The following is a 72,089-nucleotide window of genomic DNA, read 5'->3' on the forward strand; positions in this document are numbered from 1 at the left end:
GCCTTTAGTGTTCCAAAAGTTATACAACTAAGTATGAAACTAAGTGTGCTACGGCCACGGGCCTTATTTTAGGTCCATGAATTGCGACATGCATGTAGCCCATTGAGATTAAAAATCACAACACCGGGCTACACTTTTTGTCCTGGAACCATAGCTTGTCGTCGTATAGCCGTAGGCCTATACATCAGATACCCAAAAAATAGGAAATGGTGAACCAAAATGTGTTTTTTTTACTGCAATGTGAGGTTAGAATTTGAGCTATATTGTTGTTGAAAGTAGACTTTTAAACTGTGCCATTGGATATTATATACCATTTGGCTTAAATTTGAACGGTAACTAAAACAACGGTGAGTCCTGTATACTAAAGTGAGTCCTAGTCCAAATTCAGGTGAACTTAATTTTTCCCCAAACTGTCTTGAGAAAAGCTCTAATTTTCACCCTTGCAAGCTAGATGTTTATTTTGATGGCTCCTAAATCGCTGTTCAGTCGTTTGTAAACTTGTAAAACCCTATGAGAACTACCTGCCGATTGGCCAAAATGAATATTGTTTCCAATTTTGAACCAATCAAGGAGAGTACCCGGTACTTAGTATTTATAAGATCATCTGCAAATGCAAGTTTGACCATAAATAGATAGCCTAGTCATATTGGCCATTGAAATGAGTATTTCAAGTCATTAACCAATCAGGAATGCTGTTAGATGACTAGTGTTCAGGGGATTAAACGAGTTATACAATGAGAAAAATGAACAAAAGGACAGGCTGTTAATTATAAATAAATTGGGGAAAATGTTATTTTTCAGTACCTAATCAAGTTACTTTTATGGCACGTAGATATCATTTCACCTTCTAAGTTCTATCAATATCAAACCATAACGATATGCCTATGGATAGTGATAGCTTTTGACGGTCTCATAGTACCGTTTTGCCACCAGGATGGCTGTGCTGGATACAAATTTAGAACAATTTCTCAAAATCGGAGCTCAGTGTCCGTAATTATTTTGTTTTCATGATTTTACTATATATATAATATCATATAGCTAAGGCACGAATGGAAATAATAATAAGAAGAAAGAACGAGAGGAGGAGGAGAAGAAGAAGAAGAAGACGAAGAAGAAGAAGAGGAAGAAGAAGAAGAAGAAGGGGGAGGATCAAGTGGTAGGTGGAGGAGGAAAAGAAAACAAAAGAAAATTGGTGTCATGATGATGATGAAGAAGGAGGAGGATCAAGTGGAAGGTGGAGGAGGAAGAGAAAACAAAAGAAAATTGGTGTCATGATGATGAAGCAGAAGAAGAAGGAGCAAGTGGAAGGTGGAGGAGGAAGAGAAAACAAAAGAAAATTGGTGTCATGATGATGAAGCAGAAGACGTCGGAAGAAGATGATAACCTGAATGATGAAGAAGTACACGGAGAAAAAAGAATAAGAAGTGTGACCTCAAAGTTAATGGTGAGTGTGAAGAAGAAGAAAATAGGGAGGAGAGAAAAATGAATATAAGAAAGGGAAAAGAAGGCAGTGTTGAAGAACATGCCGACAAAGCAATACTTCTAGCAGGTGCAAGCAAAGGTGATACGGAAGACCTGTGAAGAAAGCTTCGAAGAATGGAATGAGACGATGACGATGCATGAAGGAAGGATGAAGAAGACAAAAAAGGACGGAGGAGGAAGAAGCAGGGCTGGTAATAACTTAAATAAGAAGTCCATGGATTGGTTAATTTTTTTTTAAATTACTCAAATTGAGATACCAAAAAGTTTTAAATCATGGCCAAAAGTTAGTTCCAGGCAACTGAATACTTGAGTGGTTCCCCAGTAGACAGGTATAGACACATGACGTCAGCTATATCTGTGTCAATAAATTACCAAGGACCGACCTGAGACATGACTAATGCGACGTGGCCGACTACAATAGACTCGATACAGGTCAGTGCGTACAAGGCAAAACAAGGGCAATCACACTTCCTTTTATGGCAATTTAAAGAAAACTTTTGTTATTTTGTACATATCCCAGGGTTTACCAAAGACGTAATGACTAATGATGCACAACTGCGTAGTGTAAGCCGGACTGTAAGTATTATTTTATTATTATTTGGAAGTTTGGAGTACTTAGTTATCTCTTTCCGGGTTTAAGATGATACCAGGTTATCTTGACTTTATCAACATGACCAAGCGGTATCTTTATTATGGTAAATAAAGAACTAAAATTCTTCTGACTACTGTATAGGTTCAATGACGTATCCTGACAATAAAAATGAAAATCTGTGGTATCATTCAAATACCTTAGCTCAGATCAAGTCCGTGATTCGTGCCTCATAACACGTCATCAGGATTCAAAAATTGAACGAGTCCGTATACGTTTGTAACGTGATGAAACATCACAAATAAGGTGATAAATATGATAAGGGATATTTTGACCATGCAGGTATGTAAAGGTATACAAGCTGTATCAAAATGATTGGTACGCAGTGACGGTTTATAAAAATTATATTGAAAAGCCTGCTTCCAAATGCAAACATTGGATCCTCTCTAGAAATGGCCATCAATTTCTCATTTATGCAGATCATAATTTTGATGTGGCAGTAATGCATGGGTACCAATCATTTTGATACAGCCTGTATATGCAATGTTTTCAAAAATAAGGAATTAAAAAATTATTATATTAAATTCTAGTGATGGGAAAGGTGCAGTATTATTAAATATGAGCCTGCTCCTGGTGTTGTAAAACTTTCAGGTCAAATTTTGAGTGGGGGTATTAATTTTTACGAATATCATGCATCAATAAGTATGCTGCGCTATAGCCGAAAATAAAACAAAATGGGGTCGCTAAACAGAAATTTCATGGATGACCTGGCCCCTTATCATTGCTTAGGCCCTTCACAATTGATTCAGTCTTAGTTCCCTGTTTCATGCGGTTTGAAAACAAGGGATGAGGTGACTTTAATTATTAATTATTAACTATCTATTATTTTCTTTATTTTAAAACAAGTGGTCGCAACCTACATCAACCCGTTTTGACTAGGAACAGGGATTTAATTATTTTACAACTATGTTTGATTTTATATATACAGCCTGTCTCAAAAAAGTTGTGCAAGTGAAAAGCGCCCTCTTTGGCCATTAGAAAATACCGTTGTGACATAATGCTTACATCAACGTCACGGGCTCTTGTTAAATGCCGTTTGTTCTATTTGCTTGTTCCAATTTCGAGATATGCTTATTTAACAACAAAAGGGTAAAATCACAATTGTGTCACTTTTACTAGGGAAGAGAGCTGTACATGTAAATCAATGATATCTGATGTTGATGCGTCTAATGCACTCCCCTTTCGGGGCGCATGCATTATACGCATCAACATCAGCATGCGTGCATTATTTTGTCTAATATCTCTCCCAACAAGTAATTGCGAAATATTTGTTTGTCTTTTATCATGACTAAGAGAACAGTATTTACCATGATAAAATCATTGACATGCACATGTATTTAACTTTTACATGAAATATTTATTTATCTTTTAATCTCTTTTAAGTGAAAAAGAGAATCATCATTCCTGCATCATGATAAAACAGTAAAAACAGTCAAAACATTTTGTATTATGTAATTGATGCATGTTTGATTTCACGAAGGAACTCTTAATAAACTTGATGCTATCACTGTTACATGTAAAGCCCTCTAGTAAAAGTGGCACAATTGTGATTTTACCCTTTCGTCTTTAACTAAACATATCGCGAGATTAAAACAAGCAAATTGAACAGATCATTTGAGAGCTAAGACTACGCCCTTGACGTTGATGTAAGCATTATGTCATAACGGTATTTTCTAATTGCCAGAGAGGGCGCTTTTACTTGCACAATTTTTGAGACATGCTGTACATAAGTAATGATACAGATATTTTCTTTGTTTATTAATCATTATTAGTTGACATGAGCAAAGTCAGAAAGTAGCAAATGGAAGTCATTAAAAGTTATTTTAAAAATCCAAAATAAAAATAAAATATTTTGCAATACTCTACTTTGGACGCGGGCGGGAAACAGGAAACTAAGAATTAATTGTAAAAGGCCTTATTTTATGAATCCTAGCACATTCTTTTTATGACAATTTTCAGTAGATAACCAATAAAAAAGCTTATTCCCAAACTGTTCAGTTGATTCCGATTTTAGCGAGTTGCTTTATCATGTTTATATCACTGCTCCATTGGCCACTGTGTTGAATTATTTGACGATATCTTTGCTATCTGCAAGAATATTTTTACATAAACATTTAGCCAGACTGAGAGGTTTCCAGTGGTAGGCCTATAGGCCTAAATACCTCATCTTGTTTTGAGAAAAGTGGCGGAAAAGGCTGTTGCATGATTACGAAATGCCCCTTTAAGCAATCGAAAATCAAAAACTTGGGGGTCAAAATTTTAAAATATGTCCCTATGACCCCATGACCTAACGCGATCCTGCATGGTGTATGGTAGACCTAGAAGATGAGACACTACAACTTGTTGACCTGAATCAGTGACCTGTCACTGACAAGCTTCCACCATGGACCTCATAAGAATCAAGATTGCATGCATATTTGACGTAAATGCAATTCAGGATGTGGTAAATACTTGAACATGATGGACGAAATCCCCCCACCCCCCCCCCCACCCCCAAAAAAGGATAAAGGATTCGATAAAAATAGATAAAGATGGACAATGACTCAGCAAATGGTAAATTGTTCATGCCTTTTATGGCAAAAATTAAAGAACGATTTAACTTTATGCACTGTTGCATGTATATACAAAAGCTCACAGAAGGCCTAAATTTAATACTAAAGTTCATAAATAGGCTTTAGTACATTTACAACTTAAATGCAAGTCATCATAAACTTAATTAAAGATGGGGTCTGGTGGACCATGTCTGTATGTTCTTTTTTCCCTTCCACCAGGCCCAAATACAGCAGAGGTGAATAAAAATGGAAAAACAAAAAGAAAGTATGAAAGGGGGAAAAACTTAATTAAAGACACACTTGAATCCAAGAGATGCGACAAATGCACTTTTTCTGCTTTTTTTGGAAAGACAATCCGATATTTTAACAGTGATCCGAGTGTCCAGAATACGTGGGAATATATTTTGAAAGGATAGAAAAATACGGCCTAAAAGGGGGTCCTGCATTGATGTGGTAATAAACATAAAGGGTACATTTTGATGACATGTCGTGAGAAAAAGACATCTCTGTCAGACAAAAATGAGGTCTTAAATTATATTTTTTTAAAAAATATGACGTTCAGTGAAAAAGTAGGCTACAAACAAGATGTTTTAGAAGTTTTTTAAAAACACCAGGGATACTTTCTTCTATACTCATCGTCCCCAAACCAAAGCATGTAAAATATATAATTTGTGTCAAATATTTATCAATGGTAAGCTTAAATCTTAAGTAAGCTTACCATTGACAAATATTTGACACAAATTTTAAAACTTAAAAGTACTTGCATGTTTAAACTTCATATACCTGTGAAACTTGAGACCCCCGCGTTATCATCATTTTCGTCTCATATGTTACAGACTAAACATTTTACCCTGAATTGGTCAGTGTTTACTAGAGCGGTTATTAATTGCACTGCAAACCTGGAAATTAATGCTACCAGGCCCGTACGCAGGATTTTTATTTGGGGGGCTGCTGATTTTGAAAAAGTGGACTTTTTTTTCAAGAGGGCGATTTTGTGAAAAGTGGACTTTCTTCCCAAAATTTGGACCTTTTTGGACCAAAAAAGCGTAAAAAACCTGATTATTGTGACGCACCCCGCACCCCCGCACCCCCTGCGTATATGGAATGAGCGTTTCGACAGTATTTTTTGTGGGACATATGAGAGCACATCAGACATATCGAATTGCATTCTGAATACGAGGAATGTCTTTCTGATATTAAATAAATTTCATTTTTGAAATTCACGATATAATACAAATTTTATGACAAATTATTAAAATACTATATTTCAGTATACTTCGAGTATACTGTTAAATATCAAAATATCAATTTTTAATCATTTGCCACAAAATGTGTATTACAAAAATCAAAATTATTTGATATCAGAAGGACATTCTTCGTATTCAGAATGCAATTCGATATGTCTGGTGTGCTCTAATGTCCCACAATAAATACTGTCCAAACGTTCATACCCCAGCCCTGAAGAGTAGAACCCCCGATTTTCTTTTGATTTATATTTTTTACCTTTTTCTGTTTCATACCACGGCCACCGCCGGGGGATCACACATTTTTAGTTAACAACTATTACTATTAGGAGTAACATTCCGGTGTTAATTAATTCTTTATATTTTTTCTTTCTTCAAGGTTGACACCACCCAGGGGACACATTTTTTTCTTTTTTCCAATTAGGCCTAAATGTAAAAATACCCAAAATATTAATATTATTGTAGGGGGCACAATTTGGCAAAAACTGTCCAAAGCTCGCAAAAATTTTGGTGGGTATGTTCCCGGAATTTTGAGGTGGGTCCGAGCTGACGGCGTACCGGTAAAAGGGTGTCTAGTTTTAGAGCTGCGAGCCGGGCTGCGAACAAGTAAATGTTCTGCGAACAGTCAAAATCAAGGGTCTTTCTTGGCTTTTTTAGTTGAAAATCGCCTGAAAAAAACCAGAAATATGAGGAATAAGCAATTTTTGGGTCTTTTAGAGCTGAAATAATCAAATTCAAGGGTCTTTCGGAGCTCTATTTTGGTCAAATATAATATGGGGTCTTTCGGAGCTGCGAAATCCAGAAATCCAAAAAGGGGGGTATTTCCAGGGAACATACCCGTATGGTCATTTGTGTTGACAACCCCCCCACCCCCACCCCCGGGCTTGCCCTCCTCTTGCAGCTTCTTGCTACGACTCAAACTCAAGATACTGAGTGAGTGAGCCACTGTTATTTTTCAGTGTAGTTGGGCATTGAGAGAGAGAGAGGGCGTTTAAAGGACGTTTTACCTTGGCCAGGGAGAAGGACAGCTTGTGTTCGATACTAGATTTAGGATGTTAAAGAGCTTTAAAGTGTATTCACTCTCGCGTATTTCCGCCGGGGGCACTTAACACAAATGACCATACGGGTACACTCACAGAAAAAAATACATAAATTATGTAAAATTTTACACAACTTCGATGTACGTAGGATAGAACTCCAAAACAAATAGGTTTATGTAAAAATTTTTACATAACCATGAATTATGTAAAAAAACATAGCAGGTAAGTAAAAAAAATACATATTATGTAAAATATTTACATAAATGTTATGTAGATTTTTTTCTTTAGCTATTAGGTATTTTACTGCATAATTGTTATGTAATATTTTACACAAATTATGTAAAAAATACATAACATTTATGCATATGAACCCTATAACAAATAGGCATTTTTCACACAACCTTGAATTATGTAAAAAAATACATACCAGTTAAGCAAAGACAGGTCAATAGGATTGGGGCTTTCTTTCTTTCTTTGTTTTATTTTATGCTGAAACATAATTCATGATAGGTTTTGAAGTCATCAAAGTTTGGTCAACTGTCAGATTCATTCAACAATACAATTTCAAGCATGAAGTATTTTATTTTGTTTTTCTTTTCTTTTCTATCAGTTCACCCGCTATAGTTAATGTTCAATGTAGCATTTCTCTCTCACATGTGCATGTACGATACAATGCTATATAGTAGGCCTACACTAATGCATTGTTACTTCAAGCCTAATTCGACTCCCACACTTGGTACACTAGGCTACATTATCGAAGTCATTTCAATGCATATCACGGCTACACTGTCCGTATTTACCAGAGAAGATCTCCTGTGGTATTTGTAATCTACACACATTGCTAGATACACGCACCCCCAGGCGCAGTGTATACAGTACAGTATTGTACTGTAATGATTGTCCTACTCGGGCTCGTAACACATGATCGCTGCAATGTCCCGGTGCTGTGCATGTCAATTCTAATGTTGATCAATCTAGCAAAATGAACCCATAAATAGCCATTTTTAAAGTCTCAAAGAAATCCATGCATAACTTATCGAACGAATCTGCAGTTTGGTTCAAGCTTAATGACTCCGAAACCTACCTATTTGAATGAAGTTTCAGCAGGTATGCGCTACACCATCACACACACGTCGTGTCCGCCATTGCTTTCTTACATGTATGAAATAGGTAAAAACTACATGCGTGTCGATTTACATAACACGTTAGGTAGATTTTTTCCAATCAGCGAAATATTTTGGGCTGACATTTTACTTCGCTTCATGTAATGATTACACAAACTAGGTAAACTAGCTTCGTTACAGTTCAAATATGTACTTGAAGCATTTACAAACTGGCATGGTAAAAGTTTTGACAAACTTTTACAGTATTGTGTATAATTTAATTTACATCGTGTTTTTTTTTACATAATGTGTGAATATTTCTCTGAGTGTATGTTCCCCCGGAAAGATCCCCCTTTTTGGATTTCGCAGCTCCGAAAGACCCTATATTTGAACAAAATAGAGCTCCGAAACACCTTGATTTTGATATTTCAGCTCTAAACACAAGACTCAAAAATTGCTCATTTCTCATATTTCTGGGGGTTTTTTTTCAGGCAATTTTCAACCAGAAAGCCAAGAAAGACCCTTGATTTTGACTGTTCGCAGGTCCGAAAGTCGGCATTTTCAAGTTGTTCACAGCTCCAAAAGACCCCTAATACGCCGTCAGCTCCCATAGACCCACCTCAAAATTCCGGGGGAATATAGTCAACATACCACCAAAATTTCTTGATGTGCCCCCCCCCCCCGCCCGGGTTTCCCACGATGTGATGTTCATTGACATCTTGCACGATAGTGCAACGTGACCAATGCACCGAGAGACGGTCCCAAATGACCGTTTGATTCACGCCAATTAGGCCCATAGCCTTAATAGTAAAGGCCCCGGAGTGGGGATATCTTTGTGGCTTTTTGAGACACATACCCACGTGCGTTTGGCCTAATTTGTCACCTAATAATACCCCACCCCACAAGCCAAATGTGGAGTCGGAGCGGAGTGGCCTAGGCCTACTCTATAATACTAATAATATCATGATAAAGAATTTCGTTTGGGTCATAAATGTTCTTTCCATGGTCTCTCTTCATCTTCTGCAGCAGAATAAACATAATTGGCTATAAACGCCGTGTAGAATTTGCATGCATTTACGCTACGTTATCATGGTTATAGGGGTATACAAATTTGATTTTTGTGCGGCATTTAGGGTGTACGTCAGAGGTTGTCTGAGATGACGCGGCCGCGGGTGAGTAGCATTTGTGTGCGAGAGGATGAAATCAGTGGCGTTTTGTAAATTCCTAAACGCCGCGCCCAGTGCAGGGCCTTGTTGCTAAAAAACCTGTTCAGTGGACTATTGTTACAGATAGACTTCACGGAATGAATGAACAACACCTTAGTTTTTCAAGACAAATTTAATTATTATCAACAGTATACAAAACAACGTGTTTTATGGCAATCTATTGAATCGTATACATTTTGTTACATTGAGTCCAAGAACATAGTTATTAACAATGTTGCAACTTGCAACCACTGTTATTTTCTGATCCTTGAAGCATAAATGCTTGAAATGAGCTATACGCATAGGGACCGCTCAATATTTACGCCAGAGGGGAGTGAGAGTTTCAAGGTGGGAAACCCGATTTTTTTGGGAGTCTTGAGGGGCAATCTGATTTTTTACTGGAACCATGAGGGGGATTTTAATTAAGTTTGAAATGGAGAAAAAAGGGGAAAACAAGGGGAATCCGAATATGAGCGGACGAGAGGGGTGAAGGTGAAATGTTGTCGATTTTGATGTTAACACTACCACCCCACGTAAATATCGAACGGTCCCTTGGATTTTTTTCACTTATGGTTATCCTTCACAGTGCAATACCGTAAAACCTCGTCTACAAGCATAATAGGGTGCTTTTGATGAAAGCTAAATTAATCCGGGCGCCATACATCGACAAAATTATAACATTTTGGAGTTTCAACAAATGATACAAACATATACAAACAAGTACTATTGTAAGAACAATCTATTGTATTGGTATATTTACGGCTGTTTCGTATTTAGCTCTCATCGAAAACACTCGTTATGCTTTAATATCGACGAGGTTTTACGGTATTCTGTTTGTGTGTTTGAGTTGACAATCTAAAATGTTTTTCTTAAAACTATGTGATTTAAGTACAGAATAGGACATTTTCCGAGGAATTTAAAATCGTAATTGAATTTCAGAAGTCTTTGAAGATCCACGGAAGTACAAATGTAATTTCTGAGTTTATCGGAAAACGCCAAAAAAATTGCACCACAGTCGTCGACAGAGCAAGATAACATGTATGTGGACCAATACTTGTTATACTTGAGGAAAACACCTTGTTTTTGCACGCAAAAATTTCATTGGTTTACGCTATGCACGTAATATAAACCTCTGCCTATAGGAAAAAAACTGTAAATAAAAATAGTCCTTTCATTAAAAGGCCCTATTTCACATTTTCATAAAATGTTTTGTCATTTCATTTGTATATAGAAAAAGTGTTGGTAAAATCATCATCGAAGCTGCCAATATAAAATAATATCTTACACTATACAAATATATGTCAAATTTTATAAAATACTATATACACCTTTCAAATTCAATGCAAGAAATAAACACCTAAAAAAACTTACTAACCCCCTTAAATAATGGTCATTATTCAAAAGGGGGCTATTGTATTACAAATCTGTCAAATGCGTTGGAATCAGAATGTGTTTCTGCGCATTTTGACACCTCATAAGATTCGACAGACCAGAAAACAATAAAACACCGGTCAATTTAATGTAATGAGGTCCGGATTTGAAAGTTGCACTTACATACAAGACAAAAACACTCAGATAACATTACACAGATTTGTATCCATTATACTGAATACAAAATCAATACAGTTTACTGCAACTTTCAAATCCTGGGTTAGTCAATTTAGTCAATTGCTGCAAATGACGTGTCAAAATGTGCAGAAATAAAATCTGCTTCCAACGCATTTTACAGATTTGTAATACAATCGCCCGTTGTTGAATAATGGTCATTATTTAAGGGGGGTTAGTTACCTTTTTTTGATATGTTTATTTTACCATATCTGTGACGATTCCACAGACCATCGAAACATGTTCCAATGGTTTCTGTTTTTATATGGCGACATATTAAAAAGGAATTTCGTGATCCATATCCTCACCCCCCCTCACCCCCACACACACACACTTTTCTATTAAAAAAGTTGAGATTTTTATACCACTGGAAACCTCTGGCTACATAATGTTTATGTACCAAAAATTTCTTGCAGATTAATTCGTTTAGCAAAAATATCGTCAAATTTGAATTTCGTTCTGGTATACACATGGTATACTAGAACAAAATTACAACAGTGGCCTGTGGAGCAGTGTAATACACACAATCATGCATAACTCGCAAACGCAAAATCGAAATCAACTGAAATTTTGGAAGTAAGCTTTTTCGTTGATATCTATTGAAAAATGCCATAAAAAGAGGATGCTATGATCACGAAATCCTCCTTTAAACAATATAAAACACTGTTTAGGTGACGAAAAAAACTCGGTTTTATACAGCCGGGATTTTTTTTTGAGGAAGTAAAATGACCCTAAAAATATCACCAAGACTGTGAGCTTGACAAGCTGAAACAATTTGAACATTTTTGGCAAACATATTTTGAAAATTTTCCGATTTGCTTTCAAAAAATTTCTGTCAAAATCATCCAATTATGATATAAAATTGGATCGATTGAGCCCATATTTATTGCTCGAGCTATGAGTTTTAAAATATTGGACGAGACGTAGTCGAGTCCAATATTTTACAACTCATAGCGAGACCAATAAATATTGGGCGTAAAGCATCCCAACTCGGTCGTAGATCGGTTGAGCGTCCAATATTATCACAACTTGGATCCATCATAATAATGTTTAAAACCTTCTGTTTTACTTATGTCAAAAAAATCTCCAAAATTCCAAAATCTTGATTCGCCCGTACGTCCGTAGAAATCGGGGTTTTTTTCGTCGCCTTATGCCATTTTAACACTTCACGTTTTTGTATTTTACAGCAATATATAAATCTCTGGAGTCCTAACAAATACTCATGGAGTAACGTAAGTAGGTATATGAAATATCTCCATTTTGTTTTTAAAAAAGATCCACCAAAAATAGGTTTGTCTCATGAACTCCGTGCGCATTGGATTTCCGATGGTGAAAACGCTTTTTCATATCAATCATGTAAAACACGTTTTCATATATAACCCGACATTTATAAAGTTAAAAAACGTTTTGAATAAACCCAAACACATTTTTATAACACGTTATTATAACGTTTTAAGAACATTTTTGTGTTTGCCGGGTACACGTGTGGTACGCCTTCAAGTAGACCTACTAAAAAGAAACTTTTGATAATAATATTTTTTAGCGCTGGACAAATTGTTGTCGTGTGTCTTCAATATTCTCAGTTTACGCCCCTGAAAATCATTATTCACCTCCTTTGCATGTAGTGGTGCATCCTTCATATAATAATCTACGGTCAAGACCTCATGGATTAGATAGCTTTATTCCATAAGCTGTATAATCCCTGTCTAATAGACTAATTTTATTGGGCAATATCAAACACCCTACAGTTTGATCAGCTCATAATCGGCGGGCCTTATAACATCGCGGATTAATATCATCAATATAATTGGAGAATAGTCTTGTGACATCTCGCTAGAAGTTTTATAAATTATTAATTGAAGTCATGTGCTTTGTCTACTTCCTTTCACACGCACACAGCACTCTTAACGTGGGTCTACTTTTCGGCGTAGTGATAAAAGCCTAATAATGCCCGCTGATTACGAGCTGATCAAAGTATAGATACAACATTTACCATTGTGCACCATTAATAATGATTGTGTGTACTACATCGCACAATAGTACTAGTTTGTATCGAGAGTTTTTGATATTACCTAATAAAATTCAACGAGTATATGGGCCGTGTGACTCTTGAGTATTCTTACATGAAGGTAATAATACCCATCCTTTTTCAAAATGTGTAATAATCAATCAGATTTGCCTTATCCATAGCGAGGCAGATGAATCCTACGATGGTCCCTCCTGCGAACATAGCTGCAGCAGCAAGCATTGATAGCATCATTAAAAGTCCCACGCCAGATAGTCCATGACCACTGTAAAAAGAGAGAGAAAAACACAGATATTGACAAAGTGACTATGTCAAACTCGCATCTATTAAATGATCTATACGCGTAACTTTATCACGAATATTCAGTAATTTATCGTTAGATACTGTCAATATCAAACCAATCCATACCAAACTATTCCAAACCATTCAATTGACACCAAGCATGCGTCTTTGCGAGCAAGATCTACGCCAAGGCCAAACTCAACCTTCAGGCCAGTGACTACAAAGCCGCGGCTAAAATACCAATGATTACGGTACATATAATTGAACACTGTCCACGCGGGAGTCGACTGCAGTTCCAAAATCCAAAATTTTTCTTTAATAATTCAAAAAGTTTCAAAATTGTACATTTAATTGACCATACATGGCTTTATTTTTCTCAATTATTTGAGCACATACACTACAAGCTCAGGCACCACCCCGACTCGCTTTAAACCTTGATATGGTTGCCAAACGTTTGGGGCAATTTTTTCGATTTTTCAGTTGACCCGCGATTCGGGCTGATATTGTTTGGTAACCCTGCCGCGGATAAAGTACATACCTTAAATAATTTTTATTTATTGCTGTTTGTTTTTTCTATCGAATGACTGAACTTGATTTTCACGATGAACACATATAAGATTGTCGCTGGCGGCACGTTTTCCAAACATCACTTGTTTTGAATATTGACTGTCAAATCCCGTAAAAAAACAATATAATCGGTAAAATAACATGCACCGGTTTCAGTTAGTCGTTCATACTACGCCGCAATTGATTTGCGGCGCGGTGCGTTGCAACTTGTCGCATTTCCAAGTTAAAATATATTGAACTTTATTGCGATACCGCAATGTAGTATTTTGAGGTACGATGCAGTGCGGCAACGCACCGCGTCATATTAACTACTGTACAGGGATCCTTGTATTCAAAATTCTCAATTTTCCCGTGAAAGTTTTAAAGTTAGACCTACTCCCTAAAATTGAAATAATTATAAAGACAAATATTTTGGCTAGTCTTGTTACCTTGTACATCCACCGGCTATCCTGGCACCAAAGACCATAAGAAAACCACCGATAAATGATGATTGGAGACTCACACCAGGAACTGAGCCCAGAGAATGAGAGGCAAGCGCTGACATACACCCACCAAATACAGCACCGCAAACGTAGAAGACCTTAAAAATATATGTATACATGCATCATTATTAATATTTGTGCAGTGAATATCAATTGTTAGGATTTATTGGGGTATATTTAGAAAAAGTGGACTTCCCCCCCCCCCCCAAAAGTGGACCTTTTTCAAAATGTTGAACGTTTTGACCAAGAAAGCATAAAAAATCAATTTTTTTTCGATCGCTACGCTCGCAAATGGCAAATGTGGATATTTTTTGACTGAAAAAGCATTTATAAAAAAACATCGGGTTTTTCACACACAACGCTGACAATGGCCTTTGGCGATTTGGGCGTCCCCGGCTACGCCCCTGGACAGGATTTATATTTAAAATAAAGAACTAAGCATGAAGTTAAACGGCTAAAACTTTGATTTGTGAATGGCATGTAAAGAACAGTATCATCTAACTAAGATTCATATGAAATCGTTTGTTGGACCATAGCATGTTAAGAAACCATATAAGCTCATTCGGTACGTAAGTAACGCCTTCCACAAGTCGAGCGTTGATGTAAACAAGAAGTGCTTTAAAAAAGCTTACCTGCCACCAGTTATCAATTCCACGCTTGTATCCAGCTAAATAAGGTATTCTAGATTCCATGCTTTTGGTACATAAGAGTTGAGATATTATGGTACAGTATGAGCTACTGCCACCTAATGTGTCTCCGACGGCTAAGACTATTGGAATTTGCATTGCTCCTATAATGATACCTGCATGGGGACAGACAACAAACAAACAGAAATTGTTGACAAATAGAGTAAAGTTTAAAAAAATAAAAATAAATAAATTATATTAATTACTTGTTTATCAAGGAGAAATGTTTTGTGACCTCATTTACAGTTTTACAGGCGAAAATAAATAAAGTGAACAGCTCGGTAATTTGAATAATGGTCATTAATCCAAAAAGGTTCAAGGTTAGGGTTTAGGGCATTTAGATTATGGTTAGGAATAAGGTTACGGTTAGAGTTATGAATAGGGGTAGGGTTGGGGTAAGTGTTAGGTTTTAGATAGGTTTATGTTTAGGATTAGGGCTTAGGTTACAATAGGTTAAAGTAGGGTGAATTTTAGAGTTGGGGTAAGGGCTTAGGTTAGGGTTAGGGTGAAGTTTCAGGTTAGGGTAAGAGTTGGGATTTATAAATATCTTTTGGACTTATGATCCTTCGGACTATCAATGTGTAACCGAAAATGAGCTGATTCTGGACAACATTTTTCTTTATTACCATATTACCTGCAACATACGGCGGCCAGGCAAGAAGTTGCATAAACCAGCTTACTGGACTGTTGGGAATCTGCAAAAGAGATACAATTCATAATTAATTAAATGTTAACATTATTTAACAAATAATAAAAAGTGTTTTACTTATATTTTGCGACAGAGTCTTAATCGAATGTATCATATGAAATAACAATGCTTCTGGTAATTTTTCAAATTTCATTCTCTCGTGTTTGTCAGCGGTAGGTGCGCGTGAGTGCAATAGAAAATGGACTGAAATAGTCTCAATCTAAAAATTACAAAAACAGTCAATAGTATTTGACCAATTAAATGTAAAGAATCTTTGTATGAGTTATATAAACCAAACTAATCGCGAAGAGTCCGAAATGTCACCCCTCATCAATTGTGTTTCTTCAATTCAGTACACCATGTACACGGATCTCATAACCGGTTAGCTAATAGGTTTTTTAATGCACATTGGGCTATTACAGAAAATAGATGCACACCCCCTATAGAGGAGTTCGGATTTCCGGACTTTTTGTCCAGTCGTGACTGTTAGAAATCCAGACTTTTAAAGTGTCCAAAGGTAAAAAATTCGGCAGAACACTAGTTCAAAATCAGACATCCATAATAATGAAGAGCTTTGTTGCAAAACCCCTTACATCCACTTGAGCAATTTTGAAAACACATCAAAAAGTCATCAAATAGTATATCACTGATATAAGGGGGTTTTCAACAAAAGCAATTTTTGGTGGGATGCTCATCCTACCCAAGCATCCCGCCAAAAACTGCTTTTGTTGCAAACCCCCATATATCAGTACTTGATTTGATGATTTATTTGATGTTTTCTCAAAATTGCTCAAGTGGATGTAAGGGGTTTTGCAATAAAGCTTTTCAATTGGAGATCTCATTTTGGACATTTCCGTGATTTTTCCTTCATGTTTAATAGGATTCAAGTGACATTGGCAACTGGAATTCCAGTCGTTTTCAGAAAGCAGACTTGGAAATCCGGACATTTCTTTGAAAATTTACACCTCTATAGGGGTTGTGCACTTATTTTATGGAATAGCCCATTCACCCTTCACGACTATAATACTTACAAATAATTCCTCTTTCCAAGGAAAGAACCATTCTAACGTGAATACAATCACTGCAGTAACTGCTGCCATGGCAATAGCAAGAACACTAAATGGTAATTTAACAAAATGCATTGCACTGAAAGAAATAGAGAATGAAAAACAATTTAGCATATTAGAACATGTGGAGCATCTGACAGTAAACCGAAGGTTCGTAATTTCAACTTATTGAGTTGAGTTTGGAACACGGTGCTCAACATGCTCAAGTGAAGAAAAAAGAAGTAAACTTTCACATGCCATCGTATAACCATGTATGGCACTGAGGGAAAAACAGCTTGAACGAAATAAAGATGCATAAATTGATCACGTTGATAGAACAGAAAACATAAGAATCTAAATTGCCGCAACTTGTGAGTTTGGATGGGACACGGAGCTCAAGTGAAAAAATAGGCAAACTTTCATTTACTCAGACTAGTGTTAATACGCTTGTTTTTCATAGGGTTTCTTAGGTACAATAAGTTTAGCTATGTACGGTTAGTCAAGAATTACTAGTGTTGCTTACGCTTGTTTTTCATAGGGTTTCTTAGGTACAATAAGTTTAGCTATGTAAGGTTAGTCAAGAATAACTAGTGTTAATACGCTTGTTTTTCATAGGGTTTCTTAGGTACAATAAGTTTAGCTATGTTATAAAGGATCCACAAGAATAACTAGTGTTACTTACGCTTGTTTTTCATAGGGTTTCTTAGGTATAATAAGTTTAGCTATGTACGGTTAGTCAAGAATTACTAGTGTTAATACGCTTGTTTTTCATAGGGTTTCTTAGGTACAATAAGTTTAGCTATGTAAGGTTAGTCAAGAATAACTAGTGTTAATACGCTTGTTTTTCATAGGGTTTCTTAGGTACGATAAGTTTAGCTATGTAAGGTTCGACAAGAATAACTAGTGTGACTTACGCTTGTTTTTCATAGGGTTTCTTAGGTACAATAAGTTTAGCTATGTAAGGTTCGACAAGAATAACTAGTGTTATTTACGCTTGTTTTTCAAAAGGGTTTCTTAGGTACAATAAGTTTAGATATGTAAGGTTCGACAAGAATAACTAGTGTTACTTACACTTGTTTTTCATAGGGTTTCTTAGGTACAATAAGTTTAGCTATGTAAGGTTAGACAAGAATAACTAGTGTTACTTACGCTTGTTTTTCATAGGGTTTCTTAGGTACAATAAGTTTAGCTATATAAGGTTCGACAAGAATAGTGTTACTTACGCTTGTTTTTCATAGCGTTTCTCAGGCACAATAAGTTTAGCTATGTAAGGTTAGACAAGAATAACTAGTGTTACTTACGCTTGTTTTTCATAGGGTTTCTTAGGCACAATAAGTTTAGCTATGTAAGGTTCCACAAGAATAACTAGTGTTGCTTACGCTTGTTTTTCATAGGGTTTCTTAGGTACAATAAGTTTAGCTACGTAAGGTTAGTCAAGAATAACTAGTGTTACTTACGCTTGTTTTTCATAGGGTTTCTTAGGTTCAATAAGTTTAGCTACGCAAGGTTAGTCAAGAATAACTAGTGTTACTTACGCTTGTTTTTCATAGGGTTTCTTAGGTACAATAAGTTTAGCTACGTAAGGTTAGTCAAGAATAACTAGTGTTGCTTACGCTTGTTTTTCATAGGGTTTCTTATGTACAATAAGTTTAGCTATGTAAGGTTAGTCAAGAATAACTAGTGTTACTTACGCTTGTTTTTCATAGGGTTTCTCAGGCACAATAAGTTTAGCTATGTAAGGTTCGACAAGAATTACTAGTGTTACTTACGCTTGTTTTTCATAGGGTTTCTTAGGTACAATAAGTTTAGCTGTGTAAGGTAAGAATAACTAGTGTCACTTACGCGTGTTTTTTATAGGGTTTCTTAGGTACAATAAGTTTAGCTACGTAAGGTCCGACAAGAATAACTAGTGTTACTTACGCTTGTTTTTATAGGGTTTCTTAGGTACAATAAGTTTAGCTATGTAAGGTTCGACAAGAATAACTAGTGTTACTTACGCTTGTTTTTCATAAGGTTTCTTAGGTACAATAAGTTTAGCTACGTAAGGTTCGACAAGAATAACTAGTGTTACTTACGATTGTTTTTCATGGGTTTCTTAGGTACAATAAGTTTAGCTATGTAAGGTTCCACAAGAATAACTAGTGTTACTTACGCTTGTTTTTCATAAGGTTTCTTAGGTACAATAAGTTTAGCTACGTAAGGTTCGACAAGAATAACTAGTGTTACTTACGCTTGTTTTTCATAGGGTTTCTTAGGTACAATAAGTTTAGCTACGTAAGGTTCCACAAGAATAACTAGGGTTGCTTACACTTGTTTTTCATAGTGTTTCTTAGGTACAATAAGTCATAGCTATTTACGGTTAGTCAAGAATAACTAGTGTTGTTTCACTTGTTTTTCATAGGGTTTCTTAGGTACAATAAGTTTAGCTATGTAAGGTTAGACAAGAATAACTAGTGTTACTTACGCTTGTTTTTCATAGGGTTTCTTAGGTACAATAAGTTTAGCTACGTAAGGTTCGACAAGAATAACTAGTGTTGCTTCCGCTTGTTTTTCATAGGGTTTCTTAGGTACAATAAGTTTAGCTATGTAAGGTTAGACAAGAATAACTAGTGTTACTTACGCTTGTTTTTCATAGGGTTTCTTAGGTACAATAAGTTTAGCTACGTAAGGTTCGACAAGAATAACTAGTGTTGCTTCCGCTTGTTTTTCATAGGGTTTCTTAGGTACAATAAGTTTAGCTATATAAGGTTCGACAAGAATAGTGTTACTTACGCTTGTTTTTCGTAGGGCTTCTTAGGTACAATAAGTTTAGCTATGTAAGACTCCACAAGAATAACTAGTGTTACTTACGCTTGTTTTTCATAGGGCTTCTTAGGTACAATAAGTTTAGCTATGTAAGGTTAGTCAAGAATAGCTAGTGCTACTTACGCTTGTTTTTCACAGGGTTTCTTAGGTACAATAAGTTTACCTATGTAAGACTCCACAAGAATAGCTAGTGCTACTTACGCTTGTTTTTCACAGGGTTTCTTAGGTACAATAAGTTTACCAAGACTCCACAAGAATAACTAGTGTTACTTACGCTTGTTTTTCATAGGTTTTTTTTCGGTACAATAAGTTTAGCTGTGTAAGGTTCCACAAGAAAAACTAGTGTTACTTACACATGTATTTCATAGGGTTTCTTAGGTACAATAAGTTTAGCTTTTTAAGGTTAGTCAAGAATAACTAGTGTTACTTACGCTTGTTTTTCATAGGGTTTCTTAGGTACAATAAGTTTAGATATGTAAGGTTAGTCAAGAATAACTAGTGTTACTTACGCTTGTTTTTCGTAGGGTTTCTTAGGTACAATAAGTTTAGCTATGTAAGGTTAGTCAAGAATAACTAGTGCTACTTACGCTTGTTTTTCGTAGGGTTTCTTAGGTACAATAAGTTTAGCTATGTAAGACTCCACAAGAATAACTAGTGCTACTTACGCTTGTTTTTCATAGGGTTTCTTAGGTACGATAGGTTTAGCTATACGTAAGGTTCGACAAGAATAACTAGTGTTACTTACGCATGTTTTTCATAGGGTTTCTTAGGTACGATAGGTTTAGCTATACGTAAGGTTCGACAAGAATAACTAGTGTTACTTACGCATGTTTTTCATAGGGTTTCTTAGGTACAATAAGTTTAACTATGTAAGGTTCGACAAGAATAACTAGTGTTACTTACGCTTGTTTTTCATAGGGTTTCTTAGGTACAATAAGTTTCGCTATGTAAGGTTAGTCAAGAATAACTAGTTTTACTTACGCTTGTTTTTCATAGGGTTTCTTAGGATCAATAAGTTTAGCTATGTAAGGTTCGACAAGAATAACTAGTGTTACTTACGCTTGTTTTTCACAGGGTTTCTTAGGCACAATAAGTTTAGTTATGTAAGGTTCGTCAAGAATAACTAGTGTTACTTACGCTTGTTTTTCATAGGGTTTCTTAGGAACAATAAGTTTAGCTATGCAAGGTTCCACAAGAATAACTAGTGTTACTTTTCTTAGGTACAATAGGTTTAGCTATGTAAGGTTAGTCAAGAATAACTAGTGTTACTTACGCTTGTTTTTCATAGGGTTTCTTAGGTACAATAAGTTTAGCTACGTAGGGTTCGACAAGACCATAGGCCAATGCTGCTACAAAACATCCGAGTAACGTCATCACTGGAGAGGGAGAAAAAGAAATAATCTTGCATCTTAATGCTCTGCGTGCTGGCTAGGGTTATTCCATTTAAAATCCACACTACCCCTGTGGAAGATTTAGCTAAGTCTTCCACAGAGGGAGTTTGAGTTTTGAACATAATAGACAATTGGTTAGCTTCCATTTGAAATACTCACTCCAGTTGTGGAAGATATAGGTAAAGCCATAATACAGGGGAAGTATAAATTTCAAAATGATCAACCCTGACCAATTACAATGAAAAACATAATCCCCGTATGGAACATAAACATGTCAAAAAAATAACAAACCCCCCTTAAATAACGACCATTATTCAACAACGGGTGATTGTTTTACAAATCTGTAAAATGCGTTGGAAGCATAGTTTATATCTGCACATTTCGACACTTCATTTGTGGCAATTGACTAAATATTGACGTCACAGCGTACATTTAAATCAATGTAACCCACGATTTGAAAGTTGCAGTAAATTGTATTGATTTTGTATTCAGTATAATGGAAGGAAATCTGTGCAATGATATACAAGTGTTTTTGTATTGTATGGAAGTGCAACTTTCAAATCTGGACCTCACTACATTAAATTGACCGGTGTTATATTGTTTTATGGGCTATCGTATCAAATGAGGTGTCAAAATGCGCAGAAATAAATTCTGCTTCCAACGCATTTTACAGATTTGTAATACAATAGTCCCTTTTTGAATAATGGCCATTATTTAAGGGGGGTAGTTACTTTTTTTGAGATGTTTATTTCCAAAATCTTCCACAGGGGTAGTGTGGATTTCAACTGGAATGGCCCAATAGGCTCCAACATAAGTTTTGAGATACTTTTCAATTGATTAAGAGCTACCTCAAGAGCCACTGAACCAATACTCTGCTTGTTTATATTTTTTTTAATGCATCGCTGATTCCAAATATGGTCATGAAAAAGTATAATTCTGACATTTTTGAATTTATAAATAAAATTTAGAACTTATGCCCATAATGTCAAAAGCTATCCCCCACTGATCTAATAGGGCCTGTAATCTAATCAACGTCGGTCTAAAGCGTTCTCCCTGCTCGGATTCGCCGAGCTTCCACCCCTTAGTTGAGGTCCTTCTTGAAGGACTACTTTATAGTTTACGCCAAAATGAGACTCATCAATAGGTTCCCATGGCAAATTGGGCTATTCCAGAAAATAAGTGCACACCTCATAATACTGGAGTAACTTTCCAATCAAAAAATGTCTGGATTTCCAAATTTGCTTTTTGAGAATGACTGGAATTCCCGGTTGCCAATGTTACTGGAAAAAGCTTGGAAATGCAATTAAATGAATGAAAAATCACGGACATTTCCAGCATGAACCTCTCAACGGCAACGCGTGTATTTCCGATTTTTGGACTATTGGTTTTCGCCTTTGAACACTTTAAAAGTCTGGATTTCTAACAATTACCATGATTACGACTGGACAAAAAGTCCGGAAATCCGAACTCCTCTATAGGGGGTGTGCATCTATTTTCTGGAATCCATGCATCCAACTGCTATGGAATCCAACTGCTATGGAAGACATGACCAAATCAGAAAAGGGCGACTCCACTTGAAATTTACACCCCCTATGTAGGAGATTCAGGTAATATCTTTCACAGGGGGTGTATGAATTTTAATTTAAATAGCCCACTGTCAGTATTTGCTATACCAAACACCATCATACCCGGGCCTTTGAGGGGCATCACTCTACCAAAATTACCGAAAAATGCCCCCAAGCTTGGGCACGTTTTTAATACCATGAAACAATTTTGTTCTGAAGGTTGAAAAAGTACAAACCCATTGTTACAAAGACCACTGGTCAGCACTGTTGCTCACTCCGGACATCCTAGAGTCCTTGCATGTGGGATATAAACACACTATTTGGTAGTGTATTTAGTAGCCCGCGATATCCTAACCTATGGGCTCTGTCGATACCTTCAATCCTCGGAACCAAACACAATTTTGGTACAAAATTTTCAAGCCATCATACGCTAAAGTTTGTTTTTCCTCATCTGCTCATACTAGTTTAGCCCTATGACCACAATGGACTCATCCCAATGGCATAGTTCAATGACTTTAATTAAACAATCATAGTGCAAAATTTCACCTCAAGTTGCAGGGTATGAGTTTTTGTACCCAAAGTTTCAAAGGTCCTTCAATGAATGTACAAATATATTGGGGTTAAAGAACTGTGCCCTTATATGTGCATGTTGTGTATCCTAGTGATATTTGCAAGTGTCTGCTAACATATTTACAAACAAGCATCAAAGCACTACAAGACAGCTTGACAGAAATTTTAATTACCAGCATGCAATAAAACTCCTTTCATCCTACCCCCAACGACAAAAACAACAACTTAGATATAGTAAGAACTTACGGCATGACCCTCCTCCGACCCATGCTCCAACTTGCACCAAAACCATTCCAGGACACTGCAAAAAAAGAAGAAGATTATTGCAATTATTGTTTAAATGATCCTATACTCAAAGAACGATTTGCTTGTCATTCAGCTATGCCACTGGGTTTGATATCATTATGACTCCTGGTGTATGCTGTTTTCTGCACATAACTGCAATAAAAGAATAAGATGTCACGCTTTCCTTTTGGCGCGAAATTTGAAGAATTTAATATATCACGGTTGTTTGATGGGATCATTTATTAATATTTCTAACAAAACAGTATATAAATGTTCAATTCTAGACCTGAATAATACCAACAGCTATCATACTAATTATCTGTACATACACAATATATTTTGTAGCAATTTGTAGCATAGATTTTCGTTCTATATCAAATTATTCATCTTTTTCTGCTTTTTTGTGGTAATTCTTATTCTATAAACTGTACATTTGGGTGCAAATTGAGGGCGCTATTTACATATATTTTAAATTTAAATTAGCCAAATGATATGAGTTTTACCTTACATTTCATGATAAAGTTTTCTGAAAATTTCCTTGTCATTTGTTAGTGTTTTTGCTGATGTTCTAATACCATTATACAAGTGTCTACTCCTTGTAAAGATGCAAACAAGATTTAAGATAAATAGCGCCCTCATTGTTCAACTTTTCTTAAAAATGACTCAGTTTTACATGCCATCAAACAAACATGAATAAGCACGTGATTATTATGTGCAAATATGCTATAAATATACAGCAAGGTGTCTTTATTTTATTATAAGCTGCCCCATCAAACATAATTTTCTAAAGTAACAACAGTGTAAAATCATCCACTTTACAGAAACAAAACTGTTATTGGCTACAACACAAACATTCAATACTTACCGCGCCTGCGACAACCATCCCGGCTCCCAGCAAAGACCCGCCAATAATCACGGCGAGAATACCTTTCCTAGGAAGGCAAGCGGCGTACGATTTGAAAGCTCTCTCAAAGGGCTCTCTTGTAAATGGAAGTACGGAGAGCAAGGCAAGACATAAGGCACCAAATCCTACAGCTGCGAGAAACATCTTCACCATAATGAAGCGCTCATATATGAATTGGGATCGGATCACGCGAGGCTCGTAAACTATATAGAAAATAAACACAACAATAAATAAATAACATTTTAGAATATTACATAAATGTATTAGATTATCACATTGAATTCACCACATCTTGTGTGTAAGCACTCACCGCCTGTTTTTTTTTGTTGTTGTTGTTGTTGTTTTTGTGTTTTTTGTTTTTGCCATTTTGCAGAATAATGTTGCTTCCGTTCCAGTCTTAAAGTTGTTGAAGTTCAAAGACGTCCCATTTCCAACCAAGTTTAATAGCAAGTCTTATATTGTATCAAAGGCAGACCCAGGACCTAGTGTTTATTCCTGCTCAAAACTAGCCATTTGCACTATGTACTTTTGCTACTCTCTGACGTTTTTAAAAAACACGTGCCTTTGCTGTAATTTAAAAGGCCGCCTTTTTGCTTATGCTGTTAAGTTATCAAGTATACGGTATCATTTACACATAATTATTTGGTTTGAAAGACAAGGGTGCAGTCTTCATGTCCTCATAAAGAAATTCCATCTAATATTCAATGTCAACTGACTGACCTTCGTAATTTTAACGTCACTGTAAAATATGTTTGCCATTAAGGGATCTGGAATGAGCGTTTTAAGCTTTTCGACAGTATTTTTGTGGGACATGAGAGCACATCAGACTTATCGAATTGCATTCTGAATACGCAGAATGTCTTTCTGATATCAAATAATTTTCATTTTTTGAAATTAACGATATAATACAAATTTTATGACAAATTATTAAAATTTGATATTTTTCACATTTTTGATATATAACAGTCCTCGAAGTAAATTTTATAAATCTAATGATATATTCTCAAAGTGTATGTAGCTGGGAGGAAAAGCCGACGATCAATTGAAAATTTTGACCTTTCATATGGATTTTTTTCCCAAAAAGACCTAACTTTTTTGTGTGTTTTGGGGAAAAAATCCATATCTTCAAAACGAAAGGTCAAAATTTTCAATTGATCGTCGGCTTTTCGTCCCACCTACATACACTTCAAGTATAAATCATCAGATTTATAAAGTTTACTTCGAGCACTGTTAAATATCAAAAATATCAATTTTCGCCAGCCCATAGGGCTGGTACCTATTTCTGAGATGGGGTTTGTGTACACTAAAGATTAGCTAAGATTATAGCCTTTTTCTATTTGTATGAATTATTTTTTTTACTTCTCGTGGTGGAAATGTTTTTGATGTCTGCTAATTCGATTTGCAAGGAAAAGAAAGTATGTTTTGCCGTTTCAACGAACGAAAACGATTGAGTATTGCCAAAGTTATGTTTGAATTAATTATGACTTAAAAAGTTATCATAGGTTAGGCCTACACATATAAACATAAACTTGTTCAGCAATCAGCATATCAAAAAAATGACATGGTCAAAGCGGGGAATGATCACGAGGTCATATCAGTGGACTACTGAGCATAGCATGATGTTTGGTTGCCTGTGAGTGCATAATTGATATGTTGATAACAGATCTAATAATGTTGTAGAATCAAAATCTTCATTATATCATGGACCACATTGAAGTCAAAGTAATTATCTATCCTATCCTGTATCGTTTTATGGATAAAATTGACTCAAAATGTTATTGATGATATTATTGCTATCTTTAACATCAGTTTTGTCTTTTCAACGGGAAAAATCCGATTGAAAATGAAGTTTTTAGGGGCTAGCTATAATATTGAACAATATATCCCATATTTTGACATGCACTTATAGAAAATAAATAAATTATTGTCTTACTTTATAAATTATAAATACTGTAAAATGACACATAACTAAAGTGAGGCCAATTTCGATCTTTTTTATTTGATTCATAAAATTACATCCAACAAAATGATTGAAGACTGAGAAAACACACAATGCAGACTATTACAGAATGGAGTAGGTAAGATGCCATGTCCATAGCTTTGCAGGAGTTTCGGACTAACAATCAACACATTCAAAAAATACAGTTTAAAAGTGAAGATTGTAGTGAATGATCAGTCCTTTATCATGTGCTTGCCACTATCTACTTTATAGTAAACTATACATTGCGAAATAATATAAAATTATTTTAAAATAAAATGTGCATGTAAGTTGAGTTAACATAGCGAATTAACTAACAACTGCAGTGTATTTCTTGATTTTAATAATAAGCATGGGTAAAAAGCAGTAAAGACAAAAATACAGAACAATTTGGAGTAATGAATAAAAGAGTTGACAGGAGTTATAGGAGTTAATGTTTTTTGCTGTTTCAGTGTGCATGTTCTCACCATTGATGGTTTGGTGAACTGTCATGTAACATGGATGTAAGCGTGATCCTAAAAATGCCTTTCACGGTGACCCAAACTATTTACAAGACCTCTTCTGCATTGAGGCTGGCCTTCCCTTTTAAAGGAATTTTTATTAATGATTTGCCATAAAATGTGTATTACATTGAAAATTTTAAAAAAAATCAAAATTATTTGATATCAGAAGGCCAATCTTCGTATTCAGAATGCAATTCGATATGTCTGATGTGCTCTAATGTCCCACAATAAATACTGTCCAAACGTTCATACCCCATCCCTTAAGAACACCAATGTGATGCGATCAAGCAAAATCAGTCGGAACTTGGAAATATTAAATTTTCAGTTTCTTATAGGATAGTAAAATGCATTTACAAAGCTGTATTTTGCAGAAAACCCCATTAAAATTGAACAACCCGTTCCAAAGATATGAGCAATTAAAGAGTTTCCAAAACAATAGAAAACAAAGCGAAATATTTCCTTTGTGTGGCTATATCTCAAAATCAATATTTCCGAGTTCCGACTGATTTTGCTTGATCGCATCACATATATTGTATCATAAAAAAACCTGCAGAGATGCAGCAGATGCTGGCAATAGCATCAGTTGATATTAATATTAAAGCAAAGTACTGTTTTGCTGTCTTCATTTATTTAAACAATGAAACACAATACGCTAGTGTCATGTCATTGTCCCTATACAAACATACCTCGACCCTTTTCCATCGCAAGCCCAAACATAAATCCTGTAGCGAAGCATACAAAAAGCTTAAATGAAGTTGTTTGCAAACAACAATAAATCATCGCATCTTCGTCGACAGAAGATACCTCTGTCTTGTCTCCTTGTTCTTGTGGCACAAGATCCGCTTTGCTAGAGGTGGAGGTTTGGTGATCGTTTTCAACCATCTCCAAGGTAGTGTGGTCTACCACTGGGGTAGGAGAACCTGGAGGAACATCATCCCCGACATCATCATACTTTGTCAAAATCCCTCCATTGTCCTGGTTCCCTCCATTGTCCTGGATCCCTCCATTGTCCTGGTTGTGATTAATATCATCTTGATTAGTTTTTGACGTGTCTGCCATCTTATAGTCCACAAAATGCTCTTTATTGCGATTTGCTATAAGAATTGCAATTGTAATGCCACGCAATCCGTACAATCAACACGCACCAGCCACATTGGAATATTATTGACAATTGTATATGTGCTGTGTAAATAGATGCTTAGAAATATCAGTAAAATCCATACGAATATAATCGTCAAAAGCTGTTCAATTCCAACACACCTGCATGCATTATAATACCAGACGACAGGAATTAATAGGTAGAGGAGATACCTCGATGCGACGTTGGTGTCAACACGGCTGCGTCGATAATATGAAAACGATTGATTTGTACTTCTTTAATTATATATATGTACATAGACGGTTGCCAATAATGATTTCAGCCGTACCGACCTTGATAATGAATTTCCTTTATTTTCATGTTGGCCTATTTTGTTCGCTTCGGTACTCTTATACTATAATAATTATGATTTCTCGTGGGTAGCGTGAAATCGTGCGTTTGATCCAGTTGCATGAGTCTGCAATATTTCCAATACTTATGAATTCCGCAAGATTGGAGGCTATGTGTTCCAACCCTGCAAACGTGTAGCAAATCGTTGCGTTGGAGATAATGGCTCTTTATCTTCTCCTGAATTATGTCTCCGTGCGTCCTTGTCCGTCGTAAAACAAATTGCATTTATGCCTGATACAAATTTAACGAATTGCTGATGAACTTGTCGCTTCAAAAGCTGTTTCTGACCAAAAGTGGTAAAAATCGTAACCAGTATTAAAAGAGCTATCATCAGATATTCAGACGTTAATAGCACGGACAGTTGCTGAAGTTGACAGCGCTTCCACAAGGACCACAACTGCGATTCATGAACCGTTATCCTCAATATTTGCAGATAAATATACCTTTGTACTATTGACAATGATATTATGCCTTTTCTCATAGATATTTCATATTGGGCTATTCTAGTTACATTCCGTACACCCTCTGTCATGTCTGTGAAAAACAAGATGCACCTTCAAATGTAGTTTTAAAAGGGCATTTCGTGATCCACAGCCTCATCCCTCCACATTTCTCAAAAAAAGTTGCGATTTTTATATCACTAGTTGGATACCTCTTGCTACATAACGTTTGTGTACCAAACATTTCTTGCAGATTAATTCGTTTAGCAAAAATAACGTCAAATTTTAATTTCGTTCTGGTAAACAGTGGCCTATGGAGCCGTGTATTACACATTATCATGCATAACTCGCAAACGCAAAATCGGTATGAACTTAAATTTTAGGAATAAGCTTTTTTCGTGGATATCTACTGAAAAATGTCACAAAAAGAGGATGCTAGGATCACGAAATCCTCCTTTAAGTGGTAGTATTAAGGTCTTTATTTTGTAAGCGCTGTGAGCCTTTTGGAAATGGCGCAAAATGCTCTTTGTATTGTATTGTATTGTATTGTATTGTATTGTATTATATTGTATCTTATAATAAGTATAATATAAATGTTAGCATTTAATATGTCGCCTTTCACGTATATCAAATCGCTTTACATTATTCCGCCGTCTTTAGAATAATCAGCTGATGCCCAAGGCATGCTCATACCTTTGGGCGGCGCGCTCAATGGACAATATTCATAACAGTTCCCCATTTCACACTGGGTAGAGAGAAGCAAGTGAAGTAAAGCGCCTTGCCCTAGTGAGCAACGCGATATCGCCACCTGGGGTCGAACTCGCAATCCTCTGATTGCGAAGCAGAGCACATACCCAGAGGATGATTGAAGGAAGCCCCATCATGCACTGCAAAAAGTGTTATCACTAGAGTTTCAACTGCCACTTTACTTTTCAAATCCCATTGAATTCTGTGCAAAAGATGTTGTTTTAGAATTGTGTGTGTGTCATTATTACTTGGTCGATTTCAGATCTAAAGTGATGTATGCATAAAGGATAATTCACACCTTCTGTAGATAACATAATAAATTATGTGAAATCGACCAGCTTTTTGAAGGTATTTTTATTGTAAATACATCAGTCCAAATTCAAATTTAACCATGCACGTCTATGCAGTGGGCGGGCAGTGGTGTCATGTTCACTCACACAGCTATGCTAACCGCAAGACTTGCTGGGTAGTGCTTAAAATCATCATCTGGCCCGTACCGTTGCGCCACCGTTCCCCCGTGATTTTGTTTTATCCACACCACACACAGGGAGTGTAAATTTCAAATGGGGTTACCTGAATGGGTGACTCCGTGTAAATCTGACACACCTGTGGTAGATTCCACAGGAGGAATGTGGATTTTGGATGGAACATCCAATTCTTTTAAGTGGTCAGGTCAATTAATACTTAGGCCTACATGACTTATGACAGGTACATTGACAAGCAAATCAACTTAAATTGCTGAATATTCTCAAGGACAAAAACAAAAGTTGATAGCTTTTAGGTCCCTATGATGATGCACAGAACCAGAATACGGAAAGGCTTTTCAAAACGACAGGTAATGATCATAGTGGGTAAATAATGGTTTTCATAATAATCAATTAAGCGAAAACTTTTGAAAATAGATGAATATCCTTTATGCAATCAAAAGAACTGATTTCAAATTGGTACTTATATAAGCAGCAAACCTCTTCACAACACTCATTTGTGTGGTAAGTGATTGAGTGTATTTATTCACATCAAATTTGATGCATTACAATGTGCACAGGTGTGAAAGGGGCTGAAAAAGAAGAGATTTTTGATTGAACAATTGGCTATGATTACTTTGATTTAGTATACTATATTTTACTTTTACTTCTTATCAAGGACCTTGTATGGACATATTTATAGTATAATGAATAGTAAAGATTTATTTTTTATATATTTTGTAGAATATTATGATACGCAAATACTAAACTATGTTCAATGTTTCGCGTACACGGTAAATCCCGTATATTCTCGTATTGGGCCAACCAGGTTTTATTTCATATTAGGTTCAAGCTTATAGATTATTCAAATTTAATTTTCTTGTAATGCTTTTTAAGGGATCTAGAATGAGCGTTTATTGCGTTTCGACAGTATTTTTTATGGGACATGAGAGCACCTCAGACCTATCGAATTGCATTCTGAATACGAAGCATGTCTTTCTGATATCAAATAATTTTCATTTTTGAAAATCACAATATAATACAAATTTTATGACAAATTATAAAAATTTGATATTTTTCAAATTTTTGATATATAACAGTACTCGAAGTAAATTATATAAATCTAATGAAATATTCTTAAAGTGTATGTAGGTGGGATGAAAAGCCGACGATCAATTGAAAATTTTGACCTTTCGTATAGCAGATATGGATTTTTTTCCCCAAAAGACCTAATTTTTTTTGGTGTTTTGGGTAAAAAAATCCATATCTTCAATACGAAATGTCAGAATTTTCAATTGATCGTCGGCTTTTCATCCCACCTACATACACTTTAAGTATAAATCATCAGATTTATAAAGTTTACTTCGAGTACTGTTAAATATCAAAAATATCAATTTTAATGATTTGCCATAAAATGTGTATTAAATTGCGAATTTCAAAAATCAAAATTATTTGATATCAGAAGGACATTTTTCGTATTCAGAATGCAATTCGATATGTCTGATGTGCTCTAATGTCCCACAATAAATACTGTCCAAACTGTCCTTCCCTTAAATTGATTGGGATTTATTTATAAACTTGTAACAAATTTAGACATAAAAGCAGGCAGTTACCATACGCTTCAGGGGAACGGATAGCAACATTTGAAAAGTATTTTTGTGGGACCAGTGAGCACATCAGATACATCAAATTACATTCTGAATACGTGAAATGTTCTTCTGATATGAAATAAGTTTGATCTGTTTTTTCGCGAGATTTTTTTCCTAAAAACCTAAATTTTTAGGTCTTTTCGGAAAAAAATTATATCTTCAATACGAAAGGTGAAAATTTTCAATTGATCGTCGGCTTTTCATACCATACACTTTTAAGTATATACATATAGATTTATACAGTTAACTTCAAAGACTGATAAATGTCTAAATTATCAATTTTAACATTTTGCCATGAAATTTGTATTTGTATGATCGATAATTTCAAAATTCCAAGGACATTACAAGTATTCAGAATGATTCTCTCAGGCATGTCAAGTCGTACAAACAATACTCCCTTGAAATTTTTACATGTTTTACGAACTTGATGAGACAAAACTATGTTGAATGATTCATTAAACTTTGTGTTTTACTGTTTGTGGGCTTTCTGTGTTACTTTTTATTATTCAGTGACTACAGATAAGTTTCTTCTAGTTTTGTCCGGTTTTTGCCGGTTTAAGGTGGTACTACACCCCTTGGTAAATGTGTGACTATTTTTGCATTTTTCTCAAAAACTAATAAAACACTGGTAACAAAAGTTATGTATATTATAGGGGCAAGGAATCCAGTTACTATACTGGAATGTTAGTGACTCAAGACAAGTAGTTATTGATTTATTGATCAAATATTGGTTTTCCCTCATTTTTGACTGTAACGCCACAACTGTTTTCTGTACTGAAATAAAAAATTTCAGTGCAGTAGTTGTAGTCCTTGCCCCTATAATAAACATATCTTACTTGTCACCAATGCGCTATAATTTTTGAGAAAAATGCAAAAATAATAGGCACAAAATTGGCCAGGGTGTAGTTCCACCTTAATTAAACCGACGAAACCAGACAGTTTTTGCCACTTAAACCGAACCCTGCTATCAATTTTGCAACCCTGCTATCAATTGTGCTGCTTTTTTATGCAACTCCTGCATCTTTCGAAAATAGTCCATTCAAGAGGTTTTTGATTGATATTGGGTATTTTCTAGGGTCACTCAAAATCTTTGAGTGCAATAATAAATTAACGCCAATTAAGTTTCCTTATTTTCCTCCCGATCATATGAAAAGCTTTCTGACACAGGAAATATTCAAGCATGGACTACGCCCAGGGATCTGGACTACGACTTATATATTTGAAATCTCTTCTTAAGGGCTGGGGTATGAACGTTTGGACAGTATTTATTTTGGGACATCAGAGCACATCAGACATATCGAATTGCATTCTGAATACGAAGAATGTCATTCTGATATCAAATAATTTTGATTTTTGAAATTCGCAATTTAATACACATTTTATGGCAAATCATTAAAATTGATATTTTTGATATTTAACAGTACTTGAAGTAAACTTTATAAATCTGATGATTTATACTTAAAGTGTATGTAGGTGGGATGAAAAGCCGACGATCAATTGAAAATTTTGACCTTTCGTATTGAAGATTGGTAAAGGGGGAGGGCAAAGATTTTATTGACAAGTCAAGAGCGGGGGAGCAAGTAATATTTGGCAGGCCAGGGGGGGATTTCTGTCATGCCCTTTAGAAATTTTAAGCCATTTTGCTCTTTGTGAGCTTCATATTAAACGTTGCCGAACTTTATAAATACATTTTAATGTGTTCACCATGTTATCATCATTACCATTATCTTATTTCTTTATTCATAAACATGATATAAATTCATTTAATATCGTCATTTTGAGCGTACGTGCACTTGCAGCATGAAGGCATGTGTTATAAGGTCAATTTTTCCGCTGCAGCAAACCGACCTTCCCATTGATAATTATACTTGACGTTGCTGTGTCATCATACAGCAAACACGAGACCTTTCATGACAAAGGGCAGATGACCTTTTGCGTAAGATTCATAGATATATGATAATCTTTCGTTTTAATTGGAATGAATAAATTGAATTTGGACGAGAACCGAAACATTAATTTTATACGGCCTTAGCCAAGATATTGCTGATTCTACTGCATATCACATATACCCCATGACCCCTTTTATTTATTTATGAAAAGCAAAAATGCATTTGCTAATCTGATCATGAAAGTCAATAAATGGAATGCAAGCTTAATATGCGCGAAAATATCAAAAGTGGCCCAACTCGTTTTCTGGACGATTTAGTTAATTGAGCATAGTGTTTGAATCCGAACTAAGTAAAGTTTTAATAGCCAAAACATTACTGATATGACTTTGTTGCCATGATCTTTCTAACTTCATTATGAGAAGCGAAATTGAAATTGTATAATGTTTACTGTTACAGTCTACACATACGTTTAGCTATGTTCTCCGTTATATAATTTGCCTAAGGGCCTGTGCAATAACTATGAGACCTGGGGAGGATAACATTTTTTTTTGGAGGGGGGCAAGTAATTTTTTGGCAAGCCAAAAGGGGGCATGCAATGGTTTTTGGCAGGTCGCAAAGAGGAGTCAATTTTGGGCACATATTTATACAGGGCACCATTTAAATAATATGCTCTAGTAATTCAAAATTTCCTGCTCGCTACAGTACCATGACCACGTTTGCATTATAATTATCATGAGACCAATTTTAAGGTTTGCAAGTTGGGAACCGAAAAATTTGGAATGTGCAAAGAAGTCGGGGAGCAAAAAATATTTGGCAGGCCGAGGGACACAATTTTTTGGCAGGCTATGGGATGCAAGCAGTTTTTGGCGCACCTCTTGGAAAGTTTACCCCCCGGCTCATAATTATTGCGCAGCCCCTAATGAAATTTCACTTTTCTCAATCGCGTTATAACGTTGTCGAACTTCCCGCAGTTGTTGTTCTTCTTTGTAGATATATTTATCATGATCACCACTGCGTTCATTAAGTTATCACCATTACAATTATCTTATTTCTTTATTCGCATGATATAAATTCATATAATATTATCATTTTGTGCGTACGTGCACTTGCAGCATGAAGGCATGTGTTATAAGGTCAATTTTGCGCTGCAGCAATCCGACCTTGCCGTTGATAATTATACTTGATTTTGCTGTGTCATCATACAGCAAGCAAGAGACCTTTCATCATGTTCATCATGTTCATGACAAAGGGCGGATGACCTTTTGCTGTAAGATTCATAGACATGACAATCCAGATGATGACAATCTTTCGCAAATTGGGATATTAAACTTATTTTTGTGATACATTGAGTCTCAGTTTGCGAAATATTTATTTATTTATTTATTTATTTATTTATTTATTTATTTATAACATTCGGCCGAAGCCAGGCTAATCCCAATAGTGCTCAGAGGCTACTAAATTCAAGGGATGCCATCCGGATATGACAGGACAGGGATATGGAAAGAAGTCCGATTTTAGATGCAGGAGGAAAACCGGAGCCCCCGGAGAAAAACCTGCGAGGACGAGCATGGATCGGCAACCAAACTCACATGTGGCGCCGCGGGGAATTGAACCCGGCCACAGCGGTGAGAAGCGAGTGAGAAGACCACTACACCGTACCCGCCCTACACATTACTGTATGTGAACATGGTGAAAGACAGATGGCGTTTTGCAGAAAAATTATATATGATTTAATATAATGATAGGCCTGATTATTTTGTTAATTGGAATATTAAACTATTTTTGTGATTTATTTTTGGGACAAATTGAAATATGATAGGCTTAATTCTTTTGTAGATTTGAATATTAAACTTACTAGTATCGTCGGAAAGCAGAAAGGAAATGGATTTCAAGTGGTCTAACTGTTGACTTAGAGCATTTCAAGAACATTCGAAATGAGTACAATGTTGCTTTGTACCACGCCAAATGTTCTTTCTTTAACAACAAGATCAATGAATGTGGCAATGATTTCAGATCAATGTTTTCTGTTATTAGCAATATTCTACACAGTAAGCAACCATCGCGACTACCTGATCATGATCCTGCCAGTGACCTGGCAGATCGGTTCGCGGATTACTTTATGACTAAGTTCTGAGAGAATATAAGATCTGCCCTTCCACCTGATGCTTCCACTTCGCAAGACTCACAGGGTACCAGTGTATGGAATGAATTTACTTCTATCTCTGAAGCTGATGTTATGGAAATTATAACCAAATCTCCTTCACCATCCTGTCTGTTAGATCCGCTTACTTCATGGATGGTCAAGGAACACCTCGATGCATAGGCGTAGATCCCGGGGGGATGGGGGGATTTATCCCCCCCAATATTTTGCCAGGGGGGGATGCTCCATACAATCATCCCCCCAATGTTGACGCCTGAATATAAGTTTCTGACCAAATTAACCTCATATTTGCCCATTTTAGCCCCAAAAGTACAAATTTTCGCGCTTCGCGCGCATTTATTCCACTTTTCCACCATATTTCATCAGTTTAGCTTAAAAATAGCAAAAATTTTCGCGCGCATTTGTACCATTAACTTATTCTGTCGCCAAAAGGTGCTGCTTTCACTACACTTCAAGAATTTTTTCCAACCCCATCCCCCCCAATGTCAAAAAGAAATCTACGCCACTGCCTCGATGTGCTTGTTTCAGCCATTACATCTATTGTTGATATGTCACTTGCTGAAGGTATCGTTCCAGAGCCTCTTAAGACTGCCATCATAATTCCATTGATAAAGAAGGCTAACCTTGACAGCAACATCCTCAAGAATTATCGTCCTGTGAGTAATCTCCCTTTCATTTCGAAAGTTCTTGAGAGAGTCGTAGCCAAGCAACTAACTGATCACATGTCGCAACATCGACTTCATGAACCCTTTCAGTCTGCCTATAAACAATTCCACAGTACTGAAACCGCGTTAATCAGAGTCCACAACGACATGAGAAACAAGGTATCACCATTCTTGTACTGCTGGACCTAAGTAGCGCATTTGATACCATTGATCACCGTGTGCTGCTCTCAAGATTGCAAGACCTTATAGGTGTGAGTGACATTCCACTAAAGTGGTTCACATCTTATTTAGCTGGTAGATCACAGCGTGTATGCATCGATGGAAAATTCTCTTGTGCTCAGTTTCTACATTACGGTGTTCCACAAGGGTCAGTTTTAGGGCCCTTGTTATTTCTAGTCTACACTCTGCCACTTGGTAACATCATTCGCGACTATGGTTTAGCTCTGCATATTTACGCTGACGACACACAGATTTATGCATCTATCTGTCCAACTTCTGCTGATGGTGTAAATCTTGCTGTTGCTACTATTGAGAAATGTGTTAACGATATACAAAACTGGATGTCGCGAAACTTCTTGAAATTGAACGCAGAGAAAACGGAGGTTATTGTTTGTGGATTTCGGGCCCAGTTGAACAAATTTCATCTCTCCTCAGTTAACATCGCTGGTGTGAATGTCCCAGTGCAGGTGAACGCAGTTAGAAATCTTGGTGTGATGTTTGACTGCAATGTGAGCATGTCTGCTCAAGTGGCCAAGATTGTAAAATCAGCAAATTTTCATCTCAGAAACATTGGTCGTGCTCGCAAGATGCTCACAACTGAATCGACCAAAATGGCTGTCCACTCTCTTGTAACATCGAGAATTGACTATTGTAATAGTTTGCTGGTTGGCATAAGTGCTTCGCTCCTGAAACGGCTTGTTAACATCCAACGTACCTCAGCACGTATTGTAACTAGGAAGCGAAAATATGACTCAATTTCCAAAGACCTCGTTGACACAATGGTTGAGTTGCACTGGTTGCCAATTAAGCAGCGCGTTGACTTTAAGATATTTGTCATCGTTTACAAAATGCTTTCATCAAACAGCACCGGAGTACCTTTCAGATTTGCTTCATGTTTCAACATCTCATCGTCGTCTTCGTTCAACTTCGACTGCCTCTTTCATACTCACTGAGCACAATACCAAGAATTCAACCTTTGCAGACAGATCATTTTCATGTTATGGACCAAAACTATGCATTACCAATACCAGAACATATCAAAACCGCCTCTTCAATTGACATTTTCAAGAAACTGCTTAAACAACATCTCTTCATATCAATATTGCTTTCAATCAGTAACTGTATTCATTTTGCTTGATTTTGGACTTTATCTGATGTTATGATGTTTTTATGTATTATATTATTCTTGTTTTCATCCATTGTTTATGTTTTCATGCGCCTTAGTGCAAATTATTTTGGTTTTTGGCGCGGTATTAAATTTCAATTAGTAGTAGTAGCAGTAGCATTTTTGTGACACATTGCGTCTCAGTTTCGAAATACACCTCTTGGAAAGTTTACCCCCGGCTCATAATTATTGCACGGCCCCTAATGAAATTTCACTTTTCTCAATCGCGTTATAACGTTGTCGAACTTCCCGCAGTTGTTGTTCTTCTTTGTAGATATATTTATCATGATCACCATGCGTTCATTAAGTTATCACCATTACAATTATCTTATTTCTTTATTCGCATGATATAAATTCATATAATATTATCATTTTGTGCGTACGTGCACTTGCAGCATGAAGGCATGTGTTATAAGGTCAATTTTGCGCTGCAGCAATCCGACCTTGCCGTTGATAATTATACTTGATTTTGCTGTGTCATCATACAGCAAGCAAGAGACCTTTCATCATGTTCATCATGTTCATGACAAAGGGCGGATGACCTTTTGCTGTAAGATTCATAGACATGACAATCCAGATGATGACAATCTTTCGCAAATTGGGATATTAAACTTATTTTTGTGATACATTGAGTCTCAGTTTGCGAAATTAACACATTACTGTATGTGAACATGGGGAAAGACATATGGCGTTTTGCAGAAATATTTTAATAATATGATTTAATATAATGATAGGCCTGATTCTTTTGTTAATTGGAATATTAAACTTATTTTTGTGATTTATTTTTGGGACAAATTGAAATATGATACGCTTAATTCTTTTGTAGATTTGAATACTAGTATTAAACTTGCTAGTATTTTTGTGACACATTGCGTCTCAGTTTTCGAAATACACATACATTTGTACGAGTATGTGTAGCTATGTTCTCCGTTATATTTGCCTAAAGGACTGTGCAATAATTATGAGCCCTGAGGTAGGGTAAAATTTAGGGGCGGTGAGTAATTTTTTGGCAAGCCAAAAAGGGGCATGCAATGATTTTTGGCAGGTCACAAAGAGGGGGTCGATTTTGGGCACATATCACTGACGCTCTAAAAAGCTTAAAACACTAAAGAAACGTGCAAATATGCAAAATTTCCTTCTCACAACAGTACCATGGCTACGTTCGCATTATAATAACTAAATTTAAGCCATATTATAACATTATCGTACAAAATAGATTAGCATTTCTTCGGTCATGTTATGGTACGACCCTTTGTTGTGTAGATCACCGGCCCGCACGCCGTGTACGTGCTGTGTGTTATGAACATCGTGTATGCGTTCGACTAATAATTCCATCGTAATAATAAGACGCCGTTTCCGGCGCTTTATTCAAAATCTCGGATTTTGACAAAACTACAGCACCTAGAGTCTTGATATTTGCAGGGTATATTGGTTTAATAAAGTACAATATAATTGTGTAAAAAATGAATTTTAAAAAATCAGTGAGGGCGTCCTCAACAGTAAATGTTATAATATGGCTTAAATTTAAGGTTTACAAGTTGAGAATCGACCAAATTGGAATGTGCGAAGAAGTGGGGAGCAAAGATTTTTTGGCAGGCCGAGAAGGGAAGCAAGCAATTTTTGGCAGGCTCCGCAAGCAGTGTTTGGCATATCGCTTGGAAATGTCACCCCGGCTCATAATTAATGCACAGTCCCTAACGAAATATCAAAGTTTAAGCCACTTTTCTCTTTCGCGTTAAACGTTGTCGAACTTCCCGCAGTTGGTCTTCTTCTTTGTAAATTGTAGATATTACTAGTATTATTATCATGATTTAGGCCTATCATATGTTCATTATGTTATCGTCATTACAATTATTTTATTTCTTTATTCATATGATTATAAATTCATTTAATATTATCATTTTGTGCGTACGTGCACTTGCAGCTTGAAGGCATGTGTTACGAGGTCAGTTTTTCCGCTGCGGCAATCCGACCTTGCCATTGATATCTATACTTGATGTTGCTGTATCATCATACAGCAAACAAGAGACCTTTCATGTCAAAGGTCTGATGACCTTTTGCTGCAAGATTCATAGAAATTATGATATTAAATCTTTCATAAATTAGGATATTAAACTATTTTTGTGACAGATTGCGTCTCAGTTTGCGAAATGTATATTACGTTCCTCTGTGGAAGAGTACAGATGACCGTTTACTGTAAGATTCAATAGCTTTCAATCATAGAATATGATAGTATTTTGTTAATTGGAATATAAACTTATTTTTGTAAAATTGTGTGCGAAATTCACGATACGTTACCATGGTTACTATGTGTAGCTATGTTGTCCATTATATTTGTCTAATGATCGTGTTTACTGCGGCTTTTTAGTGCACACGCTGTGTTTGTGCCCAGTCGATATTTTGTCAGTGACTCAGTTCATATATTTTGCAAATGTTGTGGTATTACCCTCTCTGTTGTTAAAACAAGAAAGGGTCGTCACTCACAACACCGTGTCGCATTATTCGCATGGTATCTACTACATGTCGTTCCAAATTACCGAAATTACATTAAAAGACGAAAGTCCATTTACTCGCAAACACATTTAGGCTATTTTAAATTTCACACACTGTGATGTGAGAGCTTTAACCTTGAACTTGAATTGATATTGGCACATGCACAAACAGTCATGTAGTTGTTAGTTCTTCTATATTTTGGTGTAAATGTAATGTATAGGGCCTAACACTTTTAGTATTCATGGTATTAATCAGGTGATTCAGGTCGATTAAGACTCGCCGAGTCTTCGTGTCGAAACCTAACCTAAGTACACGATTCTTTAAAGCCAGGTATGTTTATATAGTTGTGTGTAAAGGAGTTTAACGCTTTCCAATATTTTTAATATTGGTTTATTGAACATTACTGAATCATGTGGTTCAGTAAGCTTGCTTAACTTGCTTAGTAGAAATAGTGTGCTGTGCCTACTTCCATGATTCAAATAAAGTGAAATATATCCTGTGTGGGCATAATACAATAGCATTAAATGTTGTAAATACGTGTAAATTTTATCACCTCGTCTTTATTATCTCATTGTCCATCAGTGTCACACTTGACACTTCCATACGCCAAACGTTAATATGTGTCATGTGCCACGATAACGTACTGTGTGTTATCAAATGATATGTGTACCTATCTATATATATATCTATATAGGCCTATATCTAACAAGTATTATTTTTCAGGAGACTATAACTTTGGAATTTGTTTCTATATATATATATCTATATATATCTAGGCCCTATATATATGTTGGCCAATTCAATAAATACCACAGTTCAGCAAACAGGAATAGATATTAATACAGAAAATGGAAATACGGTCAAATACCCCATTGACATTAACACTGATCAATTTCATTCCATACCGCATACTACTAGTTCTTTCAGATTATGTTAATAATAGCATGCAAGTGATTCCCAATTTAGCGTACCTAGATAGCAAATAACGTAGTGCATAATATGAGTGCCAATCACACGCATCGGGTCACATTAATATTTTTAAAGCCAATTTCGTTGAGGCATTCACTTACCTGTGCCTTTGTGTATAGCCATCCCAAAGAAGATCCCTGTCACAAAACATATTCCTAATTTTGCAGTTGACATTATCACAGATGTTTCACTGCTCTTCCACGCTTCTTTCAGTTTGTCGTCTTCGTGGTCTATGGGAGATTTATGGTCGTTAAATGTCACTGTGACACCGTGTACGCTATTTGGACGATCATTATTTTTTTCCCTGCTCGTTGTGTCCGCATTGTTATTCAACCAAGCGGTTGACTGGGAAGCGTGTATTTTATTACTACAAATCAGCGGGGTTTTGGGTTTAGCAGTTGGATGGTTACCATTTGGAGTTTCTGGTGTGACAGAGCGGCTGACGCTTCTGCTGTAGTCAGTGATAAGATGCACGCCAACCGCTGGGTCGTTGTCACCATCGTTATCGCTGACGTCCTTAATTTCAATATCGGTATTACTCAAGGAAGACATAATAAACGTCTGAAACATAATAGAAATAGATAAATTTATTTATTCATTTAAATAATCTCATTTTGATATTTTTGATTTACCTTAATATACGATGTTGGTCAAATTTTAATTTGGTGATTCTTCAAAATATTATAAAAGATAATAAATTAGTAACAACTGTCAGGAAATCCCCTGGGCCAAACTGAAAAACAGTGTTTACACTGAGTTTTGTTACCCAGGCAAAAGAAGTTTTAATAAATAAAAATAAATAAGAAAGTTTAATTCTGGTCATTTTAAGCCAAGAGGTAAAATTAAAGAAAACTCACTTCTAGCCGCTTAAGGGGGTACTACACCCCTGTGGTAAATTCGTGACTATTTTTGCATTTTTCTAAAAAAAAATAACACACTGGTAACAAAAGTTATGTATATTATATGGGGCAAGGAAACCAATTACTACACTGAAATTTCCGTGACTCGAGACAAGCGGTTCAGTATATATGATAGAAAATGAGGTACATTCTATCGGTACCTCTTTTCTTATCATAAATAACGAACCGCTTGTCTTGGGTCACTCAAATTCCAGTATAGTAATTGGATTCCTTGCCCCTATAATGTACATAACTTTTGTTACCACTGTGTTATTAGTTTTTGAGAAAAATGCAAAAATAGACACAAATTTATCGAGGGGTGTAGTACCCCCTTAAACTGTTGTGTGTTATGGGGGATTTAAACTAAAGCGCGATAATTATGAACCCAATTAGGTATAAGTTGGGACATGTGTAAACATTTATACGAATATGCCAAAAATTAACCAATTTTATATTATAAGATCGTAAGTCGATAACAGAATATTATCTACTGAATGAATATTAATGCCGTAGAATTCTATCTAAATGAGTGTTTTGTTTGTTTTTGTTTTGTTGGGTTTTTTGTTGTTGGTTTTTTTGTGTTTTTTTTGACGAAAGAGACAAAAGACAGATATCTTCCACAAAACATTGTCATCATAGATTGGTCTTGTACAACCGCCTGTATCAGTAATATATCCAGTAAACACACGTTTTAAAAACGTTATAAACACGGTATTATTTAATATATGGCTTGGGTCTAAATGTTTTAATAACATTTAAATGTCGGTTATATAGGTCATGAAAACATTTTTAAATCGAATATGAAATACAAATGTCCTTGGCAACACTGCTAGAATGAATGTTTTCTGAATGTTATTAAAACGTTTTATATCCTTTTAAATCAGACATTAAAACGTTTTCTGTTTGTTGTGTAGTTGCTCAATGCTCATGCAAACTCAAATACTGTTTTAGTGGCAGGTGCATCTTTCGTCAAACAAACACAAACTTAAAATATGAAGATTAAAAAAATAATATATCATTCCAGAAAGTGCTAGTGACGAGGGAGGCGGACGAATTGATTTTTTATGTTTTAATTGTTCGAAGATTATATCGCATGAGATTTGTGTAGACAAATTTATCAACAATTTTCATGAGTGACCGCAATAGATGATCTATAGTTGCAATAATAAGAAGAAGAAAGGTCGGAAGCTCCCAATAGGGCCCGCAATAGGGCCTATTATGACAACCTATTCACCCGATCATGTATATGTGAGCAAGTTGCATCTCTATCAAGCATTTGTGACATATCTAACCCAATCAGACCAAAGTTGACAACGAAAGAGTGGAATTCTGCAGCACTGAAGTGACCACCATAAAAGAGTAGAATTCCACTGCATTGAAGTGACCACCACAAAAGAGTGGTATTCTACTGCATTGAAGTGACCACCATAAAAGAGTGGAATTCCACTGCATTGAAGTGTTCAGCATAAAAGAGTGGAATTCCACTGCATTGAAGTGGTCACCATAAAAGAGAGGAATTCCATTGCATTGAAGTGATCACCATAAAAGAGTAGAATTCCACTGCATTGAAGTGACCACCATAAAAGAGTGGAATTCTGCAGCACTGAAGTGACCACCATAAAAGAGTGGAATTCCACTGCATTGAAGTGATCACCATAAAACAGTGGAATTCCACTGCATTGAAGTGATCACCCTAAAAGAGTGGAATTCCACTGCATTGAAGTGATCACCATAAAAGAGTGGAATTCCGCTGCATTGAAGTGATCACCATAAAAGAGTGGAATTCCACTGCATTGAAGTGATCACCATAAAAGAGTGGAATTCCACTGCATTGAAGTGATCACCATAAAAGAGTGGAATTCCGCAGCACTGAAGTGACCACCATAAAAGAGTGGAATTCCACTGCATTGAAGTGACCACCATAAAAGAGTGGAATTCCACTGCATTGAAGTGATCACCATAAAAGAGTGGAATTCCACTGCATTGAAGTGTTCACTATAAAAGAGTGGAATTCCGCTGCATTGAAGTGATCACCATAAAAGAGTGGAATTCCGCTGCATTGAAGTGATCACCATAAAAGAGTGGAATTCCGCAGCACTGAAGTGACCACCATAAAAGAGTGGAATTCCACTGCATTGAAGTGACCACCATAAAAGAGTGGAATTCCACTGCATTGAAGTGACCGCCATAAAAGAGTAGAATTCCACTGCATTGAAGTGACCACCATAAAGGAGTGGTATTCTACTGCACTGAAGTGACCACCATAAAAGAGTGGAATTCCGCTGCATTGAAGTGATCACCATAAAAGAGTGGAATTCCACTGCATTGAAGTGTTCACTATAAAAGAGTGGAATTCCGCTGCATTGAAGTGATCACCATAAAAGAGTGGAATTCCGCAGCACTGAAGTGACCACCATAAAAGAGTGGAATTCCACTGCACTGAAGAGTGACCACCATAAAAGAGTGGAATTCCACTGCATTGAAGTGACCACCATAAAAGAGTGGTATTCTACTGCATTAAGTGGCCACCATAAAAGAGTGGAATTCCACTGCATTGAACATGTTGAAGTGATCACCATAAAAGAGTGGAATTCCACTGCATTGAAGTGATCACCATAAAAGAGTGGAATTCCACTGCATTAAAGTAATTACCATAAAAGAGTGGAATTCCACTGCATTGAAATGATCACCATAAAAGAGTGGAATTCCACTGCATTGAAGTGATCACCATAAAAGAGTGCATTTACAATCTTTTGTATATTTGAGAGCATATCGAGGGCTTTAATAGAGCCAGAACTAGCTATGTCCATTTGTTTTCTCAATTACATGTTATCATTTCGGCAACAAATGGTTAATTATGCCCTCCATAATGGGCTATTCCAGAAAATAAGTGCACACCCCCTATAGAGGAGTGAATTTGAAATGAGTGAAAAACTCGGATTTCCAAGCTTATAACTCTACAAAAGTCTGGATTTCCGGTTACAAATAATCAAAGAAAAAACCCGGATTTCCATATTCTTCATGAAAAAGTGAAAATAACCCGGAAATTTTAACCACTTTCATGTTGAAGTTTCGGAATTCCAACTTCATATTGTACAGAAGGGTATAGAGGAGTGGCATAAAATACGAGGAAAAAATCTGGAGTGACAAGTGGGTAAAAGTCCGGATTTCCAAGGGGTATAGAGGAGTGACATCAAATATGTTGAAAAAATCCGGATTTCCAAGGGGTATAGAGGAGTGACATCAAATATGTTGAAAAAATCCGGATTTTTAGTGCAAATGTAAAAAAGTCCAGATTTCCAAGGGGTATAGAGGAGTGACATTAAATATGTTGAAAAAGTCCGGATTTGTTAATGACAAATGTCAAAAAGTCCGGATTTCCAAGGAGTATAATGGGACAAATGGGTGGCCTTAGATACGATGAAATGTCTTGATTTTTTAGCGACAATACAATGAAATGTCCTGATTTTTTAGCGACGAGTAGGAAATGTTCAGATTTCCAAGGGTTGTAGAGGAGTAGCATTCAATATGATCAATAGCCTATTAGAAAAAAAATATTTTGAGGTGATAGACATTAATTATGATAAAATTTTGTGAGTGTATGGGGGAACAATTTGAATACAGTATTTGTATTTTTTAGCCACAGCCTACATGGTTGATTTTTTACTGGTTTAAAAGTTTAGGACTTATAATTTCTCTTTTATATTTTTACATACCGTATTAAATAAATGTCATTTTTATTTTTAACATGATTGTGAATTTAATATAAGCTGTACAAATGTGTATGTTGTTTATTATTGAAGTTAATGGGCTACTAAAGTACTATTGAAAACTTATGAAATTCCTTTCTTTTCAAGACATATAAACCAACTGCATGATGTTTTGAATCACACTTCTGATAGTAATCTGATATGCGTGTATTAGACTATGCTTTATCACAGACACAGGCAGAGCAGGGTTGTGTATCTGATCTGGTGTAACCTTGAGCCAACCACTATTTAACCTCACAACCTCTAGCTCTTTGATACTGTATGTAGCGGGCAAATTTGATTTTTAAGGTAGGGCCCACTGGAGTATTTGCACTGACATACAAATTGCATGTATATAACTATAAGTAATACTAGTACATGTACTTTATATGGCATTGGCATTATGCTTTTGGCATTTTGCATATTTTTTTTTATTTACACCTATTGAATATGTCATATAATTAAATACATGAATTTGTTTGTAACAATTTCCATGAGGAGGTTCTTTTTGTAAAAATGGGTTTATGGAAGTTCTATCCGGAGGGAAGTTCATTGCTTGAAGGATAGGAGTCATAGGACTACTTCCAATTCCAGAATTTGGGATCATATTATTCTGTTTTGCCAACTTGCTAGTAACACAAACTATTACTAAAAAGTCATATTTATATTTTGGTTATAGGTCTATATACCAAAAACATGTTGTAGGCCTATAGGGTGTTTTTGTATGCTGTGACAATCAACCCTATAGTAAATTGTACATATTCAGTAAATACCAGTCTATCATGAATCATGATATCAATATGTGACCCGCATTGACAAAACCAGGAACAAGTCGCATTTTTGACATTTCATGATTTGAATAAAAATGTAAATAAACACAAGACAATAAGCTTTAAAATGATACCAAAATTATATAAATAGCATCAATACTTTTCAAGATGAATAATTTTGTAAATGATACCTTGATATTTTTGTCAAATTGCTATTCTGAGTAATGGGCCAATTAGTTTCATAGCATCAATACTTTTCAAGATATGGATAATTTTGTAAATGATACCTTGATATTTATTTACTAAATATGTATTTATTTATACCATGAAATTAAGAATTCCACAATTTAATTTTGTTATGGGAATGTAATCTTTAAAGGCCTATAACTCAAAAAACATGTCTGGTGACTTGTTCCGGGTTTTGTTGGAGCTGGTCACATATGCAAAGGAGTGTTCAGAAATGGGGGTTTGGAAATAATATTTTGTAATGAGTCGAAATGGAACGTAATGGAAATGGGTCCAACTATTTACCAAAAATGGAAATAGGTCCAAAATGACCCAAAATAATAATATTAATAATAATTATGATGATGATGATGATAAAGTTTTGTAACCTTAGGCCAAGTAAAAATTGTTCATATGTAGGTAGGCCCCCTCTAATGATCACAAAACCTTCCAAAAGTGTTTCTTATATAAAGCATTTCAACTTCCTAGACATCTTTCAAAAAAATGTTATAACTCAATTTCAAAAACAAAAATGAAATTGAAGTTACCTCAAAAAAGGAAGCGGTAGGGGATGAGAAACATGTTTTTTACTTGGCCTTATACTGACTGGTATAAAATGAACATTTTATTTTAAAAGTTGATTAGTTGAATATGAACCGACCACAGAGAAAAGGTCCATTGTCTACCCCGTGTCTTCCGGGGAGAGGGGGTCCTCCCACTTTTGAGGTGACTTTTTGCATGCTTCGTGCGCATTTTGGACTATTTTCACATTTTTAGCTTAAAAGTTATTTTTCAGGGTCACTGACAGCCAATTTTTTGCACATGTGCATAATGAACCCAATTTTCTTGGTGCCCTCTTTTTTCTACAAAAACTGCCATAGATCACCTAAGGCACAGGTCACTTTCATATGCGAGTCTCCCCAGTGGCGTAGCTGCCAGGGGAAAAAATTGCCTGTTTGGGCCCCGCCCCCTAGTGCTATTTGACCCCCCCCCCCTAGCGCAAGGAAAAAAGAGGAAACAGGAGGGAGAGAGAGAGAGGAAGAAAGGGAGAGGAGGGGAGAACAAAATGTGTTGCTCGCCCCGGGGCTAGCGCCTATAATCCACACTTTTTCAAACCACCGGAAAAAAAAATTGGGTCAACCTTTTGATGAAGGGGCGGCAAATTTTTTTTTGCTTGGTGGATTTGGGCCCCCGCCCCATACAGGCTTGCAAGTCCCCCCCGGCTTAATCCTAATCCTTTAGTTAGTTTTAACTGGCAATAAAAGTCAAATTTCAATAGTTTTGCAATTTGAGGGGAAATTGGCTAAAAACATGCAATTTTGCATGATTTCTTACAATTGCAGTCACAATATTCAAAGCTCAATTCTATGTATTCAAAATTTTGAGTATAGGCTGAGTTTGTTCATAAATTTAATTTTTTTATGTTAATTTTGATAATTGAGAATAAAAGATATTTAGAAATTGTGTTTTCTGAAAATTAGAATCCATAACCTGAAATTGGTTTTAGTACAAGGCTGGTCTTGATTTTCACGGCCAGGATTGGGATTTAGCAAAGCCTATATTTCATTTGCCAAAACAGGATAATATTTATTTGATTACAAAAAATTTGTATTGCATTTTTCTGGAGCCGGAGTAGTGTGGGCATCGGTATTATTGGGATTTTAGATGCAAAAATTTAACATGGACTGCGAAAAAGGTGTAGTGTAGATTCATATGACAATTAAAGCCACAAAACGTTCTGAGAATTACTTGGGCAAAAAATGCAAATGGGACTCGCCATAAGTACAGGTACGGGTCTCGGACCATGAGTACGGGTACGGGTCCCAGGCCATGGGTACAGGTATGGGTCTCCATGAGTATGGATACGGGTCCAAAGTCAAAATAGGGCATGGGTACGGGTCCGAAGCCGTGGGTACGAGTACGGGTACAGAAATTGGGACTCGAGTATGGGTATTGCTCCCAATATGGGCACGGGTACGGGCCATGGGTACAGGTATGGAAATTGGGACTTGTATGGGTCCTATTATAGGTATATGGGTATAAACAAATTAATTAAACAAGTACAAAAAGAGTGGTTATAGTGAATCTAGCCTAAAGGTGGCATATTTTGAGATGCAAGTGAAAAAAACTATGTCTATGTATGGACACCTAGATTGTGCAATACTAATTTCAACATATATTTAGCAGTGATAGTAGTGATGTAGCTTTCGAGTGGTCTCGGACTCAAGTCCACTTTTTGCTGGACTCGGTCGGATTCGGCAAAGAAGTACTTGGGTTCGAAGTCGACCCCCGAGTCCGATTCCAGTCCAATCAATCCATGGACAATGTGCGGAAAAATTATTTATCTCAAAACATCAATTGGAATTACATTTAAGGCTGGTTCAAAGTGAATATTCGAAGGCGAATATTCGGCTTCGAATACGTTTTGGGCGTCAAAATATATGCGGCTTCGAATATAAAACTATGAACCGGAGAAAGATATATTTCTACAATTCATAGCGTTGCCCGACTGTTAACAAGTATTGCCGTTGAGAATTTCTTTAACGAAGTTAATAAAATCATAATAGGTAAACTCCATTGAACTATTGTCATGATTTAATGTCTGTATAAATGGGTCTAAATAGGAGCAGTGGCGTAACCAGTGGGGGCCGGGGTGCAAGCTGCCCCCCGGACACAAAAAACCTGGAAGAAGAGTAAAAAATTGGGAAGGGGAAAAAGAAAAAGAGGGAAGAAAAAACAAGGAAGAGAAAGGGGAAAGAAGAGAAAAAATGGGAAGGAGGAAGAAGAGAAAAAAGGGAAAAAAGGGGGAAGAGAAAGGGAAAGAAGAAAAGAAAAAGAGGGAAGAAAAGGGGAAGGAGAAGAGAAAGGGAAGGGACTCAAGGAGAAGAGAAAAGGGAAAGAAAGAGAGAAGAAGATCTATAGGCCTACTACTTTCATTGTGAAATTTGTACTCTGAAACACTGATATTTTCTAATATGCCAAAGACCAGGAGCTTCATGGCGCTCAGCCCCCTTGACCCCCGCCTGGGCTTTGCCCCTGGACCCCACCGACTCCACCCGTTTAACGCTTCGTGGCAAGCGAGCGTTCTCTCGAATATAAATACTAAAACTTTTGATCAGAAATTGGGAAATTTTTCAATCTTGCCCCCCCGGAAGGTCAGGTCTGGTTACGACCCTGACCTGAATGGGAGTGAAAAAGATTTGGTTTTCAGGGCATTTACGACCTGCCTGTAACAGGCGCGGAGGTTGACCCATACCTTCTTGTAGGTTTCAACTGCAAAGCAAATCAAGAAATGAATGAGTAATAGATAAATAAATAAAATAAATAAATAAATAAATAAATAAATAAAAAATAAATAAATAAGTCAATAAATAAGTCAATAAATAAATAAATAATTAAATAAATAAATAAATATAAATAAATAAATAAATAAATAAATAAATAAATAAATAAATAAATAAATAAATAAATAAATAAATAAATAAATAAATAAATAAATAAATATCATAAGATATGATTGAAGCGACGACAAATATGACAGCCCTCACAAGTGTTATATATGAGACCACCCACGGTGACCCACCAAATATATATCTGTCGAGTTCAACAAAATTCAACTCCCACAAATATATTTCCGGTGAATACTTTTTTCATTGGCTGATATCCACTTGAGATCGGTATCATCAAAGTAGTATTGCTCTCATTTCATGATTCATTGAGCAATCAATTTTGGCATTTGACCGAAATACGCGTCAAAAGATAAAAAGTCTCGTTCCGAACTTGTGTAGGCCTACATTGCTAGGGCCTAAGTGTGTTTTAATGCCTGATTCACAAATTATAGAAATAAACAAGAATTTATTTTAAAAGAACACGCAATGATAGGGTACCAACGCTCGTGGTTTTGGTTGTTCGGCATAGTTTATGAAGAGATTCATTGCAAAGCGCTATATATCCATTCCTACATATTACTTATTTTGCCCTCTTAATTATTAATTATAATTATGAATTTGACTGATAACAACGCATTACATCTTTATTCGGCCCAAAATAACAAAAATGGGTGAACTTCCATGGCAAACGCATTTTTATATCAATAACCAATGATTTACCACCCCGGACCTCACACGTGCTCTGCCAGGGCAGATGCATATGGGGACCTCGAACTGGGGCCAAACATTATTTATGTAAAACCGGGGTGGAGGCATAAATCTGAATTTGGAGTTAGACTTTTTTCTGCATCAGTCGATTTAAATAGAGCTACGTTAATATGGAAACATTCACTTGTACATTTAGGTTTATTGTAAGCCTAAATATCATATTATTTGCATAAAACATTACTAATCATATAAAAATGGGTACTCTTGTACCGCACTAATAAGGGGCACACCACTAAATCAATGCGCAGTAGGTCTATTTATTGTGGGACATTGGAGCACATCAGACATGTCGAATAGATTCTGAATACGAAGAATGTCCTTCTGATATCAAATAATTTTGATTTTTTGAAATTCGCAATGAAATACACATTTTATGGCAAATGATTAAAAATTGATATTTTTGATATTTAACAGTACTCAAATGAAACTTAATAAATCTGATGATTTATACTTATAGTGTATATAGGTGGGATGAAAAGCCGACAATCAATTGACAATTTTGACCTTTCGTATTGAAGATATGGATTTTTTTCCCCAAAACACCAAAAAAATATCTTCAATATGAAAGGGCAACATTTTCAATTGATCGCCGGCTTTTCCTCCCAGCTACATACACTTTAAGAAAATATCATTAGATTTATAATATTTACTTCGAGGACTGTTATATATCAATATGTGAAAATATCATATTCTAATAATTTGTCATAAAATTTGTATTATATATCGTGAATTTCAAAAAATGAAAATTATTTGATATCAGAAAGACATTCTTCGTATTCATAATGTAATTCGATATGTCTGATGTGCTCTCATGTCCCACAAAAATACTGTCGAAACGCTCAAAACGCTCATTCCAGATCCTTTAATTTTCATTGGGGATTTTTGAAATCATCGTTCGTCGAACGATATTCAGGTGACCTCGAGCCTTTCATATAAATCAATAGTATCTCGCTATCAGTTGCGCGATATTTAATCCGATTCAACTCATATTTTATTCGTTGCCGTATATATTTTGACGTCACAAAAAGTATTCGAAGCCGAATATTCGTCTTCGAATATGCACTATGAACCGACCCTAATTGTCCACAATTTTCCAAGTAAGTGGAATCATTCATGCACATGATCTACATCCTCCAGAATAGTCCAGATTATCCATTAGCTTAATCATATAATTATTATCATTAATTATGCACATCCAGTTAATTATATACATGTTTTATTAATACCGGTATTTAAAAACCCCTATAAATCTCCTATAAATCCCAAATTTCTGTATGGTAAGGACCTCTGTATTCATTTACTCACATGCACTAGTCCAAGCCTGGGCACAAGAAATACATATGATGTGGCTGGCGGAAAATCTCACACCAGTCACATTATTATGTAGTTCCACATGTGTGCACTGTGCAGCATAGTAGTAGTGGAGTGTATTTGGATGGGGAATATCAAAATGATTAATAAACATAAAAGCTATATAATAATGATATTTTAACATGATAACTTGAAATTCCCCACAAAAGAACAAATCTTGAAATGTTTTCCCAGTTTGCTGGTTTTTTTCTGTATTAATTGATCAGTCATTGTGTGAATATGAGGCATGTAGCATATGCCGGGACCATTATGATGCATGGATATGGGTGGCAATGTGCACAGGCTGTTACAGTGTAGCAGCATTCATGATCATTTTGTCAGTGTAGCCAGGGCTGGGTTTATCTTTTCAGGGCCCTGGACCAAGCTTAAATAAAATTAAGGGCACTTGCTATAGCTTTCTATCTGGATCCATGTGTTACTCCCCACCCAACAATGACACTCCTAGTCAGGACTTATGTCTGGCCTTGGAGGAATCTGCTTGTTTTTCACCTGCCGTGGTGTGAATTCACATACATTTGCACCAAAACTACATGATTTGGATGCATTTCTGTGTTATTAAGTTCACAATTACACTCACTTAGCACCACCAAGGGACTAAATTCTATAATTGAAACTAATTATTATAAGGTAAAAAAAAAAGGTTTGTCTCAAAGCTTGCGCGCGCGTTTGTAAAATCGCATGATTTGACAAAAAAGAAATGCAGAAAGTTTTTTTATTTCAAAAAATTTTTTTTCGCATTTCGTATTTGTTTTAAATTTCTCGTGAGCTTTGAGACAAACCTTTTTTTTTTTGGCCTAATGTAAATTTTTACCAATACATATAGGTCCTATTGAAATTCAATTACAAAATTTTACCAAGCTGTATTACATTTCAATACTAGGCCTACATGCAGTAAGTTACACGGCAAATGAAATAAAGTGTCCAGCTTGTCCGAGTCCTTTTGTGTCCGAGTCTAGACTCGAGTCCAACTCGATCCGGGGGTGCCGAGTCCGAGCCAAGTCCGAGTCCAACAAAAATAAGACCGAGTCCGGTGGACTCAGTCAGAGTCCATGCCGGGGTTTGGTGTTGGGAGTCATTTAACTTTATGTGACGGGTATCTGTCTACTGGCATTGCTTAGTAGGGGCCTATTTGTATATTAAATGATGCTCTAAAAAGGGGTCACAGGGTATAACAAAATGAAAAAGGAGTAATTTGGTATAACATCTTGAAAAAATGGGTCATTTGGTAGAACATTTCCAAAAAAATGAAGAAAAATTTTAGATTTTGCTGAAATAAGAGAATTTGACAGTTTCCTCTTTATATTTTATGGCATTTTGAAAATTATAGAAAGATAGCCGACCTAAAAGTAAAGGGGTCATCCAGGGTATGACTGAAAAAGGGGTCATCAAGTGTATTTGTTTTTTGTTTTTTTTCAAATGGAGCCTATAGTGACAGACTCATAGTACTTGTCACTTGTAAAGTTGAGTGCCCCCTGTCAAATCCATGTCGAATATTAAGTTATAATGTTATAATTTTATAGCAAAGATTCCAATAGACAATTTTGAACCAATTCTATATACATGTAGGCCTACACTGTCACTGTAAACAATAGAGAATTAAGATTAATCAAGCTGCTGCACAGTAATGCTGTGGTCAGACTCTTCTCTGAATACAATGAGACAACTATACCACCCCACACCACTTCCTCTATACACACCCACTGTCAAACCCCACCCCACATAAGTGTCACAGTCATTTCCATACCCTACGGGCGAATTTCTCGACGGGTGGCTTAGCAATTGGCTTGTCTAGCCTCAAGGCTTAAGAGGTCGTAAGACCAGGCTTAACTGAAAACGTATTTCCCGAAGCACGGCTACCATAGCCTCGAGGCTTCGTTAGCCCGTGGGCCAGGCTTGTAGGATTAGCCCCAGGCTTCAGTAAAATTTGCATTTCTCGAAATCAGTCTTCTGTAGCCGTAGTCTACGCAAGCCTGTTAGACCAGGCTTACAGCGGCTTTTCTTGGCCCTGCCTCAGAGCAGGTCTTAGGTCGTAAGCCTTGGTCTATTTCAATTTACAAATTATTAAAATTGCAACGCAAAGTTTATCTTACATATTTTTTACGGTCTTTCAATTAACATGAGTAAGCAGTCGCGTAACTAGGGGGAGCTCTTGCCCCCCCCCCCCACCCCATGAAAAAGGTAAATTAGGCCTACTTCTGAGAGTTATTAATTAACCTCATTATTTGGTCATTTTAACCTTAAAAACTCAATTTTGAAGGTTAAATAAATTGCATTTATCCCACTTTTGTACCATTGGCCTATATGTCACCAGCTTTAATACCTTAAATATGGCATTTGTACCATTTTTTTTTCAATCACACCTCCACCCCCCCCATGTCAAAAAGAAATCTACGCAGATTCCAAGCAGATCCCATAACTCCTCAGACCCACTCCACCCCTTACAAACCCAAACAGCATGAACGATGCCTGCCCCTCATTTATTATGTTTGCCCCCGCTTTCCCCCACCCCACCCCCACCCCACCCCAAATGAAAATATCTAGTTACGCCACTGTGGGTAATTAATTGTTCGATTTAGTTGAATATTTCAGCATTTTATTTTAGTGTTCATTTGAGTTAGTTGAATTTTTCTAAGTAGCTGTTGCTATCATAAGACCTACTCATTTTGAATGATCATCATCATCATCATCATCATCATCATCATCATCATCATCATCATCATCATCATCATCATCATCATAAAGACCTATATGATACCACCTGTTCCTATCCAAGCCTTAATAGTTTGATACTCGTACTTTTCATAAGTAGGCCTATTACAATATTATTTTGGAGTGCCTCTATATACCAGGTTGGACATCAATTTAATACAATAGAAGAAGGACAAAATTGGTAAAGATATAGTAAATATTTGACACGAAACAATAATGCATGCAGTATTAAAACTGAATTTACGGATAAGATGCATATAATATTGCTATATCTTCTACTTAAATAATTATAAATATTGTACCAGCAGAGAGATGTGAGATCTGAGAAGACTACTGGTATCAGCAGTAGATAGCACGTTGGTTGCTTTCCTTTTTAGGGGAATCACCGATTCCTTTCCATTAGGCTTACAGTTTTACCCTTTTTGGGATGCAAAGAAAGAATCACGAGTATAAAGCATAGACGTATCATTCATACAAGTTGGACTCATAAAAAGTCAAGTGGAAATAAAATAATACATAAAAGACACAAAAACAGACACAATATTCTTGCATCAAGTTGTGTAGGCCTACGGTATAAGCCCAAGCACAAGACCGCGGGTCCAGGCTAGTCTTGGACTCTTTGCGCCGGGAACATTGCGATAATGAGACGGCAACCTTGTTAGTACGGTAAACCGTGAGGACCACAGCTTATGTACATCTACCTCCAACAGCCTATACAATTAAGTCGCTGGTTGAAAGGGACGAGGTTGTCAAGCATTAAGCCTACAAGGCCACTAAGACTAGGTTGAATTTGCGTTGAAGAAATCCGGCTAGAGTTAAGACTCGGGCTTCGAGAGCGGGCTAGGCTTAGTAGCCTCAAGGCCACCTTAAGACTATGGCTTAATAAGACGTCTGTCGGGAAACTCGCCCTACGTAACTCCGAAGGTAAAAACTACATGTATCACATGTCAACAGTCCGCTGCAGGGGTATTTGTGTGTGACACACTACATGTAAGTGGCCAGGTACTAGAGAAGTGGGTGATTCTCTGAAAAGGGAACTTTTAAGTCCCGCGACTTTCGGCGCTCATAAAAGTTTTAAAAGCGGATTTTTTTTCTTTTTTGGCTTAGTCATGGACTTTTGTATGTATAAAAATAGTTAAGAACATCCAAGTGGGGAAAAATTAATTTCTAGGAGTCAAAAAATTCTTCAATATCTGACGACCCCCCTGAAAACCCCATGTCCCGATGTCACGCACCAAATTTTAGTGATTTTGTAGTATTTTTGTGAGCAAGTGTGGGAAGTGAAAATTACCACTGACTGGGGTAAATATTATGTCTAAGAAGGTTTTTAATGCTTAAAACCACTTCTAAAGTCAATTTTATGGAATAATTCAAAAAGTTGTGTCAAAATATTGCTGTCCCTTGGTTTTGCATCATTGCCGTCACATTAGCATCAAAACAGCTGGAGGTGAAGACCAAATATCAGAGGTCAATAATTTGACCCTGTACGCTGCCTTTTACAGACGACGAAAAACATCAACCAGGAATAGGTGCACATTGGAACTCTTTTCCTGCCAATTTTGAGGGTATCTTCAAGTATACACACGCGTACCTTTATTCAACATCATCTCCAAACGTTTCTGATCAATTTGATATAAGTCTTATTGTTGAATTTTTCCGGAAAATAATGATGGTTGAATATGTCCCACAAGCTGTTGTGGTGATATGTAACACGTGGGTAAGCTTAACCCTGCTATTAATCGTAAGCAATGTCTGAACCATCATCTCCGCTACATCAGTTGGCGTCACAATTTGCCGTGGCGGAGATGATTCTCTATAGGAATTCGTGTAGAAATATCATCTCCGTCACATCACCATCATCTCCATCACATCACCGGATCTTGAGATACAGCGAAGTCCAGTTTAGTTTATCAGAAAATGCTTACCAATTCTAAACCTTCTCATCTGTATGAATTTCATTTTCAAGTAGTGTGAAAACATTACTGAAATCAAATGTCTGTGACGGAGATGATTCTCTATAGGAATTTGTGTAGAAATATCATCTCCGTCACATCACTATCATCTCCATCACAGCATTGTCATCTCCATCACAATTGTTGTTGACCTTTATTTGAGTGACCTTTGACCCAGACAACATGGAATTTACTATTTGGAAATGTAATTGATATTGTATCTGTTTACTATGTCAATAGGAATTTATTTAGTTATTTCAAGCAAAATTATGAATATACTTAAGTTTGCATAAAAAAAATACTAACAGACATGACATTTTCCGTACAGCCTGCCTCTCATTGTCCCAACTAAATGACGAAAGTACAAAATCATATTTTTTTTAATGAAAAAAGCAAACATGAATCAAGCAACTTACAAGTTATCCATAAAACTCAAAATTAAGAGTTTTAACAATTTTTTTGTCCTTTTTTCCTTTTTGGCCTAAATGTGACGGAGATGATGCTCACCTGGCACAACCTGCAAATTACGCCCTCTATAATATAGAGGGCGCCCTAAAGATTGCGCCAAATATTGTTTTCATGCACTAGAGACTTACATCCTTACAGTAGGGGTCGGTTATAGAGGGGTAAAAAAAGGGTGATGTGTCAGATTCCTTAGGGCTCAAGCTTATTTGATGCAGGATGATCTCCTGAGCATTTTGACACCTTTTTTATTTTTTTGTGCCAACCAAAGCGTAAAAGACAAACAAAAAACTTACTCAGACAGGGGGGGTTTGAAGGGGATCTGAAAATTGTCATTTTTCATCAAATATATTATTCTATGCCTTATTCTATTGATATTGGTGTTGTTTTATAAATTATTGGTGCCAGAGAATCCATTTTTTAAAGTTGTATAAGATTTGGAGCATCCATGTTCTCGGAAACGGCCATTTTATGTCAAAATTAGGGTATGAGGGCGCTTTGCATTAAATTCGAATTAGCTTTTCCAATTGAATTTTTTGTTGACATATAAAACAACACCAATATCAATAGAATAAGGCATAGAATAACATTTTTGATGCAAAATGAAACATTTCAGACCCCCCAGACCCCCCCTGTCCGAATAAGTTTTTTGGCCGGCACCTTCTCATTTTTTGGCCGATTTCAGTAAAAAAGGTGTCAAAATACGCAGGAGATCATCCTGCATCAAATAAGCTTGAGCCCTAAGGAATCTGGCACATCATGGTTGTATAACCCAGTACTACTTACAGATATGTAAAGGAAACATTTTATAACCATTTTCAAATTCATATTTGCCTATCTTCCAATAGTACACCTTTTCAGAGAAATACCCAAGTGTCACTAGGTTGCATGTGCAGCATACATTGTCATCATCATCATCGTCTTCATAATAATATTAATACTTATATAAATTCACCGTTTCAGAAATATGTTTTGTGTGATATTAATCAATTATTCTAAACATCTTTTTTTAAATTATTAAATTGGATAAATGTCCCAGACAAATGTTCAGTGACTGCCCGTAAGTAGTGAACACAAACACTAGCCCTATGGATGGGGTGTACATGTCTGTGTGCATGTTTTCTCTCTTTCAAGAGTTTAGCTCCATGAAAGAAGTTTTAGATATTTTATACAGTCAAAATGTTTATTAAATTATGTATAATTATCAATTATTTCATTAAAGATTTAACAGTATTGATTCTGGGAAGTGACAGATAAATCTAAATAATTTGGTGGATATGTAGGATATTATGACAGATCACAGATTTGACAGCCCCCAATTTATTAGGAAAACGGGCAAAAGTGAAGTCAACAATTTTTAATCAAATTTGAGATCTATTTTGACATTTTTAGTAATCATTTCACATTTTACATGGATTTAATTGGACATTTTGTGTCCAAGTTTGAGCCGAGCCGAGTCTGTTTGTGTCCGAGTCCAACAAAAAGTGGACTCGAGTAGATTTCGCAACTCATTCATTTTACACTATATTCAACATGCAAGCTACATTATGTTGAGAAAGGACAGGCATAACTTCACTATGTACCCGGGCTGTGCTTCACCCAGTATCAAAAGGTATATTGAGAAGTTGATGCATATTTACAATTTAAGAGACTGAAAATTAATAAATCAGCCGCTTGATAGCTTGATAAATGAAGAAATGTAACTTATTTGATTTTTAGCCTAATTATATAAAAAAAATTGAATTACCGGTAATAATTTTGACCCCAAGTTTCCAAACCTGCCATCTTGATGCAAAAAATTGTAACTTTAATCAATATCACGTGTGGTTTGTTCAGGGACCTGTGGTATTGAAGTACACATACTATATAGCTGGAGCATCAGAGCTGCTGGAGCACAGGGTGGCAGTTTGAACCAAAATCTGTGTACACTGCATGTGAAACAAATAATATTGTATTAAAACAAGTAAAATACCCCGGGGTTCTACCTGGTTGAAGGTGGGGATATGCCATGATTTTGGGGTCCTTTTCAATGATTTTGGTATGATGGATGGCTATTCAGTGGAGACCAATATTTGGGGGGGGGGAAGTGCCAAATTAGGGTAAATTTGGGTGCTTTTTGTGAAAAATTGGAATACTGATGGCCGAGTGGTGAAAAAGCAGCAAGAAGTAGGCATAATTTTTCAGCCTGATGTGTCAGCAGGCCCGTACGCAGGGGGGTGTGGGTGCGACCGCACCTCCCCAAATTTGCAAAAGTATACAAAAAGTCCCAAAATTTCAGAATCTGCAGGCAAAAAATCAGGTTTTTTACACTTTTTTGGTCAAAAAAGGTCCAAATTTGGAGAAGAAAGTCCACTTTTCACAAAATTGCCCCCCCCTTGTAAAAAAAAAAAAAAAGTCCACGTTTTCAAAATCAGCACCCCCCAAAAAATCCTGCGTACGGGCCTGTGTGTCAGTGACGTAATGCGTTGAGGCAGCTGATCCATGCGCGCATCTATTGCGCGTCTTTAATCACATGTGTGCGTATGCCAGCACTTTAAGCGTCCACCAGCTACATGAAGCTGTGTAATGAAATGCACACTGACATCACTGCTACATCGGGGTCATGTCGTTATTCCGAAGAGCCTAGTTGACCCATTCCATGTCAACTCCAGGGATGTGCACCGCAGCACCTCTTCAATTTTTTTCTTTTTCTGTGCGGTGGTAGATATTGATGAGAAAGTAAAATTCCGAAAATTTGAGCTTCATACTCCATTTCGTTTTCCCGTGGCATCAATTTGAAATTTAGGGGGCAGCGTAAAAATGTGTCGCAACGCAAAGACAACCATTTGGAGGTCCATAAATGTATAAAGGGAACCATTTACAACTTTGAAAAGTATGTATTCTAGAGTTGTACTTGATTTGTGTAGAATTCAAATCTGGCATGGAAAATGCAAACCTTACTGAAAAGATATAGGGCCCTCAAAGCCAAATCAGAAATTTGTCCAAGGACATATTTTCAACAACTGAAGTTGATGGTGGTCAAAACTGCCTGACAAAGTTTTAAAAATCAAAATGTACAAAAAAATGTACAATTTTTTGCCAGTCAGAATATCTCAGCTAAAATTACTCTTAGGCTCAATATTGAGTTAAGATAATGTCCTACCAAAGGGCTCTGACTGGCAAAAAATGGACAGTAACATTTTTTTACTTTTGACCCCCCTGAAAACCAAAGTTGGTCAGGATGGACGAATCATTTGAGGGCCCTATATGTTTAAAGTAAAGGAGTTACAGTTTTCTGATGCCAGATTTGAATTCTGCACAAATAAGTACCCCAGGATACATACTTTTCAAAGTTGTAAATGGTTCCCTTTATACATTTATGGACCTCCAAACATCGTCTTTCGCGTTGCGACACATTTTTTACGCTGACCCCCCTAAATTTCAAATTGATGCCACGGGAAAACGAAATGGAGTATGAAGCTCAAATTTTCGGGATTTTACTTTCTCATCAATATCTACCACCACACAGAAAAAGAAAAAAATTGAAGAGGTGCTGCGGTGCACATCCCTGGAGTTGACATGGAATGGGCCAGTTGTAAATTCGGAATAACGAGCCCTGTTTTAAATTCGGAGTAATGACCCTTCGGAATAACGACCCTTCGGAATAACGACCCTTCGGAATACCGAACCTTGTTGTAAATTCGTAGTAATGACCCTTCGGAATAACGGTCCTTCGGAATAACGAACCTTATCGTTAATTCGGAGTAATGAACCTTCGGAATAACGACCCTTCGGAATAACGAAGCGAAACCGCTACATCAGGGTGAAAAATGGTTTAGAGAAACAGCTTTTAAAGGTCTGCGTGGCACATCCCTGTAATCAAAATTACACCCCCTCCTCTGCGGGAATGCCTTTTCTTGTTTGGTTGGCGTTAGTGTGTGTGTGTGTGTGTGGGGGGGTCATATTATTTTCATGTAGCTCGGAGGGGGTCATATGGTTTTATTATCGGAGAAGGGGGGTCATATAGTTTTCGGCAGTGACTTTCTGTCTGCCCCCCTCCGGTAGAAATAATGAACGGTCCCTAAACTTTGTGAGAAGTTGAAGTAGGATATATCTAGGCAAAATATGTATTATAATTATAAATAAATATTCTGTTATTAATTGATAATATTATTACGATTCAACTATTGTGACAGATACATCTAAATATAGACCCCTATGATTAAATTGGCAAATTAGTGAAGCCAACCAATTTAGGATCAAATGATCAAATGACTTGGCTCCAAGTTTGAGTCATATTTTTGGGTGGTGGTGGGGAGGTGAGGTGGTCATCTCTATTTCATAAAAAAGGGATACTAACCCTTTTTTTTATTATTGTATTTATGATCTTCTAGCCACTTTAAGATCATGGCCACTATTTTTATAATCTTTCCTGTTTTGAGACCCACCCCCTGCAGATACCAGACATTTGTACGACCCTTTCAATTCACAGACACAAATACCCAGATATCTGTATTATTTTGTACATGTACATTGATTGAAAATTGTCTTCTTGATGGTAGTAAAAACAGTGACCCACTGGCCCCCTCCCCTTTCCGAGGATAATGACTGCCCCCTTGTGTCCGAGTCTGTTTGTGTCAGAGTCCGAATCCGACAAAAAAAGTCCGAGTCCAGACTCAAAAGATGAAAATCTGGATTTCCGGAGCTTGGATGAATAGAAAAAGTCTGGATATCCGAACTCCTCTATAGGTCAAGCGCCCAGGGGGGTCACTCCCATTGTGGCCTGTACACCATCCGCGATAATGAAAACGCGTAAAAAGGGTCGTTTTTCGTGGGTAGACACGATCCGCGCGTATCGCGTTTAGGGTGTCAAAAACATAAAAAAAAAAAAAAAAGGGTAGCAAAATTGCAATTTCTAAATACGCGGAAATGAAATTTAGGGTATGAAATTTGATGTTAGGAATGAAATCCCTGTTTAGGGTGTCGTTTTAGCCAAGGGTTAAATCCTTGTTTAGGGTGCTTTTCAAAAGTTGATTATCGCGGATGGTGTACAGGCCACAATGGGAGTGACCCCCCCGGGGTCAAGCGTATGGCTATGTCTGAAAAGTCCGGATTTCCGGAGCTTGTATGCATAGAAAACGGTCTGGATATCCGAACTCCTCTATAGGTCGAGCGTATGGCTATGATGGGTAAATGTCTGAAAAGTCAGGATTTCCGGAGCTTGTATGCATAGAAAAAGTCTGGATATCCAAACTCCTCTATAGGTCGAGCGTATGGCTATGAGGGGAAAATGTCTGAAAAGTCCGGATTTCCGGAGCTTGTATGCATAAAAAAAGACTGGATATCCTGGATATCCGAACTCCTCTATAGGTCGAGCGCGGTACTATGTAGGGAAAATGTTTGAAAAGTCCGGATTTCCGGAGCTTGGATGGATAGAAAAAGTCTGGATATCCGAACTCCTCTATATGAAAAGTCCGGATATCCGGAGCTTGGATGGATAGAAAAAGTCCGGATATCCGAACTCCTCTATAGGGGGTGTGCGCTTATTTTCTGGAATAGCCCAATAAATGCAAGAGACTTTGGGGTATATGCATGGTCACTTGAACAGTTAGTACGCAAGTGACCATGTATATACCCCAAAGTCACTTACATTTTTTTATGGAGGGCAGAATTAACCATCCATTTGTTACCAAAATGAGTAACATGTAATTGCGGAAACAAAATAATGGACATAGATAGTTCTGGCTCTTAAGCCCTCGATATATTATATCACAGATTCTAGAGGGTATGTGCCTGTCAATGCAAGTCTGCCACCCAGTAACCCCCTTTTTCATCAGCTTCACCCAATGACCCTTTTTTGTTTAGAAATTTACACCAAAATAATGTGCTTTTTTTTCTTCAAATTTTACATTTTTGTATAGCAATTTTAGCTTCAAAATGTCAAATTTCGCGAAATTTTGCACACATTTGTCCAGAAAGTTATTTTCACGATCAAGGACACCAAATTTTTAGTGTTCCGGAAAATAATGACCCCCATTTTCTTGGAGCCGCCTCTGAATAACCCACTTTTTTCGACAAAAATCATATTCGAGTGAATAATTATAAAACTGACAGAAACTGCTTTGCGTGAAAACTGAAAACCTTCGAGCACATGGACTCTATTCGTAGTTAAGTTAGCTCAATCGATAAGGCGTTCGACTATGGTGCAAGAGGTTGCGGGTTCGAACCCTGGCGGTGCCTAGTACGCTCTCGTGGAAAAATTGAGTTAGCTTGAAATTCCCCTGGACAAGGAACTTACTGCTAATTTGTCTCATTGTAACCCGTACGAAACTCGGGAGCTGATCCTGGTTGCGATGGTTTTTGTGGAATGTCAAGGGTGTGCGCTCTTGAAGCAGCAAAGTCCCTGATTTGTTGTTTAATGGTTTGTGGAATGGGGCCGTAGTGGTCAGCGACAACCTGTTAAGTGTGCTGAGGCTTGTGGATCAACGTCAAGGCGTTATGCCTGTGCGTAGGCCTATACATGGTATAGCGCACTAAAAAAATTTTTTTTATAAAGCCCGAAAATTTGATGCAAAAAGTATTCGTAATTCAATCTTCAAGTCATTATTTTGTAAATTAAATCTAATACTGGAACTAAAATTTGCAACTCACCTTGCTACGTTGCGTCCGAAAACATCTGACTTCGTCAGGCATCTGATGATGTTGTGACGTCAGTCTGACTTTTTCAAGTCAGTTTTATATCTTAAACATTGTTGACGAAAAAAAGTATTCGACATCAAATATGTTGGTGGCCACGTCAAATATAATTGATATCTCATAAACAAATTTGATTCGTTAAACATATTTGTTAAAAAATCAAAATGACTTGAAATAGATTGAATAGATGAATCAAATGAACGAAATGATGAGGCCACCTACCATGTCATATCACTGCCTATCACTCAGGATTACAAGATCAGTCCACAAAATCCGGGCACAAAATAAAGAAGGAATTTTTCAATTGAAAAAGAAAACAATGGTAGAAGTCTTACCTTTTGCTTGATTTACTAAAAGTCAATTTTTACTTCTTCAGCACGTTTCCTACTAATTGTGTAAAAATCATAAATTCTCCCGATATATACAAATGATTCACGCCATCCGTTCTTCCCTCTTCAGCAATGTGCTGTTCTAGTTGAAATCTTTACTCCCCATGTGGAAGACATGACCGTAATCGCCAACACAGAGGGTGTAGATTTCAAATCGTCACCTATCCAAGTAACCCCATCTAATATTCACACTCCCTGTGTGGGAGATTAAAGTCATGTTTTCCATCTAGGGTGTATGGATTTCAACTGGAATAGCCACATTTGTTTACAAGGCAATCAATAACATTGCTCCAATATCATGTTTCTAAAATATTGGTACATTTTAAATAATCGATTTATTTTATTGAAGACTTTGTTTTGAGAAAAACACCATGAGCAAAATAAAAAATATACATTGTCTCTAAGCACGTCCGTAGCCCCCTGGTGTCATAACAATTGCAATAATAAATGTATCTATTTTTATTGCACTGCTTTGTATTTTAATGATTTTATAAATCTTTTTTTTTTTCAACAAAAGCATATAACTAGGTTAACATTTTAAACAAAACAGCGTAAACCGTAAAACGCAGGTGCGATATGAACATGATGAATTTGCGACACGAGACATGGATATTAAAAGGGAAATGAGTCGGGATGCCGCTATTATAAATAGTGGGTGAGCCCGGGGGTTGGGAGGTACCACTTGGAGGGGGAGGGGTAATGCTGCACTTTTACCATAGATATAGTTAAAAGTATGGGCTACACAAAAAATGTCTGATGCCCGGAGTTGCTTTTGGCGGGAAAAGGTCATCGAACTTTACACAAGGTCAAATTCAAACTTGCTCAAATTGGGTTCAAAAACCCATTCCAATGTGCATGTGTTCATCTATTCATATATATAGAGGATTCAGAAAATGTATAGTTTGACCTATCTAGGACGTACCGTTTTTGAGTTATTAACGAAAAGGTCAAAGGTCACGTTTTTGGCTCTATGGGAGTCAAAAATATCAAAGTGCTCCGATTTTGACAAAAGAGGTGTTAAAATGTAAAAGCAATTCAAATAGAGATGTAGGATTTCACAATAAGGATGTTTCGTTACCTATATGTATAGCATAGCAAAATAGGTCAAGTACCATTGAGGCTTGTTGACCTTGACCTATTTTGATGCATTACGTGGGTAACGAAACATCCTAGATTATACCATCCTAGCCTTATTTAAATTTTGGCTTTTCCAGTTAAAATCCACACCCACTCTGCATGGAAGACATATGAATTTAATCTTCCACCCGGGAGTGTAAAATTCAATTGGGGTTACCTGAATGGGTGATTTCATTAATCTATACACCCTCTATGTGATAGATTAAGGTCATGTCTTACATGTAGGGGTGTCTGGATTTAAACTGGAATTAAAAGTTTTTCAGCTCAAAATATCTAAATGTGTCCCGGAATGTGCCTTTAAAAAATAGTAGAAGGACCACGGCTATCGAGCAGCGAAGCGCACCGAAGGACGAGCAGCGAGGGCCTCGCAATATAGTTCAACATCAGGACTACAGTATTTATGGTCGCCTGAAACTTTTTGGTTGGAAATCGCTTTTTTGGACCTTTAGTTGAATTCCTTTTCATCATATCCATGCTAAAAATGTATACTAGTAATTATTTTCATATACACGTGTCTTTTTTACCGTACTTTGATTAAAAGTTCAAGTGAAATAAAGTGGACTAATTTCCCGCCAAGCACGATCCTTCGTGCATCCTTAAACATGATATTAGTTTAAATATTTGAGATTGGCGGTAATGGTAATGAACTTTATGATTATTGATCCTAATCAACGTTGTCCTCGCTACATATAATAGATTTAAACCTCAGCCAAGAGGCTTCACGAAGGACCATAAAAACGGATATTTTGTAGAATTTTGGTTTTATGAATTCAGTCAGTAATACTGTACACTCCAAAACCAAGTGTTAACTCTCAAACTATTTGAGCAACACTTCTTTAACTTTTAACACTCCCGGAGTTAACACTTAACACTCTTTTAACACAAACCGTTATTAAATTCTTAACACTTATGCTACACTATATTTCACACTATGCTAACAGTGTATGTTAACGGAATGTGCTAAAAGATGTTTTAACATCTTTTAAAAGTGTAAGTGTTTCAAAGTTTATAGAATTAAATGTTACTCAAATATTGCTTAGAATTATTAACACTTGTTTTTAGAATATAATTTATAAAAAAACGTACCGTGAATGATGTCAAATCCAATCTCTAGTGTTTACCATTTAACACTTCACACAAACTGTTATTAAATTCTTAACACCTATGTTACACTATATTTCGCATGCACTATGTTAACAGTGTTTAAACGTTAATGTGCTAAAAGGTGTTAAGTGTTTCAAAGTTAAAAGAAATGTTACTCTAATATTGTTTAGATTTATTAACACTTGCTTTAGAGTATATAACATAAAAAAGTACCGTGAATGATGTCAAATCTCTGTAGTGTTTACCATTTAACACTTAACACAAACTGTTATTAAATTCTTAACACCTATGTTACACTATATTTCGTTAACAGTGTTTAAACGTTAATGTGCTAAAAGGTGTTAAGGGGGTACTACACCCCTGCCCAATTTTGTGCCTATTTTTGCATTTTTCTCAAAAATTATAGAGAATTGGTGACAAGTAAGATATGTATATTATAGGGGCAAGGACTACAACTACTGCACTGTAAATTTTATTTCAGCACAGACAACAGTTGTGGAGTTACAGTCAAAAATGAGGGAAAACCAATATTTGATCAATAAATCAATAACTATTTGCCTTGCGTTGCTGAATTTTCAGTGCAGTAGTTGTAGTCCTTGCCCCTATAATATACATATCTTACTTGTCACCAATGCGCTATAATTTTTGAGAAAAATGCAAAAATAAGCAAATAATTGGCTAGGGGTGTAGTACCCCCTTAAGTGTTTCAAAGTTAAAGAAATGTTACTCAAATATTGTTTAGAATTATTAACACTTGTTTTTAGAGTATAATTTACATAAAAACGTACCGTGAATGATGTCAAATGTAGTCCATCAAGTAATATATTCAAATGTCCTTTACTCAGCTAGCCGAGTAGTAACATGTTATTGTATCCGTTTTCAATATGTTTGGTTATATGCTATTACTAATAGCTGCCATAGAATGCTGTCATATTTCATCACAAAGTTTCATAATAATTAAAAAGGATCAAGTTGTCTTGATGATTCAACCGTTAAAAACAAGTTGTCATGGTTACTGCTCATTCTGCTCAAGTTTAAAATCGATGCTTAGTCATGATTGGCACAGAGCCGTATTGCTGGACAATATAAACATGATTAAGTAGTTGTGTTATTCGTCGGGTTGTTTTCGTTCATACTTAGAATTAGTTAAGAGATGAAACACATCGAACTTGTAAAGTTCTTCAAACACATCCTTCCCGTTTCATGTCCTTTAATGTTACACACACCATGATGATGGGCTGGAGTCTATTGTCATTCCGAAGATTTGGTGTTGACACCCCGGTTGACACCAGACATTAGAGAGTCTGTGTAACTTAGTCAAGAGATTCCCGGTCAGTCGGTCAGTCTGATTATAATGTCAGGAAGTCCTAAAACGTTACACTGTTAGTAGTATATCAGCTCGTATCTCTAAGTTTCCTGTTGTGTCCATTCTCTACATGCTAAAACACACCAATTGTTTGTTCCTCTTTCTGCAGGTCATCAAAACAGGGTAGGCCTATAAAGTACATTGTGTAGGCCTGCATAATATGGTCGGACATCTCAGTTTTAGGCACTTCCTATTCGGTTCCTATTTTGGTCATCAAGCCTAGAAGCATATCACGACGGAATCACACGGACGCATCTCGTCAGATATGATAAGATTGTCTCTTGCAATGGTAAGTAGATTTGTGATATCATAAATGCAACATTCACTGACAACATGAACACCCATATGTAGAGACTGACATAATGCTGCTTCTATCTGGCATGTGAGTAGTTCTTCCAGCAGTGACTCCACACGGCCATCGTGCACCACCAATAAGAAACTAGCAAAAATGTTACACCAGAGTAAATGCACTTTATCCACTACTACTATGTAGCCAATAACCTCATACCTAAAGGCATAGCTAATGACCCCTATTAAAACAAGTAAGGCTCAAATTTAGACCTCAGGTTGTGGAACATGAGTTTTTGTACCCAACATAACCAAAGGTCATTCTTTGAGTGTAGAATCATATTGGGGTTAAGGAACTGTGTCCTAGAGATTGTCATGACATAGTGTGACACGGATAAACCACTGCATGTGTCGTATTTGAATAGTATTTGCACCACAACAGTACTTGGAGGAACACTATTCAAATACTTATCTCACAAAACTTTACTCACAAAATGAAACGTCTCAAGTACATACACAAGACACCTCAGGATTCCAATAAATGCTGATTTTGTTTGAGTTCTGATCGCACTATTAGCATACGGGGGTTTAGAGCATCAGCAATAGCTGCCCCATAGAAATTTTGATAATTTCTGCACTATATAGTGTAGGCCATACCAGGGTGAATATACATCTATATACACCTGGCCGCTTTTCAGGGTCTATGCCTCAATATAGCAAGTTTTCCACACATAATTCTATATAGTAGACCTCTGTCATGTCTATGGTTTGCCATCAACTCTTATGGGCGTAGACCACCAAATAACTTCTCCATTGAAAAGCACGTAAAATCACCTTTTTTAAGCGGCGTTTTCTACGTGGCGTGACAATATCCCTGTATTAATTAAGGACTGAAATTTCATTTAAGCTTCAATTTTGGTGAACTTTATAGATTCAGTTTTTTATTTAAAAATGTTGAAAAGCGACGCCGCTATTTCAACGCCAAAACTAGCATTAAAACTTGTTCCGTTAGCAGTAATTCGGACAGGGCCTACTTTTCTTGTGAAATCGATTTGTATAATTTCATATCTATTTTAGTCATTAATAGGTTAGCATCTTTCATTTAAATCAGAACATACCAACCTCACGAAGAACATGGTCCCTTAGGACACCACATTGTCTCCAGTAGCCATATACTTTTAACCGGAACTCATCATCATTGCACAGTGATTTGGTGTAATGCGCCCTTGAACTTCATTCAAAAAGCATAGACCCTATATGAAAGTTTCACCGTCCTGGAGTATGAGTTTTTGTACTCATCACACTCAAAGGTCATTCTATGTAGCCTAAGTGGGTTAAAGAACTGTGTACTGATGGAGGAGCATGCTGGGTACCATATGCATATAGAACTGCCACAGCAGAATACGCCAAAATGAAAAGTTTTATAAAGTGTTTCTAGAATAAAACAAAATAACACATAATTCAATGCACAGGCTCAGCAGAGAAGATGAAAATTTGATTTTAGGGAAATATGGCTTGGCGAATTATTTATGTATTGGTAGGGGCGGTTTATAATTATCCACATTTCGTCAGTATGGATAAGCAGATATGCGGATTAATGGAGTGCGGAGAAAAAGAGCAATGGCACATGCAACTGGCTGGCCGGGCACAAGGAACAATTTCTTTTTTCATATAAAACGGGTGTTCGAAAAACTAAGACCAACATGGGATCTAAAACCTCATACCAAATGATAATTTTACAAATGAGTCTTTTTTATAATTCACTGTGGAATATATTCATGAAAATATCTGAATCATATCATGATATATAGTCCAAAGTTCAAATCATTCGAGGGAACACTGGCCATGAACCACTTCACACTGAGCTAGATGCTCTGATTTAGGCCTACATGTTGACAAATCTTGAGTTGAGAAAGTAAAGAGCTTTAGGTGATTGGTAATAAGTATGTACAATCATTATTCAAGTATCCGTTGTCATGGGCGCATCGATATAGGATTAGGGAAGCGGTATTGACAGATAGTGTTGCGCAAACACATCCAATGACACCCTGAGTAAATAGTAATTATTTAGTACACGAACATCCAACAAATCTATGGTTGGTATCTTTAGGCAAAAATCTCAAGTATTTCGGCTATTGTTAGACATCATTGGATTAAAATAATATAGTTAAACTAAACAGTTATATAATGAAAATATATATGATTATGACTATTTGCACATTACTCATGTTTATAATAGATGCCCCGGAGACATTGGATGACATGCCCATGAATTTATAATGTGAATATATTCACTCGGGCACTTTGGAAGTTTGGAGGTGACGCGTATGTAGGGCTGTTAGGCCCCCTTTTTCAGCATCGCTGTAACCCAAAGACTCCATATTATTTTTTCGAATACATGATATGTCACCCAACATCCCAAAGACCCCTTACTTTTTCATTCCACCTGTCGCCTAATTTGAACAGCAACTTTCATTTTTATGACTGATTTTGTTACTTATTTTGAAATAACAAAGCCATTTAACACCATTTAGGCTACAGCCCCGGGCTACAGCAAGGAATTCGAGGCTTCTTTTGGCCCTGTCACCCAAAGATTCCATTTAAAAAAGCCATATTCTCACCCAATGTCCAAAATTGTTCCAAACGGTCCGCCTCTCACTCAATGACCCCATGATTTTGTACATTTTGCTTCTTTTTTTTTTTTTGTGACATTTTTTTATATTTTGCTCTCACTGAATGCCCTAAATGTCAGCCCTACACCTATATCATTTTATTGGAGTGAGCTCTCCCCAGGGGGTATTCAGGGTGTGATAATGGTGCTTGATCAGCAGCACGGCCAGGCCAAGTAGGGGCGAATCTAGAGTTTTAGTGTATATGTGTCGGGGCTCTTGTCCATTCTGGGGAGCAAGAGGCTCTTGTTGCAAAATTTTGGTCAAAATCGCCTTATATGTTTTTGTTTTTCATTGTCGTTGTTTGTTGTTTTGACGTGTTTTTACAGGAGAGGGTGATCTGTCCTTGGTCTCAAATTACTCTTGTGGTGAACTTAAGGAATATGCCTAAAATATAACAGAAATTATGGTATCAGCACACGATCACCACAATGCTGCAAGACAATGCAATAACAAATTAGCAAGCAAAATATTCAGGAGACTCTCAAACCAGGTCTATAAAAGCCTTGAAAGCATGTTCAGCTACAAGGAAAAAAGAAAGAAGCACAGATAAAGAACAGCATTAACAGGCCCGTACGCAGGGGGGGTGCGGGGTCCCCCTATAGAATTTGCGAGCGGGAGCAAAAAAAGCAGGTTTTTTACGCTTTTTTTGTACAAAAAGGTCCAAATTTTGGGAAGAAATTCCACTTTTCACAAAAGCACCCATCCCCTTGAAATAAAAATCCACTTTTTCAAAATCAGCACCCCCCAAATGAAATCATGCGTACGGGCCTAAGCATGAACAAGGGAAAGAAGGTCACATCCAACAAATCACGTGAACAGTTTTACTGACAGCATTAATGAGTTAGCATGGTCAAGAGAGGGGAAATTCTTGGTCCAATCTCAATAGGCTAATGATCAAAGTAATTTGAATTCTTTTTATTTCATTTAGAACGTTTCGACTCTTTAGATGAAGACGGACCTGCACTAACACGGCACCAGCTAACCACGCCATCAATATGACAAATACTCGTGGGTCTTGCACTTGCAGGACCCTCATCTTATTTGCAGCACTGTCAGCTATCTTTAACAGCGCCATCAGTTGTCAACCATTTATATCGAGTATCTTCGGATGTGATTCGTCAAAAGTTACCAATGACGTCAGACCTAATTTTATTAT

The 72,089-nt window shown here is 36.5% G+C and overlaps 2 protein-coding genes across 3 annotated transcripts in view; one reads left to right on the forward strand and one right to left on the reverse strand.

The window, feature by feature from the left end:
* Positions 1-11,898: 11,898 nt before the first annotated feature.
* LOC140165085 (thiosulfate transporter TsuA-like) lies at positions 11,899-41,564 on the reverse strand. 2 transcript variants are annotated; one of them, XM_072188512.1, is made up of 9 exons: positions 41,110-41,564; positions 24,139-24,380; positions 23,235-23,289; positions 20,736-20,838; positions 16,643-16,757; positions 15,558-15,618; positions 14,870-15,039; positions 14,184-14,335; positions 11,899-13,171 (listed from the first exon to the last, which is right to left on the reverse strand). In XM_072188512.1, exons 1-9 carry the CDS (start codon positions 41,558-41,560, stop codon positions 13,030-13,032), a joined length of 1,491 nt encoding a protein of 496 aa, XP_072044613.1. In that variant the 5' UTR covers positions 41,561-41,564; the 3' UTR covers positions 11,899-13,029. The 2 variants fall into 2 exon arrangements, with proteins under 2 accessions (XP_072044613.1, XP_072044614.1); XM_072188513.1 differs by lacking the exon at positions 41,110-41,564 and adding an exon at positions 27,345-28,000.
* Positions 41,565-68,146: 26,582 nt separating this feature from the next.
* The window catches only part of LOC140165084 (arylsulfatase G-like), an 18,102-nt gene continuing 14,159 nt past the window's right edge, over positions 68,147-72,089 (forward strand). The window contains exons 1-2 of the mRNA XM_072188511.1: positions 68,147-68,262; positions 71,862-72,089. The exon at positions 71,862-72,089 is cut by the window's right edge and continues 108 nt beyond it. Coding sequence (XP_072044612.1) covers positions 71,929-72,089 — 161 coding nt within the window. The 5' untranslated portion in view covers positions 68,147-68,262; positions 71,862-71,928. The remainder of the gene's footprint in view (positions 68,263-71,861) is intronic.

The sequence above is a fragment of the Amphiura filiformis genome, chromosome 11 (genome assembly GCF_039555335.1).
Source record: "Amphiura filiformis chromosome 11, Afil_fr2py, whole genome shotgun sequence".
NCBI lineage: Eukaryota > Metazoa > Echinodermata > Ophiuroidea > Amphilepidida > Amphiuridae > Amphiura > Amphiura filiformis.

Excerpts from the sequence above, each read along its gene's own strand:
- LOC140165085 (XM_072188512.1), bottom strand. The coding sequence starts at position 41,560 with ATGTCTTCCTTGAGTAATACCGATATTGAAATTAAGGACGTCAGCGAT. Across the intron at positions 15,619-16,642 it reads CTTGGAAAGAGGAATTATTT|ATTCCCAACAGTCCAGTAAG; the intron begins GTAAGTATTATA and ends TCTCTTTTGCAG. Across the intron at positions 13,172-14,183 it reads ATAGCCGGTGGATGTACAAG|TGGTCATGGACTATCTGGCG; the intron begins GTAACAAGACTA and ends CTCTTTTTACAG.